At 34.3% G+C, this 72,089-nt stretch overlaps 1 pseudogene; it reads left to right on the plus strand.

Annotated features, from left to right (window-relative positions):
- Positions 1–12,874: 12,874 nt before the first annotated feature.
- LOC114085986 (centromere protein Q pseudogene) lies at positions 12,875–40,457 on the plus strand (annotated as a pseudogene).
- Positions 40,458–72,089: the final 31,632 nt, after the last annotated feature.

Raw genomic sequence — 72,089 nt, forward strand, 5'->3', positions numbered from 1 at the left:
TATCTGAAATAGCTCTGTATGGATTCCTAAACCTTTCCTGATTTTACATTAATAACCAAAATTCACTTCTAATAATGGAAGTCCAGGGAAATCAGTTAGCTAGTAAAATATACATCGAACAAATAGAAAAATCTGAATCTAATATTAAAAATATGCCTTAAGGCATCAGAGAACCAGCTAAGTAAGAGACATTACCAGGCCATGATCCAAATAGAAATAAATTCAGAGAGGTCAGCCTGCCTTTCAGACACTTACTTACTGTAAGTATTTGCTGATTGCAGATTATGTGGCTGATGGAAGAGTTGCATTTCTCAGATTTTGGCATAGAATAAAAGTGAAAGTCTAGGGCCCCTCTGGACAGTTTCAAGACACAAAGACAATTTACAATGATTGATCCTATAATGAGTCTTAAAGCAGTTCCCAAGTAATTTTAGAAGATTAATACCATTCAGAATGTATCCTCTTAACATAGTCAATAATCTCAGAAATCAATAGCAAACAGAAACAATCAATTCCCATCATCCATGGCAGGTGTATTGTATGAAGCTGCAGGGAATGTTTAATTAGTGAATGCTAGAACATTACTCCCCAGGAAAAGAACAGAGTAGCCTCCTGCCAGACTCTGGTCATAATATTTCCTCAAGCCATCAGCACATAACCATGTTTTATGTGTGCTTCTGTTTAAAGGAAACTTATTTAATTCATATCATGATTCATGAATGCTGAACACATGGCCAGTGGCACTATAACACGTGTCTGAATGCAGCTTATTTCACGGACGTGTTTTCTCTATAAGATGCATCACACCCTTTTTGTACTTAACAACACTAGACAGTATGTCAGCACTATGCTCTGGGGCCATCTTATCCCATGAAATCATCAACGAAATGCACAATAATGCCAAAAATGTGACACTTATTTACAATATGAGAGCTGAAACAAGGAGGCAGAATGTCTGTTCATTTGACCTCAGCTGGGGATGGGCACGACTCAAAATTTTCACCACTCTCTGTGTATCCACAGGGACTATAAAAAAGTACTCCAAGTACTTTGGATCTTAGTGAATTTGTAAATTTGGAATTCATGAATAGAAAAGACCAATTGTAACTTAAAAAGACATTCTAAATTTATAGGTTGGAGAGTATTTCAAAATGGGAAAGAAAGTATGATTTGAACTGAAAGATAATGACCTTATGATAAAGGAAAATATGGAGTGACTAAGAAGATAAGTATATGCTTGTACCCATACATTACAAAAAACAAATGAATAGCTAAGTGCCAATCTCAAGATATTTTTGAAAACTCAAAATACCCAGAAAAATGTAGGAAACTCAGAAAAATTAGGACAAAATATAGTTAACTATCTGTACCCAGGGCTCCACATCTATGGATTCAATCAACCATGTATAAAAACATTGGGAAAAAACTGCATCTGTACTAAAACTGAACAAAGTTGATCATATTCCTTAAACAATATAGTATGACAATTGCATAACATTTACAATTTATTAGGTATTGTAAGTATTCTAGAGATGATTTAAAGAATATGGAAGAATGTGCATTATTTAAGGGACTTGAGCATCCCTGGATTTTGATATCTTAATTCATCCTTGTACCAGACCCCTCACAGATGCCATGTTCAAAGTCAGCCTCAGCAATTTAGTGAGGCCCTAAGCAACTTAGTGAGACCCTGTCTCAAAATGAGAAAATTAAAAATAAAAAGACTGGGGATGTGACTAAGTGGTGAGCACCCTTGGATGAGGGGGAGGGGGAGAGAGAGCTAATATAGAATAGAAAGTCTTAATAAAGCTACCTTTTAGTTCTTTGGAAAAAAAAGAAATCCTTGCTGATACTAATCAAGAGATAAAGAGATAATATAACATTCATTTAATATAATGAAACAATTAACAGAGAATAATAAATGTGTTCTTTATAACCAATAGTATAAATGAATTATTAACACTGACCCTGAGAAAACTTTATAGAAAATGAGAATTTATGAACTTTATAAAATTGATATAAATAGGCAAATTCCCAGGAAACTATCACTTACTAAAACTGATTTAAGATAAAAGAAAAATAATGAATAATTATATAACTAGTAAGATCATTGAATTAATAATTAAAAACCTATAGGCACAGATGTCTTCACAAGATAATTTTGCCAAAGATGTACAGAGGAAACAATTCTATACTATCCATATTCTTCCAAAGAATACACATTGTGACATCAACTTATGAGGCTGAATAATGCTATATCAAAATGATACAAGGACATTATAAGAAAAATAATAGTTTAATCTCATTCATGAGCACAGCTACAAAATGTTAAATATAGTGTTAAAAATTCAAAACCAGCAACTTAACCAGTGGGTAATACATTCTGATGAAATTGGCTTAGCTCCAGAAATATACAGGTTTATTCAATATTAGAAAACTACTTATGCTATTTACCACATTAAAATAATAAAGGATCAAAATCATGCATTTATTTCATATACATGGAAGAGCGCTTGATATAATTCACATCAATAAAAGATAAACATTCTTAGCAAATAAATAATAAACGGGAATTTCTTCAATTTGGTAGATGTGTTTTCCAAAATACATAGAAAATATCACAAGAAATTTTGAAATTGTGGAACCATTCTCCTAATACTGAGGACAAACAAAGACTTCTATGAGAGGTGCATCTTTTCTTATTGTACTGGAGGGCCTAATCACCTCAGGAAGGCATAAAAAGAAAATGAAATATTTGAAGGTTGAAAGGAAGACAGAAACAAAATAATACCATTGCATAAAAATGCTTTGTATGTCAGACTATTTCTAACAAAATATATTCAAAGTTCTCAGAAAAATGTAACATTTTCCAAGACAAATAATTATACATATGGAGACAGAAGCCATGCTTATGGATTAAAATTAATTAAAAGATATTAACTTTTCCATTTTTTTTCTGTATGTGCAATGCAATTGCAATCAAACTACTGATGGACTATTTTGTTTTGGATCCTGATATGCTCATTCAAAAATTCATGTGGAAGAGTTGATGATGAGGGCAGCAGCAGCAGTGAGCTGCTGACACTTCTCTCCCCAGCCCTGCACTGTGTGAACATAGTCATAATCCAAAGTCCAGCTCAGGGAACCACCCAGTTCCCTCTGTTCGCAGTGGCAGGCACTGATTACCTCAGTGGCTAAAAGAATGGAGTCCTCAAAGGATGGAAAGCCTTTTGCCCAGATTCTCTGGGAAAGGCATTTGCTGATCCACAGGAATATACATGCTGTACTACACCTTGCCTATCTTCCTCTACCTGGGTTCAGGGCTTACTTTATATGCAGGAACTATCAGCTCTCAAGCAGCATTCTTGAAATTGCTGTCATATTCTTGAAGAAACAATTCTACTGGACCCTTCTACCATTTTCAAGTCAGGGAATATGAGAGGAAGTTTCATTGTTGCCCTTTCTTCCCAAGAGATCACTCTTCAACTTAGGATTCATGCCTACTTTCTGGCCTTTGAGGACTGTGAAAACTTTAATTAAGATGAAGGCAACCATCCAGGCTGAAGCCATCCAACAGGAAGCTCCCATCTACTATCCATGGTAGCCCTGATAGTAGTGCTGATGATTAGTTTCTTATTGGCAGTGATTTCCTTTGTGACATACTGCTTCCACAAGTGGAAACTGAGAGGCTGTCAACTGCAGAGAGCCCCAGAAAATATATCAGAAAATCAAAAGAAAAAATTCATTTTGTAGCCCTTCTTATTTTAAGAATGTAGTAAACTGACTATTGAAGGCTATCATCTGGAATAAAGTGACATGACAAGGAAGAAGAAGAAATGGAACTACATTAAATAAGAAGAGATTATACATGAAATAACAAAATGTTAAACAACATGATGTAAAACCATAGGCAGTGAACTAACTCCCTGCAAAATGATGGGAAGTACGATGAGCAGAGAAAAATGACAATTATAATCTGAAATCCACCAGACAACGAACTCTGAAAGCAAGAGTTCATGTTGTAGTTGAGCTGTTAATCAAGCTGCTCATTGTTTACAAGTTGCCTACAGTTTTCAGAATAGATTATAGGCAGCTTGATAGTGAATTTTGTTTTATATTTTGGGTGGGGCTTTGTTGTTGCTGTTCTGATTCTTTGTGTTTCTGTTTCATTTTTTTGGTGTAGAGTGAAAGCCAAGCCATCATGTATTTTATATCTACATTTTATTTGCCACCCACCTCTGATCTGGTGATGTGTATGACTAAGTAGTTCTGTACTGCTCTTTTACTCATCAAGGACAGCCAGATGAATACAGATAGGAGTTTCATTTAGTGTCAGGCTTATACAATAGCAGTTCATTTCCTGGCTAAAAATGTTTGCCATGAAGATAAGGAAAAGAAAAAGAAACACTTTGTAATCATATCACATACAATTAAGATTTTATGATGTTTTAGTCAGCTTTTTCACTGCTGTGACCAAAAGATCTGAAAAGAACAGTTAGAGGAGGAAAAAGTTTATTTGGGGGCTCCTGGTTTCAGAGATCTCAGTTCAAACACCTGGCTCCATTCCTCAGGGTCTGAGGTAAAGCAGAACATCAAGGCAGAAGAGTGTGGCAGAGGAAAGCAGCTTAGGACACGGTAATCAGGAAGAAAAGAAGGACCAACATTTATATTTGGATTTTTTTTCCCCAGGGACCCACCTCTTCCAGCCACATTCTACTGGACTTTAGTTACTATTCAGGTAATCCCTATCAGGGGATTAATTCACTGATTAGGTTGAAACCCTCATAACCAAATCATTTCACTTCTGAACTTTCTTGCATTGTCTTGCACATGAGCTTTTGGGAAACACCTCACTTGTAAACCATAACAAGTACCAATTGTTTGTGTGTGTGTGTGTGTGTGTGTGTATATATATATATATATATATATATATATATATATATATATATATATATATAAATTTTTTTTGAAATGAAAGCAATGTGTTTTACAAAAAAGAGGGGGAAAATAAAATCAAGTACTAGGTAACTAACACCCCCAATCCCCTGAAGTTTTGCTTAATTCATGGATTTCATGAAATTAATATTAATGTCATGTATGTTTGTAGAAAAATTCTTTTCTAGTGATAGTGCTATATGTACACTTGTTTTGGTAAAACAAAGTGACTACTTAAATATGAATGACAGTATTTTAAAATATCTAGTCTTTAAGTAAACTGATAATTAAAATGTCAAATTCTTGGATGTTTTAAAACTAAAATAAAATTTATGTAGAAATATACAAGACCACAAATAATAGGCAAAACATTTTTGAGAAAAAAGAAAGGCCTTTAGACTTATTCTATAAGAAACCTGAACTTCTATAAGATAGATAATTAGACTAATATAAAGAAAAAGATTCCAGAAATGTATTTATATGTGGACATTTGATTTAAAACAAAGCTGGTATTGAGGGATCATGGACACATACTCACACATACACATGCACAAAAGTACTGTTTTTGCATTATTTTTGGATAATTATCTCAAATTATGAAATAGCTCTTAAACAAAATAGGTGCTAAGTATATAAGAAATATTTTAATTTTAGTAATACTAACAATAAGAATTTCTATTCATCAAAAACAATTATACTAATAGGACTATAGGCACTAAACTAGAATATACTTACAAAATATAAGACAAAGGTTATATGTCTATAAAGTAGATTTGGTAAGAGAAAGCTAGTGGACAAGTTACTACAAAGTTTGAATTCATACTTTCCTCCAAAAAATATTCACATGTCCAATAAAGAGTAGTTGGGTAAATGTAAATTAAAATCACCATGAGATACTAGAACATCCACTTACCACACATGTATTGATTTCCAATTCATTGATTGCTAACTTTTTTCTTCCCCCTACCTTGGCAAAAGTGAGCACCAATAGTTCTTAGTCACTGTTGGTGTGACTGAAAGTTTTGCTATTTTTAACTTTTATTTAACAAATATGTGATCTATAATGAAAGAGAATTTTAACTACATCAAGAGACAAGTCCAAGAATGTATGTAGCAGAATTATTATTGATAACCCTAAAATAGAAAAACAAAACAAAATGACCTGTGACAGGAAAACGGATGCATAAATTGAGGCATATTCCTACAAGACAATTTTACACATGAATGCAGATGAACAAAATGGACGGATCTCACAGGTATAATAACTAAAAGAAATCACATATAAAATATTACCTATGATTATGATAGATTGATTTTTTGATTGGTGAATATTAACTATGCAGAATGATGGGTATCATTGTGCATATTTTTTGCATACATCAAAGCAATATTTGATTAATATTGCCCACCCAAACCTCTTCCATCCTGTCCTCCTCTCTCCCCCGACCTGGTCTCCTTTCTAATTTCATGGAGTCCCATCTTTTTGTTTATTTGTTTACTTTTTTCCTTGTAGCTCCCGCATATGAAAGAAAACACAGTACTTTTCAGTAAGTGACATAATTTTATTCTTTTTTATAAATAATAAAACTCCATTGTGTGTGTATTTTACATTTACATTTATTTTTATTATATATTTACATATTGCGTTTTTTATTCATTCATATGTTCATGGGCACCTAGGCTAATTCCATATGTTGGCTATTGTGAATTATGTTGCAATAAACATTTATATGTGTATGCGCATATCTCTAAAATATGCTGACTTCAATTATTCTGGATAAATACCACAGAGTGATATAGTTGGATCATACGGTAGATAAATCTTTAGTTTTTTGAGGAACCTCCATACTGATTTCTATAGAGGTTGTGCTAGTTTTCATACCTACCCACAGTGTATGAGAGTTTCTTTCCTGTCACATCCTAACTGGCATTTACTATTATCTATATTCTTGATGCTTGTCATTTTAACTGGAGTGAAATAGACTTTTAGTATATTTTTGTTTCAAATTTCCCTGATAACTAAAGATGCTGAATGCTGAATGTTTTTTTTCATATAACTGCTTGCCATTTGTATTTCTTTCGAAAAATGTGTTTAGTTCATTTGCCCATGATGAACAAATTCAAAAAAGCAAACTCAATAGCTTTTCTAAATCCCAATAATGAAACCTCTAACGAATAAATCAGGAAAACAATGTCATTCATAGTATCAAAAAAAAAAAAAAAAAACTAGGAAGCCCCGGCATGGTGGTGCATGACTGTAATTCCAGTGGTTTGGGAGGCTGAGACAGTGGAATGATGACTTCAAAGCTAGCCTCAGCAATGGCAAGGCACTAAGCAACTCAGTGAGACCCTGTATTTAAATAAAATACAAAATAGGGCTGGAGATGTGGCTCAGTGGTGGAGTACTCCTGAGTTTAATCTTTGATACAAAAAAAAAAAAAAAGAAAAAAAACCTACCAAAGGAGGTGAAATAGCTCTATAATAAAAATTGTAGGAGTCTGAAGAAAGAAATTAAAGAAGAGACTGGAGGATGAAAAAGCCTTCCATGTTCATGGATAGACAGAATTAATTTTGTTAAAATGGGCATATTACCAAAAGCTATCTATAGATTCAATGCAATCCCTATCAAAATACCAATGATATTCTTCATAAAATTGGAAAAAACATTCCTAATGAATTTGGAAAGACAAAACATCCAGAATAGCAAAAACAATCTTGAACAAAAGAAACAATGCTGGAGACATCACAATACCTATTTCAAATTATACTACAGAGCCATGGCAACTATCAACAGAGTACTAGCATAAAAACAGACAAGTAAACTGATAGAATAGAATAAATGCATAGAGACACAACCACCCAGCTTCATCATCTTATTCTTGACAACTTGCTGAAACCATAATGTTGGAGAAAAGACAACCTCATTAAGAAGTAGTCCTAAGGAAACTGGATATGCATATCAAGAACAATGAAACTAGATCCCTATCTCTCACCCTGTATTAAAATGAACTAAAAAATAAATCAAAGACCTATATTTTGCCAGTGTTAGAAGAAAAAATAAGAGAAACAATTCAACATATAGGTACAGGTAAACACTTCGTAAATAAGACCATTATAGCTAAAGGAGTAAGGAAAAAAAATTAATAAAGGAATTGCATAAAATTAAAAAGCTTTTGGACATCAAAGGAAACAAATTATAGAGTGAGAAAACAAGGGACAGAATAGGAGAAAATCTTTTCCAGTTACTCCCAATGAAAGACTAATTACAGAATATATATATATATATATATATATATATATATATATATATATATATGAAAATATATATATTATATGAAAAAATATATATATGAAAAAAACTCAATATAAAAAAAACCCAATGCACAAATCAGTATGATATTGTTTTATATAAATATCACAAATGGGCAAAACTAAACCACAGTGTGAAGACACAAAAAATTAAGATAGCAGTTATATAGACGAGAATAATGGGGCTTTCACTTTGGGGGCATTGTTCTTCCTTATCTGGTTACACAGTTCACATTATAATTATGCATTAATCTATAAGTTTGTGTTCAATGCACCTTTAATTATAAGTGCTATGTTTCACTACAGAAAAAGTAGCTTTTGCTACATTGCTTATCAATATAAGAAAAAAAAATTAACATCATCTCAAGGGAAGATTTTTCATTTTAGTGTACTAAAGGTTTTTGTATACTGATGACCTCTGACTGGAACATAAGAAATGGTTATTTGTAAGGAAAAAAATATTTCCATTAGTATAACAGGCATTCTTTGCATTCTTTAATTTAAATGTGTATTGTACATGTATATACAGGTAGAAGGAAAGCATAGTTAATTGACATATGGTCTTGCAAGCAGGACAATAAACAGATTACCAGATAAATGCTCCCAGCTTTGTTGGTTACTTCTTGGACAGCAACTGCTGCTGTCTTGTGTGCCTTCCCAAGAACCATGTGAGCAGCTAATCTTTTGCTCTCAGCCTCCAAGAGAGATGGAAGAGAATCTAATTATACTAAATCCAAGCATATAATGCACTTCTGGCTGATAGTGTTCTTTCTACTTTTCCCATCCCAAATTATACTGAGCAATGTTGGGAAATGCTATCTTCAAACAAATAGTCTTGTACTATCTACTTCAGATAAAAAGATAGTAACACATTTCCATTTTGTTTTGATCTCTAAATGAAATAACATCTTACCGATAAAGTCTGACTTTTAATAGACTCTTTTCTTTAATATATAATTCTCATTTAATTTTATCTATAGAGAAAATCATTACCAAGAATTTAATATGTGTGCTAGTACTTTATTATTTTGAATATGTGTTTACCAATAAATATGAGATAGAAGTACATTTTCTGCTTTTATTTGTGCAATTGATATAATATTGATCATATCTTTAAGAAATGTTTAGTTTTTATGTCACATTAAGGTTTTGAGATCTTGATCTGTTCAAACATAAAATCTACCTTACTTTTATTATCTATAATTTGTTAAGATAAATTAATGTTCAAATTAAGTTCTTTAAACAATACTAAGGGATTGAGTCCTAAATTTTCCCTAACTCTGTTTCTTATTGTTTTCCTTCTGCAAAAATGTCAATTACTTTTTTTTTTTTTTTTTTTGGTACTAGGGATTGAACTCAGGGGTACTTACCACTGAGTCACATCTCCAGTACTTTTTTAAAAAATATATTTTATTTAGAGACAGGGTCTCACTAAGTTGCTTAGAGCCTTGATAAGTTGCTGAGGTTGACTTTGAACTCTTTGACTTTGTTCCTCCTGTCAGCTTCCCAAGACACTGGGATTACAGGCGCGCACCACTGCATCCAGCTTCAGTTGCTATCAATAACATTAATCACTTTGCTAAAGTCATTGGTTGTATTATCATATATTATAATGTTTCAGGCCTGCTAATTTTTGCCATTCTTATTCTGTTTCTCTTGCTCATTTATCCTGTCACTTTCACCTGTGAGTAAACAGTTAATTATCATTCATTCTCTAATCTCTTTCACACAGAATAGAGCTGTTATTACAGGGAATAGTGGGAATGGAGTCATCTGACCATATCTTATTGAAGGGGTATAAGAGGATGTGTATATGTTATTTCCAGACCAAACAATTAAGTAGAGCGGAGTATTTGTTTGTTTTTGCTTTTTTACCTTATATACCCTTATGTTTCAGAAGGAAGCAGAAAATTCAAGAGAAAGGAGAATGTGAATAGAAGAAGGCTTGGTCCCTATATTACCTTATTTTGAGAAGTTGTGCACTGATATGAAGTACCCACATTCAACTGTTATTTGAGTGAGAAAATTTTATTTATTGAAGTACAGAGTTGTGGGGATTCATTTATAATAATATTTAACATTACTTTAACTACTATACTTTTTCATATAAAACACTCCAGGGGAATAAGGACCTGATTTTATCTAGATGATTGCTCTGAGTATCTTAACATACTCTATATAATCCCCAATATCATCTATCTAAAACTATGAACACTACCTATTTGGACAATTTTTGATAGATTTCATTAGGCAAATTTAAGTATTCCTTCTATATTCTGCTCAAAGCATTACTCATTGAAAATTCTCCTCCTTCCTCTAGTTGTAAACTTTACATTGCACATTTAGTAGATATTAATTAGTATCAAAAGAGTACATTACACTTAGCTTAATTATAAAGAATATTTTAAATTATTTTAAGGATAAATTAAAATGTACACATTTATCAGCCACTGGAGATTCATATGCATCCTTCAGAGATAAGGGAACACTGTTCCATTAATTTATGAAAAGTGTCAAACATTTTTTTCTAAAGGAAATTGAGTCAAAAGCATGTATTATTTTTCCGTCTTCTATTCTTATGTTGATATTTAGTTTAGAAATATTTCTAACTATTATAGTTTATTATAAATGCTATTTTATGGTCTAGGGCTGGGACTCAGCGGTAGAGAGCTTGCTTTGCACATGTAAGGCACTGAGTTCGATCCTCAGCATCACAAAAAAATAAATAAACAAAATAAAGGTATTGTGTCCAGCTACAACTAAATACACACACATATATATAAAATAAATGCTAGTTTATTATAAATTGCTAGAAATAATAAATGGATCACTTAAATCAATTGAAAAATCTCCAGGATTGGGAATTTTTGTCATAAAATATAACTTATTTAGATTTACTCTGTAACAAGTTCTCAGAACAATTTATTCAGTAGACAATTTGTTTTGTAGTTATTTTAGCTACTCAGGGTCTACTGATGCTTATTCTTAGTAGCAACACTATGAATGAAAAAAGTTCTTTCTTCTTGTATGCATCCTTGGAAAAGGTATCATTAACATTTATTATCTGTTCCTAAACAAGGTACAGGCTTGTAACTCCAGTTAGGCTCCATAGACTCTTATCAGGACTTTAAATTGTAATCTGGGTAATTTATAATTGAGGAGAAGGGCTGGAGCTGATTGATCAAGCAGCAGGAGGAGAATCAATGTGTTCCTCCTTCTCCATTTTCTGTGTTTGTAGAAGTTCTTGCTTTGTCCCAGCTAAAATCTAGCTTTTCCTTCAGTGAGTTCTATTTTTGTCATGTTAGTTAGGGTAGGGCTCTGTAAAATGCAACTAAAACACCTTGAAAAGATTTATTACAATGTTTGGATTATTCAAACACTTTCTGGTGATTTCTTTAATTCCATTTGAATAACATGACTACCATTTGTCAAACTCTTTTAAAATATGAAACAAGCAAATGTAGCAGCTGATCTCACAGCTATGTATATGGGAAATAAAATAAAAAGAATGCACAATTTTTCTAGATGTTTATTATCTTATTTAATTTTCCTAACAACTCTGTAAAGTAGATAGAAAAATATATGGAACATATTATTCCCATCTTCAAGGGAGGAAACTAGGTTTGAAAAGGAAAAAGGGAAAACAAAGGGTCATAGAATGTCATTTAAATAAAATAATTTTTCATACTAAGTCTAACAGTGTATTGCAAAATCACATTCAGAGAGGTTCTTTTTGTTGTTATTATTGGTTTTTTTTTTTTGCCCCTGGGATTTAACTCAGGTGTGCTTAACCACGAAGCCACATAGAGAGTCCTTTTCTTCCTTTATTTTTTTTTTCTTTTTAAATTTTGATACAGGGTCTTGCTAAATTGCTTAGAACCTGGTAAGTTACTGAGGCTGGCTTTGAACTTGATCTTCCTGCCTCAGTTTCCCAAGTTGCTGGGATTATAGGTGTGTGTCCACCTACCTGACAAAGTCCTTCATTTTAATGTAATTATCTTATGTATGTGAAGCTAAGTTTATAAAACTGATCTTTCAGTTCAATGTTATTTGATCTCTTCCATCATCTCAATATATATTATTCATACCAGTCTAGCATCTTGACTTGTATAAGTCATGAAAGAACTGTCAATTCAAATAATATATAGGAACATATGGTATTATTCTAAATAAAAAATTAGGTTTATGATGTTCTTCTCACCTTCTGAGGGTTGATAAGTTTCTGCTCTAAGGGTTACTAAGCATGGGAGAGAAGAACTGTTTATTTTCTAAAGTCTGTGATACATATTCAACCATCAAGAAATTAAAGAATTTGAGTTCAAGTTTGATGCATATTCATCTAGCACCTATCTGTCTTTAAAACCATTGTACAATATTATTAAAATTTATAAATATATAATGCACTATAAATATACTTTATGCATACATATAATATGTATATATGTATACAGGTATTACATATATACTTTTATATACATACACATACACTTAATATTTATGTCTTAGAAACAGATCTGTTTTTCTCTGATTTCTTCTCACCTCCTTCTGGGTCTCCTGGTTTTCAGTTTGGTGTGAAGTACTCTGAGCATGACTTTCTGGAACACTGAAGAAGAATTAATCAGTGATCAAGATGCTGGGTAAATCAAATGCTTCCAAGAAGAAGTCTCAACATCTGAAAATAAATTCAAAAAGAGAAATCAATAAATGAGGAACTGGAGTTGTCAGAGAAACAGCCAAGAAACACAGGCAAAAGAAATAAAAATCATCCAAAGCCTTTGTCTTCTGAAGAACAAACAAAACATATAATCTAAATCAGATAAAAATAGCATCTAACAAGAGAAAAATCTGGCAAACATTTTCAAAGAGTACCAGAAAGCATTTGCAAACTATGATAGAATCAGTAATAATAGCAATTTTGAGTAACAATATTGAAGAAAAAGAACAAATTGAATGTCATCTCAACTACCTGAATATAAGATTGCTACAATTGTGTGAAACCATGAAAATCCCTCACCCAAAAGCTGAAATATTTTATTAATGTGCCAAATCTACTGAAAATGGAGAAAGCACAAGACAGAACTATTGAAGAAAGTCTGGCATTATTATAGGAAGAAATAGATAAAATTGTAGAGACCACAGAATCAATGACTGGAGATATTTAGAGACTAAAAAATAGAATTCAAATTGTGACACATGAGATAGAAGGAAGAGGAGGTAAAACAAATGTTTCAAATAGCTTACAGTGGGGTACTTTCTTTTCCAAGACTTTCTCAGAACAGTCTCAAAGCACCCACACTTCCGAAAGAAATTTTGATACTAATTTCATACCACACTGCTCTTCTAAAGGACAGAAGAACAATTTGTTAGTGTTCATCAAAGAAGTTTATTAAAAACTAGATGCTTCTTAGAGTTTACTTTTTAGATTGTTTCATATTAATTAAACATTTGTGAATTTGTAAAACTCTTAACCTATGATGATATTATTGAGGCTAAAGCCTAATATGCACTTTAAAATTAGCATCTAATGTAATCCTGGAAAATCTGTTTATAGCAGTTGCTAAATCTAGAGAATCAATATTTATGTTGCTGTATCTAGCAGGTATTTGCCTAAAACCATAAAATAAGAATAGCCAGGATCTAATGATGTATAATGGCTGAATGAAACACATTTATTGGTTAGCACCTAACTGTGATATGGTGGCTTTGTATATGTAGAGTGCCTAATGAATAAAAATATACGTGTTTGCTATCACTCATTCTTTAGCTCATAGTTTGCATTTTTCTTTCTAGTCTCCTGTAACTTGAGAAATTCTCAAATGCCTTTATTTTTACCTAACTCACAGTCTCTTTGTGGAGTAATTAAGATTTTCCAGGTAACTTTAATGTTAAAAGTTGAGTCAACATTTTATTTCTTTGGCTGGTTAGTGAGTAGATGCTGAATATTTTTTTTAATTTAAAAAATTATTAAAAAGAATCCTAAGCACATTTAGTTCTTCAAACAATAACCAACCAAAACAAAACAAAACAAAACTGTTTTAGGAAAACTAAAAACATAAGAACTAGATGCTAAAGGCAGAAGGTGCTGAATCCAAAGAAGACAGAAGACAAATTCAGGATTACATAAAATGCAGTTTATTAAAGACTTATGCAGTATATCTTCTGTGGCACCAAGACAGAAGAATCCCTTCACCCTACAGAAAGAAGAAGGGATATATTTGCTTAGACAAAAGTATCCTACAGCCAACAAAAATGCACCTGAGCCTTTTCAAATACTGTTAACATGACAAATGTCAGTTAAGAGACAATCCAGGTGTCAGTGTCTGGCACTAATACTCAGCTGGCAATCTTAATGGACTTGCCTATTGTTACAGAGTTTGGAAGGCACAGCAGGGTCACCTGGCAGTGAGCTGGTGCTTATAGCCAAGGTGACTATAGTTGTGTAAAATTGGAACCCTACAAAGCCCCTTTTTAATCAACCCATCCTCATTGTGTAATGAACTTATATATTCAAATAAGTTATTTGTATAAATATATCAAAAATCTTTTCTAAGCCACTATAATATATTGTCTTAGTTATTTTAACTATTTGTAAAATAAAATAAATGTTGTTTAAAAAAATTATTGGATTTGATCTTTATTATAAAAATGTCTGGAAAATAGTATTTCATGACTTATATAAGTTAAAATATTTCCCCTTTTACAAATTGGCTGCATTTCTTTGTGCTCTTTTCTTGAAAGAAAAATAAATAAATAACTGGTTTATCATCATTTCTAAAAGAGACTTCAAACCTGAAGACTATTCTTAAATTATTCCTCAATTTCCTTTTCCAAAATAAATTGTCCTTTTTACTTTTACATTTTTTCTGCCTTTCAGGCCTTGATTTTGGACCTTTAATCATGTAATTTTCTCAACTCTTGCCCAAATCACTACACATATTAAATTGCCATCAATTTATTCATTTGGGTGCCCATTGGGTAAACATAAATTTGCAAAGTTTTTTTTCCATTTTCTTATGATCTCAGCCAAATATAGAAATTCCAAAATAAATATAAATAGCCTACCATATGCTATATTCAAGGCTAAAAGATGAAGCCTGCAAAGTGTCAACCTTATCAGATAAAACCTGACTCACTGCAGATTTTTAGGTCAATGGGATCTGAGGATTTATATAGTTTCATTGATCATTCAAAAAGTATTACCTTTCTTTTTGATTGTTCATGATGATTGCATCTATGACTTTGAAGTTTACCTGACTTATAAAATATTTTAGGCAGCTATCTTTTTCACCAGCATAAAAAAAAAAAAAAGGAAAAACAAAATCAAATCTACACTGATCAGTTTGGTTCTACATAAACTCTCAGGGTCTCACTAATGCTAAGCAGGGGCCCTACCACTGAGCTTCATCCCAGTCTATCTGTAATTATTTCAATGTATCTATTTAAAAGATAAGTACATACATCTATAAATATAAACACAATTGCACATCATATCCTCGCCACAAAATCAAAGGTATTTATTAATAGTATTAAATATCCAGTCATCATTCACAGTTTTTTTAATTCATAATTTAATCCAGCTATAAAATAATTAATAAATGGAATAATTTCTTCCTACCAAAATGTTAATATGTCTGACTCTTTAAAATCAGTTCCTTCTACAACTTCCAACCCCTGATCAGTTTCAAGTTCCTAGTTTTACCTTTTCCAAGATGCCGTATGAACAGAAGCCTGAGTTGGTCAGCTTTCCCTTGCAGTACCAAAATACCTGATATAAACAATATAAAAGGAGGAAAGACTTATTTGGGCTCAAGGTTTTAGAAGTTTCAGTTCACCATCACTTGGCCTCCTCATTGGGGGGCCAGAGGGAAGACAGAGCATCACAGCAGGGAATGCCTGGTGGAGAGAAGCTGCTCAGCTCATGGCAGCTGGGAAGCATTAAACAGAGAAAGATAGAGGAAGGGCTGGGTCCCCAAGATTCTATTCAAGGACATACCACCAATGACCTATCTTTCACGTAGGGTTCACCTCCTAAAATTTATGTCACCTCCCAATACTTGTGCCACTAGCTCAGGACCAAGACTTCAACATATGAGCATTTGGAGAACCTATAGAACATCCAAACCATAAAAAATGGTTAAATAATATGTAACTTATTGAGTCTTACAGCTTAGCCAAAAATCATTATATATATATATATATATATATATATATATATAAAATATATATATTATATATATTACATATATTATATATATATATATATATATATATATATATATATATATATATATATCAGATCTATTCTGTATCCTTTCCTCTCCTCCATTTATCTGCCCTCTTAACTATTTAGTTCCTCTATATTTTCTGTGCTTATTTTGAAAGTATCTGTTCATTGTAATTTCAAAAAAATCACATAGATAATTTATTTTGAGCACTATACACACAATTTCTACATTCTAGTCCTTCCATTCACTCATTATTTATTTGTGCTCACTGTTTGTCTACCATATGCTTGACTATGAGCTAACTGCTGGAGAGTCCAATATGATGTGTGATTTTATAGACTTATTCTATATCTTATAGAGTCTTATAAAGTCTTATTCTATTGGAGAAATAACATATACTCTTCAGCATAAGAAGTGATAATGGAAAATGTGAAATTATAGCAATGAAAGCAGTCTAGTGATGGCACAGGTTACAAGTGAAAAGGCAGCTAAGACCTCAACTCACCTATCTGTCAATACGTAATAGGCATTGTAGCATGTGTTGCTTAGTAGATGATGTCACAAAAGCTGGATCATTAGATGGAGAGAAATAAAGTTAAATCCCTACCTAACTGGACATAAAATCTTGAATTTCAGATTAATGACATAAATGTGAAAAAAAAAGACCCGCAAGTTAGTCATGTTAATATGTGAAAGAACTTTGTATTGAAATAGGGGAAAACAGACAAAATTTTTCAATAGCCTGCAAGTATTCAAGTGAAAGGAAGAGTAGCACTTCTCTCACTTTAAATCAAAAGCTAGAAATGGTTAAGCTTAGTGAGGAAAGTAGGTTCAAAGCTGAGACTGGCCTATTATACAAACAGCTGGCCATACTGTGAATGTAAAGGAAAAGGTACTAAAGGAAGACAAAAGCAATACTTTAATGAACAAACAATAAGAAAGTAAAAGAGTATTTTTGATAATATAAAGAAAATTTTAGTGGTCTGCAGAGAAACTTCAACTAGCCACAGTATTCTCTTAAGCCAAAGACTAATCTAGAGATCAAGGCCCTTTCCTCAATTCTATCAAGACTGAGAGAGATATGGAAGCTTCAGAGAAAAATTTTGAAGCTAGAAGAGGGTTGGTGCAGAAGGTTTAAGGGAGGAAATCTTCTTCATAATATAAAAGCTCAAAGAGAAGCAGAAAATATTAATATAGAAGCTACAATAAATTATCCAGAAGAACCAGCTAAGGGCATTGATATTCAATGTCAATTAAATAGCCTTACATTCCTTACATTACAAGAAGATACCAATGAAAGAATGAACAAGGCCCATTTATTGAGGAACAGATCTGCATATTTATGGAGCTGTGGGTGGTTTGACAGTTATGACAGTTTAATGGTTGAAGGGTTTGACAGTTGGCATGGGGTGCTTTCTGATTGGTGGGTAAGGACAATGTGAGCCAGCAGGGCTAGTCTGATTCGTGGGTAAGGATCATGTGAGCCAGCAGGGTTAGTCTGATTAGTGGGTAAGAATCATGTGAGCCAGCAGGGCTAGTCTGATTAGTGGGTAAGGATCATGTGAGCCAGCAGGGCTAGTCTGATTGGTGGATAAGGATCATGTGAGCCAGCAGGGCTCACCATTGAACGGCTCTCCTTGGGAGATGGGGAAGTTAGTCTTTGGAGGCGGGGGAAGGGGACTCCCAACAATACCACTAGAACTTTCTTAGCCAAAAAGGAAAAGTCAATGCCTGGCTTCAAATCTTCAAGATCTTCAAGGATAGTCTAGCTCTCTCATTGGGGAATAATGCAGCTGATGTCTCTAAGAGAAGCCAATAGTGATTTAAGATTCTGAAAATCACAGGGCCCTTAAGAATCTACTCCACTGTGTTCTACAAAAGGAACAAAACATGGATGAAGATATTATTTTTTACAACCTGATTAGGAAATATTTTAAGTCAATTGTTGAGACCTATTGTTAAAAAAGAAAGAAAGAAAGAAACAAAACCAGAGATTTGTTTCAAATTATTAATGCACATTGACAAAGCACCTGGTTATCCAAGACCTCTGATGGAGAAGTTCAAAGAGATCAATGTCCTTCCATTTCACAGCTCATGCATCAAGTAGTGTTATCAACTTTGAAGTCTAATTACATGCATTTTATAAGGCTACAGCTTAAATTCACCATATTTGTCAATTCCCTTCAAGGCACAGGGAATAATAGTATTGCCATGTTTAGATCTGGATTCCATATTAGATTTGGCCCAGAACATGCATTATTTATGTGGCATCTTAGCAGCTTTTTAATGCTTAATAAGTTTTTATTTTTCATGATCTTTGTTATTTTCATTGTTTTTGTCTGGATTGATGATTGTGATTCTTAGCCCAATTTATTGTTGGAGACATATAATTATCTTTGTTCCGTAAAGGAAATTATCACATTCTTTAGAAATTTCTCTTAAGACATATCTTCTATTTTCTCCTTTTTGCTGTTCTTTTCCTCACTCTATTTTTAACTTTTTTTATTCTCAATGTGACACAAACACTGGATAGAAAATTCAGTAATTATTTAACTGATGTAAGATGTGAAAACTTGTTTTCTTGCTCTTGTCTAGTCAATAATGCATTATACTTGTAATATAAATTATTATCTAAAACGTTATATCTTTTTTCCATGATATCAGAATGTGCCAGTGTTGCAATAGACAACCCCCAAATCTCTGTGCCTCAAAATTAAAATATTTTCTTCTCATAAAGAGGTCAGTCAAATCCAATGTTGGCAGCCAGATTCTGTGGGAAGTTTAAGCAACCTGTGACACTCTGATTTTGTAGATTTTCAAGTCTTCCCACTGACTCCTTTATATCTGTCTTTGAAAGAACTATAGTTTGCCACAGGATATTTGGGGGGTCAGATGTGTATGACATTTCCATTAACAATCCACTGCCCATTGGCACAACCTCATGCAGATATAAGGTGGCTGGGAAATGTAGAACCATTCATTCTTCCTTCCACCGCCAGTCTAAACAGTTATTAACATAGTCCTGTATTAACTAAAGATGCCTGAAACTTGAGGAAGGGTCTTAATATTTGGCTAAGTCTTCTATTAGTAAGATAAACTGAGGCAGATATAAATAGTTCAGACACCTATTGAGCTATAAAATTGTCATTTTCAAGGTTCCATCTTTGATAATATAGTCATGGGTTTTAATCTCTTTAAAGTGAATGTCTTTATGTAACTAGTCATGTAATATTGTGATTTGAAAAAGTTAGCCAAGTATTGGGGAAACTATCTACATTTCTCTTTCTTTCTGAAGTTTTTGAGTTTGGAACTACATAAATAATCCAAAGTTAGCCTGATATTTTTTGTTAGTGATTCTCAAAGGATTAATTAGAGTTTCACTTCCCTTTTGAACTAACTGACCATTAACTTTTCATCTTTCTTCATATTTTTAAGATGTCTTACATTAAAGGTAACAGTCACTTTGGTTTTAAGTACTCATTTCTGATTTTGAATTAGTAAAACCTGTTTTTCATTTATTATTTAAGTCACCTCTTTATACTCACACACTTATTAGTACTGTATATATTCAATAGTATCTGCACAACCATTCATTTGTCATAGTGATAAAATAAGTTTTAGATATTCTAATATTTTATTCCATAAAGTTTTTTTTAGTTTTCTACAAAGAATAATGACTAAGGTCTCCATTCTTACTATTACTGATTTTACCTAAATTCCTACACACTGTATGCTATTTAGAATGAATAGAAAAAGATTGCAATACTTGTTGGAATACTTAATTTTCATTTTATATGTGGTAATCTTAATTTGATCTTCAAATTACTATATTAGGGCTACATCTTTTTAACTTGGTTTCTAAAAGTGCTGATATATCTAGCATTTTATACTCAAAATCAGTCTTATTTTTACCGCCTTTATATTGCAGGACCTTAAACATTTATATTTATATAATAATATTATATATTTTGTAGTATTTTTATTACATTTCGTAATATCTTTCCATTTCAAAGTAACAGATTATTAAAGGTTGCATTTTATAGGTATAATTATTGTTATCTATTCTCTCAAATGATATTAGCTGTCTTTTCAAAACTTTATCATTTTAATTAATTTTTTTGGGGGGATTTCTGGGACCAAAACTTTGTTCTTTTTTTTTCCCAAGGGGAATTGAACTAAGGGGCACTAGAACACTGAGTCACATTCCCTTCTCAATTTTTTATTTTTATTTAGAGACAGGGTCTCACTGAGTTGCTTAGCGCCTCACTTTTTCTGAGGCTGGCTTTGAATTTGCCATCTCACTTCAATGTCCCAAACTGCTGGGATTATAGGCATCTGCTACTGCACCTGGGCCTACGCTTTGTTCTTTGACTCAAAATTCTATTCAGAATGGTGATTCAAGCACCTGAGCCATTTACTCATTTGAACTGACCATTCATTCTCCACCTTCTTAGAGACTGGGTATATCTTTATATTTGCAGTTATTTCATTTTGTCCTGTATTACAATTAAGGTTTGCAGGTGTATATATTTTTACTGTCTTTGTCTCTCTTTCCGAGGTCTATTCTATTAAAAGTACCCAGGAAGAGTTCGAGGGGTCTTAGAGTGAAAATCCTCAGTGGAACCAGAGTGAAGCTTAGGAAAAAATGACTCTCTCCTCTTCAGTCTTTCATATCAACTAGTGTATTCTATACTTTCTGAAATTACCCTGATAACATATTCTTGTTAAATAAATACAAATATAAAAAATAATGAAAATGACCTAGAATGTGTGGTTCTATTTTTAGGAGACTAATGATAAAATCATCAAGTAAAATATCTTGACAATGTCTATTATCAAATATTTTAGTTGGCACAGTTTTACTTGTGGCACATGTGAAGGTATGTATGTCATATAAAATGTTTAAGACATAATGAGAGAATAAAGAAAAAAATAATTAAATTATATTCAAGGAATTAGGTGTCAATTGAATTAAAATATACCTGGCATTTAAAAGAGATGCTTTACTTTTATTGGCAATGTTTTTTTCTGACAATGTTTTGATGTAAACTCAATGGAAGAAGAACATTGACTTATTAATACCTATAAATAAAATGCATAGATGAAAGCAAAGAGGAAATAAAAATCTATTTTCTCATAACATGATTATCTAAATAGAAAATTCTAAGGAATGTAAAAAAATGAGCTACTTGAAACATGTAGTTGGCAACATCATAGTACATAGTCTTTAGAAAATTATTTGTGATTTTTTGTATTAAATCTAATTCATTTTAATGGATACAAAATATAGAATTTTATAAATTAACAGGGTAATGTGATGTGTCATAGTGGCAAAAAACAAATGGAAATTCAAATCTTCAAATGCATCATTTATAATAGCAATAAACAACATATCTCAGTACATAGACTAATTACTAAAAAATTTACACAAAATTTACTACAGACATAAAAGCCAACGTAAGTGGAAAGACATATCATATTAATGAATTAGAAGACATTGTTAATTCTCCCCAAGTAATATGTAGAATGCAATCCCAATAAAAATTCCAGCAGGCTCTCTTTTCTATCTTATTTATTTACTTATTTTCTTCTTCCCTTCCTTTTTTTCCCCTAATATTGGGGATTGAACTCAGAGCCTCACACCTTGCCTGTGTTAAGCAAATGCTTTACCTCCAAACTACATCCCCCGGCTGGTAAAGGCTGTTTATTAAATTAATATGGAAATAAGAACTTCTTATAATACCTTCCTCTCCCACCCCACCACCTCCAATTTTTAGGGATCTTTCAAAACAAAAGCACATATGAAGATCTTACTCCACCTGTTTTTAAGTCCCCATATAACATTGCTGTAACTAATAAAATGTGAGTTTGGTATAAAAATAGTTATGCAGATAAATGGAGGAGAGGAAAGGATACAGAATAGATCTGATATATATATATATATATATATATATATATATATATATATATATAAAATATATGTAATATATATTATATATATATATTATATATATAATATATATATATATATTATATATATATATATATATTATATATATAATATATATATAATGATTTTTGGCTAAGCTGTAAGACTCAATAAGTTACATATTATTTAACCATTTTTTATGGTTTGGATGTTCTATAGGTTCTCCAAATGCTCATATGTTGAAGTCTTGGTCCTGAGCTAGTGGCACAAGTATTGGGAGGTGACATAAATTTTAGGAGGTGAACCCTACGTGAAAGATAGGTCATTGGTGGTATGTCCTTGAATAGAATCTTGGGGACCCAGCCCTTCCTCTATCTTTCTCTGTTTAATGCTTCCCAGCTGCCATGAGCTGAGCAGCTTCTCTCCACCAGGCATTCCCTGCTGTGATGCTCTGTCTTCCCTCTGGCCCCCCAATGAGGAGGCCAAGTGATGGTGAACTGAAACTTCTAAAACCTTGAGCCCAAATAAGTCTTTCCTCCTTTTATATTGTTTATATCAGGTATTTTGGTACTGCAAGGGAAAGCTGACCAACTCAGGCTTCTGTTCATACGGCATCTTGGAAAAGGTAAAACTAGGAACTTGAAACTGATCAGGGGTTGGAAGTTGTAGAAGGAACTGATTTTAAAGAGTCAGACATATTAACATTTTGGTAGGAAGAAATTATTCCATTTATTAATTATTTTATAGCTGGATTAAATTATGAATTAAAAAAACTGTGAATGATGACTGGATATTTAATACTATTAATAAATACCTTTGATTTTGTGGCGAGGATATGATGTGCAATTGTGTTTATATTTATAGATGTATGTACTTATCTTTTAAATAGATACATTGAAATAATTACAGATAGACTGGGATGAAGCTCAGTGGTAGGGCCCCTGCTTAGCATTAGTGAGACCCTGATTCAACACTTCAATCCCCAGTACCTCCAAAAAGAGTGGGGATAATGACAGATGAAATGTAGGGTCTCAGATAGGGGATATGTTTCTGCTTAATTTCTTGTTATTACAGGTGAAGGAATTGGCTGGATAGTAGAGGAAACCTACACTTGAAACTAGATGATAAAGCTGAGAGTTACTTGCACTATTCTAAGTACTATTATATTTTATTGAAAAATTTATAACCTAAATATATATGGCATAGTCTACTGTTGAAGGTTATTGAACATTCTTCTTAAATTTGAAAAAATAAGTTATATTTCAGTTTCAGGTGTCAATAAATTTTATAAAAACACTGCTTGAATATTTTTTTTATGTGGCAAAAAGGAAGTTACAAAATTTTTATGAAGGCATGAAAAGATTTCCATTATTAATGTCGTGGATTTGTGTGATCTTGCACTGAAAGTTAGTGACTTTTTATGCACTGTACTGAGATTTACCAACCGAATAAAAACAATAATTCAAGAAGACAAAATACAGTAACACAGAGCAAAGCAACAAATGAGCCATATTTTCAGTGGAACAAATTGATATTTCACACTAGATGCCCTAAAGGATGTGTTAAATAGATCCCCAATGAGCTAGGTAGCAGAAGCACAGTATACCCCACAGATGGTTCCAAGTCAAGGGCTATCATTAAGAAGAAAAGACTAGACTTTTAAATTAAAAAAATGTATATAAAAGAGAAAAGAAAAGATGAGTGATTTTCTGCAGAGCTCAACAATTATTTTTACTTCATTATATACAAATTCATTAATGTGGAAGTCATATCAACGTTAGTCTCAGTTTTTGGTTAATCTGGTATTTTTGATTCTATGACCTGTAATTGTCATCTACAAAAAAAAGAAGAAGAAAAGAAAAAGAAAAACTAAGTATGGACAAGATTTACCATTAGTTTTTTTTTAATTAGGAACCTTAGCAATCAGTATAGATGAATTCTATTATCCATTAAAGAGACTATAACTTGTGTTTTTTTTTAAGAGAAAAACATTTTAAATATTCATTTTAATTAGTAGGAAAAATTGTAATTCATTATTTTAAATTATATTAAATCAGATTTATCAATCAAAATTGAATACCATTTTCATGTAGCAATATAGTGGATTAATGTTCCCTCACGTCTCATTAATAACCATTTGGCATAAACCCTGAGGATATCTAAATCTCTAGGATATTAGCAATTAAAATTTTGAATGTATTTTATTTCTTGGAAAAACTGTCTTGAAAGTCAACTCAATATTTACTATTTATAAAAGGATTAATGTAAATGATGGAACTATTATAGAAAAATTTATTACCCACTCATTAATGAATACCATGTATGGACTTTCTTATCGATTACTAATACTTTCTTTGTAAAAAAGCTGCCTGGCAGTAACTTAATAAGTTCTAACATTTCCATAAATCTACCTTTAAAAATGTGTACATAGTTAAATCAAACTGCTGGTATGATGTTGCAAGTTCATTGGGTTTCCAAAACCAAATATCATAAACTGGGTGATGATAAACAAGAAAAATTTATTCCTTACAGTTCTGGAGATAAGTCCAAGATCTAAGGGCCAGAAGATTTAATGTCTGGTGAGTACCTTCTGCTTCTTAGTTGGTGCTTTGTGTTGTGTCCTTACATGGTCTCTCCTATAAGTTTACTAATCTTATTAATGGGGTCAGAGCCTTTATGATCTAATCACCACCCAAAGTCCCCACTTATTAATTGCTATTGAAATGGAAATTAGATTTCAAAGTTTTGGAAGGATGCAAAATTCAAATAATAGCATATGGATTTAACTAGATGGTCCTAGGTTAAACAAATAAAAATAATCCAAATGGGGCTGGGTTGTAGATCAGTGGTAGACCATTTGCCTAGCATGGGTGAGGCCCTTGGTTCGATCTTTAGCACCAAATAAAAATAAATAAATAAAAGGTAATAATAAAAATACAAATTATTTTCAAGCTTCAGGCTGGCTCCAGCAAGGCAAGCAACCAACCAATAATAAAAACTGACCAACATTGTATCAAATTAACAATAATAGTAGATAATGGATTTTATGTGCATGTTAAGCACCACAATTTTAAGCATCTAACAAATATTAGCTCAAATTATCCTCAAAATACTCATGTGGGAAAGGTAGTATTATTACCTCCTCCTTCACAGGAGGAATATAAATTTGTAAAGGATAATTAACTTGTCCAAGTAATACCAATAGCAATATGCTAAAACTGGGAATTTAATCCACAAAGTTTTGTTCCAGAAACTAAATTTAACCAGCTAATTTTTACTGAGATTTTTCAGGTAGTATTTGGAAAGTGGTTCTGTAAGTGTATTTAACATACAATGTAGACTCAAAAATTTTAACCCAAATAATTCTTTGAAAAATAATTAAAAATTATGACAATCAGAGACACCCACTAGAGCCCAGCCTCTGGCACAGGACTGCCCTTTCTGACTAGCAGACTACCACAGGAGCCCAGGCCCAGCTCAGATCCACCCACATCAGCCAACACAGGAAGCAGGTTCACAATAGATCTGGGTCCATCCCTTTACCCACAGGATAGACACCCACCAGAGCCCAGCCTCCAGCACAGGATCTGACCAGCAGACTACCACAGGAGCCCAGCCCCAGGTGAGATCCACCTACACTAACTTGTACGGGACCCAGGTCCAGGGTAGGTCCAAGTTCATCCCCCCAGCTGGAAGCCTAAGCCTAACCCACTCCCATCTTGGGACACTGCAGTTATCACCATAGCCTTCCTCATGCAGTAGCCCCTAAGTTTTTGACAGTACACAGGGCCTAGAAGCAGCTGCATCTCAGAGCAGGCATCTCAAAGACAATGTGAGGCCACTCTTTCAGCCCCATCTCTGTAAGACATTGCTCACATCTTGGGGCACCTTAACTATTACCTTGAGTTACCTTGGCTATTGCTACCATCACCTTTACATGCAGTAGCATACATTGAGGGACACAAGCAGATGTCTGAAAGCCAAATATCAAGGAGAGGTACAGACAATCTGCACAGGTACTACAAGAATATAGGGAAGAAACCATAATATCTCAGATCCATGATGCAAGACACATAGACAACATGAAGAAACAAGGGAGGAAAGTGCCTCAAACAAAAAACAGGATACTATAAAAAGAACCCATGGACAGCAAAGTTGATGAAATGTCAGAGAAGGAGTTCAGAAGGTTCATAATTAAAATGATTTGTGAACTAAAGAATGACCTAAATGAGCAAATACAGGCAAAAATTGCTAACTTCAACAAAGAAAATACAGTTAGCAAAAGATTACATCAAGAGAGAGATAGAGACTCTGTTAAAAAAAAAAAGTCATAAAACCTTGAAATGAAGGATACAATAAACCAAATAAAAAACTCAATAGAAAGCATAACCAGCAGACTATATCACTTGAAAGAAAGAACGTCAGATAATGAAGACCAAGTATACAATCTGGAAAATAAAGTTGACCACACAGAGAAGAAAGTTAGAAACTATGAATGGAACAACCAAGAATTATGGAACAGCATCAAAAGACCAAATATAAGAGTTATTGGGATAGAGAAAGGCACAGAGTTTCAAACCAAAGGAATGCACAATCTTTTCAATGAGTTAATATCAGAAAATTCCCCAAGCATGATGAACGAATTGGAAAACCAAATACAAGAGGCTTACAGGACACCAAATGTACAAAATTACAACAGATCTACACCAAGGCACATTATAATGAAAATGCCTAGCATACAGAATAAGGATAGAATCTTAAAAGCCACAAGAGAGAGGAATCATATCACATATGGGGGAGAGGAATTTGAATCTCAGCAGATTTTTCAACCCAGACCCTCAAAGCCAGGAGATAGTGGGACATATACAAAGCTCTGAAAGAAAATGGATGCCAATTAAGAATCTTATATGCAGCAAAACTAAGCTTTAGATTTGATGATGAAATAAAAACCTTCCAAGATAAGCAAAAGTTAAAAGAATTTACAACTAGAAAGCCTGCCCTACAACATACTCAGCAAAATATTTCAAGAAGAGGAAATGAAAAAAAATGATGAAAATCAGCAGAGGGACGGATTACACTAAAGAAAAATCTAATCAGAGGAGAAACCAAGTCACATTAAATACCAAAAAATAAAAAAAAAAATGGCTAGGAATATAAATCATGTCTCAGTAATAATCCTGAATGTTAATGGTCTAAACTCACCAGTCAAAAGACATACACTAGCAGATTGGATTAAAAAATAAAAATCCAACAATATGCTGCCTCTGAGAGATTCATCTCATAAAAAAAAGACATCCAGGGCTGGGGATGTGGCTCAAGCGGTAGCGCGCTCGCCTGGCATGCGTGTGGCCCGGGTTCGATCCTCAGCACCACATACAAACAAAGATGTTGTGTCCTCCGAAAACTAAAAAAAGTAAATAAATAAAAATTCTCTCTCTCTCTAAAAAAAAAAAAAGACATCCAAAGAGTGAAGGTGGTGAAGGTGAAGGGTTGGGGAAAATCATACCACTCACATGGACTGTAGAAGCAAGCAAGGATTTCCATCCTCATATCAAATAGACTTCAAGCTAAAGTCAATCAAAAAGGACAAAGAAGTACACTATACTGCTCAAGGGAACCATACACCAACAAGACTTAACAATTATAAATATATATGCCACAAATAATGGAGTGACTATGTTCATCAAGCAAACTCTTCTCAAGTTCAACAGTCAACTAGACCACAACACAATAATTTTGGGTGACTTTAACACACCTCTTTCACCACTGAATAGATCTTCCAAAAAGCTGAACAAAGAAACTATAGAACTCAATAATACAATCAATAACTTGGACTTAAATGACATATATAGAATATTTCAACCTGCATCAAGTGGATACATTTTCTTCTCAGCAGTATATGGATCCTTCTTTGAAATAGACCATACATTATGCCACAAAGAAACTCTTAGCAAATATAAAAAATTATAGATACTACCCTGAATTCTATCAGATCATAATGGAATGAAATTATAAATCAATGATAAAATAAGAAATAAAATATACTCCAACACCTGGAGACTAAATAATATGCTACTGAATGAACAATGGATTGCAGAAGTCATCAAGGAGGAGAATAAAAATTTTTAGAGGTGAAAGAGAACACAGATACAACATATCAAAATCCTTGTACACTATGAAAGCAGTTCTAAGAGGAAAGTTCATTGCATGGAGTTCATTCCTTAAAAGAAGAGAAAGTCAACAAATAAATGATTTAACATTACATCTCAAAGCCCTAGAAAAAGAAGAACAAATCAACACCAAAAGCAGTGGAAGACAGGAAATAATTAAAATCAGAGCTGAAATCAAGAAAACTGAAACAAAAGAAACAGTTAAAAAATTGACAAAACAAAAGTTGGTTCTTTGAAAAAATAAATAAAATTGACAGACCCTTAGCCATGCAAGTGAACAGAAGGAGAGAGAAAACTCAAATTACTAACATATGTGATGAAAAAGGAAATATCACAACAGACACTACAGAAATACAGAAGATAATTAGAAATTATTTTGAAAACTTGTACTCCAATAAAATAGAAAATATTGAGGGCATTGACAAATTTCGAGAGTCATATAATTAATACATTTGAATCAGGATGATATACACAATTTAAACAGATCAAATTTAAATGACAAAATAGAAGGTGCTATCAAAAGTCTACTAACCCAAGAAAAGCCCAGGACTGGATGAATACACAACCAAGTTCTTCAAGACCTTTAAGGAAAAACTAATACCAATACTCTTCAATTTATTTCAGAAAATATAAAAAAGCAGCACTTCCAAACATATTCTATGAGGCCAATATCACTCTGAATCCAAACGAGGCAAAGACACATCAAAGCAAGAAAACTTCAGACCAATATCTCTAATGAACATAGATGCAAAAATTCTCAATAGAATTCTAGCAAATCAAATACAAAAACATCAAAAAGATCATGCACCACAATCAAGTGGGATTCATTCCAGGAATGCAAGGTTGGTTCAACATACAGGAATCAATAAATGTAATTCATCACATCAATAGACCTAAAGATAAGAATCATATGATCATCTCAATAGATGCAGAAAAAGTATTTGACAAAAAGTATTTGACCCCTTTATGTTCAAAACACTAGAAAAAAATAGGGATAACAGGAAAATATCTCAACATCATAAAGGCTATCTATGCTAAGCCCCAGGCCAACATCATTCTAAATAGAGAAAAATTGAAAGCATTTCCTCTACAAACTGGAACAAGACAGAGATGCCCTCTTTCATCACTTCTATTTAACATAGATCTTAAAACGCTGGCCAGAGCAATTACACAAATGAAAGAAATTAAAGGGTTACACATAGGAAAAGAAGAACACAAATTGGCACTGTATACTGATGACATGCTTCTATACCTAGAAGACCTTAAAAGTTCCAGCAGAAAACATCTAGAACTAGTAAATGAATTCAGTAAAGTATCAGGATATAAAATCAACACCCATAAATCAAAGGCATTTCTGTAAATCAGTGACAAACCCACTGAAAGGGAAACCAGGAAAACTATTTCATTTACAATAGCCTCAAAAAAAAAAAAAAAAAAAAACCTTGGGAATCAACTTAACGAAAGAGTTGAAAGATCTATATAATGAAAATTACAGAACCCTAAAGAAAGAAGTCAAAGAAAACTTTAGAAGATGGAAAGATCTACTTTGCTCTTGGGTAGGCAGAATTAATATTATCAAAATAACCATACTACCAAAAGCACTATACAGATTTAATTCAATTCCAATTAAAATCCCAATGACATTCCTCATAGAAATAGAAAAAGCAGTCATGGAATTCATCTGGAAAAATAAGAGACCCAGAATAGCTAAAGCAATCCTTAGCAGTAAGAGTGAAGCACATGGCATCACTATACCAGACCTTAAACAATACTACAATGAATAGTAACAAAAACAGCATGGTATTGGCACCAAAACAGACTGGTAAACTAATGGTACAGAACAGAGGACACAGAGACTAACCCACAAATTAAAATTATCTTATATTAGACAAAGGTGCCAAAAACATGCATTGGAGAAAAGATAGCCTCTTCAACAAGTGTTGCTAGGAAAACTGGAAATCCATATGCAACAAAATAAAATTAAACCCCTATCTCTCACCATGCACAAAATTGACAAAGAACCTAGGAATAAAATCCGAGACCCTGTGTCTAATGCAAGAAAAAGTAGGCCCTAATCTCCATCATGTGGAATTAGGCCCCAACTTCCTTAATAAGACTTCCGTGGCTTAAGAATTAAAATCAAGAATCAATAAATGGGATGGACTGAAACTAAAGCTTCTTCTCAGCAAAAGAAACAATCTATGAGGTGAATAGATAGCCTACATCTTGGGAGCAAATCTTTACCCCTCACACATCAGATAGACCACTAATCTCTAGGGTATATAAAGAACTCAAAAAGCTAAGCACCAAAAAATAAATAAACAACCCAATCAAAAAATGGGCCAAGGATCTGAACAGACACTTCTCAGAAGATAATATACAATCAATTCACAACTAAATGAAAAAATGGTCATCATCGCTAGGAATTAGATAAATGCAAATAAAAGCTACTCTAAGGTTTCATCTCACTCCAGTCAGAATGGCAGCTATTATGAATACAAACAATAATTGTTGGCGAGTATGTGGGGGAAAAGGCACACTTTATACACTGCTGGTGGGACTACAAATTGGTGGTCAGTATGGAAAGCAGTATGGAGATTCCTTGGAAAATTGGGAATGGAATCACCATTTGACCCAGCTATCCCTCTCATCAGTCTATACCCAAAGTACTTAAAAACAGCATACTACAGCGATATAGCCACATCAATGTTTATAGCAGCATAATTCACAATAGCTAAACTGTAGAACCAACCTAGATGCCCTTCAATAGATGAATGGATAAAAAAATGTGGCATATATACACAATGGAATTTTACTCAGCAATAAAAGAGAATAAAATCATGGCATTTGTAGGTAAATGGATGGAGTTGGAGAAGATAATGCTAAGTGAAGTTAACCAATCCCAAAACCCAAATACCGAAAGTTTTCTCTGTTATAAGGAGGCTGATTCATAGTGGTGTAGGGAGGGGGACCATAAGAGGCATAGACAAACCCTAGATAGGGCAGAGAGGTGGGAAGGGAAAGGAGGGGGTTAGAAATGATGGTGGAATGTGATGGACATTATTAACCAAAGTACATGTATGAATACACTAATTGGTGTGAATATACTTTGTGTACAACCAGAGATAGGAAAAATTGTGTTCTATATGTGTAATAAGAATTGTAATGCATTCCAATGTCATATATAAATAAAAAATAATTAGAATAAAAATTATGACACTCAGACTAGTATATAGTTCAGTGGTAGAGTGCTTACTTAGCATGTGTGAGGGGTTCAATCCTAACACCAAAAAAAAAGAGAAAGTATGATGCTCAGTTCAAGTACAGATATAATAGTAATAAAAGAGAGAGAATGTAGAATGTCCATCTTACAGCAAAGATGGACTTTACAAGGTTCCACACCTGTCACTTTTGTTGCTGCCTTATAGAGACGCCAAAACTTGAAAGGTGAGAATAAATATTCAAAAATGGGAATAGATACTCAATGACAAAGAAATTGAGGCTGCTTTCAACATACCTAAAATTTTTGAGTGCTGGGTTGTCATTAAGAGTCCACCGGGCCAAGGAAAAACAAGAGATTTTTTTCCCAGTAGACACACACATTCAAATTTGTGGGCCAATTGATAGGTAAAGAAATTAGAATCATTTGTATAATGTTTCTTTTGTTTTCAAAATATATGTAAGGATATAGAAAAGCAATTCACTGGGGTCTGAATGCTCTTACTCATGAGGGCAAAAGTTTAAGATTATTGGTCACAATAATTTAAGACTGAGTACTTCCTTCCTTAGTGAGTGAAAGATGTGCCCCAAATGTTTTTCATTGGTTTATTTCTTGTGTGTATTTTTGACATACATTGTATGGCCTATGGGAGATCCCTTTTGTCTGAGAGGAAGTTCTATAGTAATTACAATGATGTAGCAAGGAGTTAGCAAACTGTGTAGATGAGCATTGACATCCAGGCAAAAGACTTTATGCACCCCTAAGAAGAAAACTTCAACAAAAGAATATCTTAAAATTGGCATAAAATGCATTTGATGTAATTTTATTATTGTAAGATTTTTCTCTAATTTTTTGAACAATTCTTCAGATGATAAAAAAACTTCAATTATTTTCACAAGGATCTGCATTAAAGTACTTTTGTGGGGCAAAATATCAAGGAAAATTAACAAATAAGTAAACAAAACTTTCTAATGTTGCACAGCTATTCCATGTTTGAACCAGAAATTACCTGCTTTTTTTGTTGCTGTTGTTTCAAAGCCCTTCATCTACCCACCATAGCATGCTTTTTTGGTATCTTCTGTATGAACAGATAGATGAAACTATCAAGAAGTCTTTATCTGTATGTGGATGGACACAGCTTTATTTGGAATATGAATGTTATACATCCTTAACACATTCAATTTTTTTCTATAATTTTTCATGCAAACATATCACTATCTGCAGTTATTATTGTTTCTGAAGTTTAACTAGCTAACAAGTCCAGAATAATAAGCAGTTTAGTAAATACACATACTTCTCTTATAGTTTCTCTAATATCTGTGAGTCTGTACTGCCATTATTGATGTAAATATAAAAATAAGACATTTGTAATGTTTCTCTTGAAACTATCATCTGATTTGGTGCAGTATAATTAGTATTTAGACATTATAAATGACATAATCATCCAAAATAATAATAATATTTGTTAAAAAAGTCATTTTTATTTTTTACAATTTAAGCATAAATGTCAGTAAAAAATGTAGAAGAAAATAAAAGGGATTAAAACATTTTTTGAAAAATTAAAAATAAGTCCAAGCTTATTAAATACAAATTATATATATCCATATATATGCATATTATATATATTCTATAGAGCATATCACAAAAGTTAGATTGTATTAATTTTTTGAATTAGTGCTAAGTGTAATGTGCTGTGCTTGTCACATATCTTTAAATTAAGCAGAACTGATATTATAAAGTAGAATAAAATGAAAAATGCTATAAAGCTTTATTTATAATTATGTGATTTAAAAAATATAATAAAGCATATATTATATAAACACACAGATATATGGAATAAAATGCTTTACATATAATATGTTAGTATTTCCCACTAGATATGATTGTGAAGGAGGAGTACAGAGCACTTGAATAATCCACACCCCTGCCCATGGTTCTATATTGGGTAAAATATGAAAAAGCCAAAAATATAGTGATTGTTATATGAAATGATTACTTGAGGTCACAAATTAAATTACAGCTACTATTTGATTCTTAGAGTCTGTGGTAAACTTTAGCACTCTGAATATCATAACTGTTCACTAAAGGCTTCTATTCAGTCTGATGCTTGCTGCTTGTCAACTCCCTTGTAACTTTTCTATTTTACTGCTATTATTCTGTTCCAGACACTCAGGTCATCTGTCTATAATCATTTCTGCCATAGAAAAATTTACTTTTAGCTATTTCTCACTACAGAAATTTTTCCAAGTAGTTTCAAGACTGTTTGTTTCTCTAAGTTCTAAACTCACATATTAAATCCTTGGAGACTCTTTCTCTGGCCAACAAAACAAACTTAGCAGCACCCTGACTTGTGCATTAGCTAATCACACTGATTAAATTGTTTCATAGAACTGAAAATTTTTCTGATAATTTGATAAACATATTTGTGTCTCCTTCTCCATGTTCTTATTAGAATATAAACATTGAAAACCAGGACCACACATGTCCCATTCACTCATTCATCAACAACATCTGCAGCAGTCTAACAAATGACACATGACTGATACAAAATACCATATTTGTCATGTTCATAATTTTTATCATTTAGTTTTTCGGCCTTTATGCAGTGATTTTTTAATGATTTTTAAAAACCAGGAATAATATCCACTAATGAAGGCCAAAAAGATACAGCAAACTATTCATAACAACATATCAATGGTTTTCCTCAAAAAATTTAAATTAATTTAACCAAAATAACTCAAGTTGTGAAATAGCCTGTGAAAATATTAGTATTAATTTGACATCCTTGGTTATATTCTAAAAGCTTAAAAAGAAAATGGTACTCCAAAATTATCAACTGGGAAAAATACTACAATTTGTAAAACAGAAAGTTTCATATAGTTGCCATTTAAAAGGAGGTATAAATCTAAAAGAACAGAACAGTCATTCCCCTACTACATATGCTTTACTCATTCCAGCATCAAATGTGCAATGAAAACAATAAAATCACATCTTAAATCAAATGATATTAGGTTAAAATATACTACTAAAGCTTTCAAATAATATTGAATTAAAATATCATAATTTTATCTCATGCCACAAAGAAGATGAATAGTGTGCCTGTTGTAGCTCTTATTCTGCCTCTAACTCTATTCTCTGTCTTTGCCTCTATCTCCATTTCTTTTGCATGTATGTGCGTGCGTGTATGTTTAGGGCTATCATAAATATTCTTAGATGTTTATATACATTCATACATACATAGGATACATAGTGATATAAAATTTATATTCATTATCTCTCTATATATGTATTACATTCATAATCTCTTCTTACAGTTGTATATAGAATTAAATGTCCTATAAAACATCTAGTTTCAGGGAGCTACTGTGGTTGCTGCTGTCATGGATGGTTGTGTTTTGTTAGTGGAGTACCTGGGACTTGGCAAGATTAGTGATGAGTACTGCAATTTCCAATAGTTCACATATTGTTGTTTTCTTACATTTCTAAAAAAGGTAAATAATTATGTTAAAAGCACAAAATAATTCCAATTTATATTAAAATGAAATGATGTATTTGGTATACTTGTTTAAGTACGGAATGATTCTAAGCCATACAAAAAAAGAAATACAAACGGCCCCAAAACATTCAAAATAATACTCACTCAAAGTTAAAGAAGTGCCAATTAAAACAAAAAATTTCAATCCTATCTATAAAATTTCTGACAAGTATGAAAAATTGTTTTTGAAATGTGTGTAAAAGAGCAAATACTTAGCATTGCTTCTAGTATGAATCAGTACAACATATGGAGAGCATTTGGCAACATCTTTCAAAGTTTAAAATATTACTTTTAACTAGACATTTTATTTCTAAAAATATGTCTCAATGATATACCCACACAAGAATGCAAACACATACATAAACATTGCTCATATTCATAAGATTTTTTTTTTTTTAAATTTACACACTCATTAATATTTTGCGTGTGTGTGTGGTCAATTTCCCCTCGTGTAAACAGTATTGACATGAAATAATATCCTACGGCTTGTGTTGTAATATTTTTAACAGAGGAAAAGCAATAAAGAGAAATACGGATTAAAGGATCATATTTGTGCCAAAAAGAAAGAAGCACTCCTTATGTCTTTCTCTCTCTATTTCTTTTTCCTATTGTATTGTGAATGTGGTGACTGAAGTGGAACAGATTTGAAACTATGACATTGAGAACAACACCTTAAGGATGGAAAAATGAGAAAGTAGAGAGAGCCTCTAGTCCTGATGGCATTGTACATTACACTGTTAGTCCTGAATTCTATTTTTCTGAGTTCCTTGTAAAGTGAGAAAAATATAGTTCTACTAGCTAAGTACATTACATGCAGGCAAATCTAAAGTTAAGTCACACAGTGCTATTACCTAAGTTTCATGCTACAAATGACGAAGCTGATTCACTTGTGTTTGTCATTTCAATAGATTTTGATCAAAAAGTAAGTAAAAGTGTCTCCACTGCAAATGAAAAGTCAAATTTCCAGCCATGATTTTATTGTCAGAAAATAGGGAGAGAGTATATAAACTTTGCTTCTGTGTTAATGCAGGAATGTTTGAGTTGAAAATGATTGAAAGCAAGAGCTGTAACCTAATCAGTACATTCTATTTTGAATGGACTGAGAGCATGAAAACTATACACATGTGGGATATGGCTAGAGGGGGTAGGTCACCATGGACTTCCCTGAGAGAACTAAATTTCCCCATGGTCCCTTCCCCCATTCCTTCTCTCTCCACTTTCCGATACCCATGAATGGAGTAGCCTGCATCTACCATGCCCTTGCGACATGATGTTCTGCCTCATCTTGGGCCCATAGCAATAGACTCAGCTGACCATGGATTAAATCTCTGAAACAATGTGCCAAAATAAATACTTCCTTCTCTAAGTTATCCTTATCAGGGTATTTTCATCACAGTGACGAAAGCTGACTAATGCAATATACTATATAAAATGATGGTAGGGGAAGTATTTTGTTCATTGGAGCCAAGACTTACTATTAAATGCCTTTTGACTTATTTTCCTAATTGGTTTTGAAAGATCATTGATTTTGGGTTGCTAAGGTTTTCTTTTTTGGTTATTTCAACTTGTTGTGGCCAACATGCTGAGAGACAAATCGCTATTAAATTGTCATGCTGCTTTGTATTAATGTTACTTATGTATAGATTCTGCATTATACAGTGGTAATTATTCTAAAATGGTAAAAGCCTGAAAATATGTAGTGATTTAAATCATTTTTATTGAGAGATTATTGTAAAAACAATAATGAAAGTCTAACCCAAGCAAGTTTGGAATAGTGCTTAAAAAATTGGAGTCCACTGTTCTAAAATTCATCCCAACTGTTAAAAAAAATAATAACAGTTAAGCAGAAAATTATAATAGAATGTGCCTTGTTCATTAGAATATATTGTTTTAATTATGTTTTGCACTGAATTTCAATTTCTTTAAATTCCTCATCTTCCTTAATCTTAGCTGGAAACAAATCCCTTTTCTTCTTGCTAGGATACAAACTAGAATTATTTTTTTAGTTTAAAATTTCAGACATAAGAAATCCCCTCGTGTAAACAGTCCTGTGCAAAAAGATTCTTTCAACTTATTCTTCTATTACTGCTTTGTAGGTATACATAATATTAAGATTCTTTTTGATGTAATTATATAAGCACAGAATATAATTTGTTCCCATTCAATCCCCTGCACTTCTCTTTTTCCTCCCTCTTCCCTTGCCACCTGTTTCTTTCTTCTACTCTTTATTTATTTATGGTTGTTTTTAAAATCAGTGCATTATACATATACATAAAGATGAAACTCACTGTGGTATATTCATATATGTACATAGAATAATTTCATCAGTTTCATTCAAAGTTTCTCCCCTTTCCTGTCCCTCCTCCTTCTTACTCAGTCCCTATCTTCTACTCCACTGGTCTCTCTATATTTTTATAGAATTTCTGTCCCCTAACTCTCCACTCCCCCATTTTGGTCTAGCTTCTGCATGTGAGAGAAAACATTTCACCCCTGACTTTCTGGGTCTGCCTTATTTCACTTAGTATGATGCTCTGCTTTCAAAATTTTTTCCATTTGCCTCTTCCCTTGAAAATTTAAATACTTCATAAAACTTGTAATGAAAAGTGAAGATAATATAGTGAAGAGTGTATTCTTGAAAAAAATACCAATAAGAATGATGGCTCTTGGGTCAGAGCACTTACATTTGATGCTGATCCTGACACTTAGTATTTCATTTCTGATCTTGAGGCTGACAGATGTTTATTTTTAAGTGAGTCACTTAACTATCCTAGATACAGTATTCATTTTGTTTTCTTTTTAGATATAAAAAAACAGCATATCATCTTTGAACTATTGTAAATGCATGTCTCTTTAAGGTTCATTTTGATGTAATTATATAAATGTAGATTATAATTTGTTCCAATTCAATACTCAGCACATTAAATACATCAAATCACTATCTACCCAATTCATATTAGAAATGATATTTTTATTCGTTCTACCTTTTAGATTGCAACAAAATCCTTGAGCTCACAACATACAACTTTCCCAACATCAGCATCAATATATCTTACCATTATTTGGGAAAACTGAGTTATTAACATTTTTTTAATAAGTTATTCTACATTTTTCACATCTTGAAACTTTTATACTAGTTTCAACTCTTTCTTGAGGCATAATTTAAACTTCTGGGGTGGATTATTGACCTCAAAATCAACTGGATTTGAATACATGGAGTTTTCTATATCATGAACAGCAATTTGAGTTTCATAGCTAGTAAAAAATAAGCTTGCAAATGCTAGCCCTTTTGAGACGGAGGATGGATGTTCTTTGGCTCTTGCTCCACTTTCTTTTCTTCTTGCCTAGAGCAAATACTTTTTAGCACTAAGTTCAAACTCCAGCAGGCATCTTGAGTTATGAGGGAGGGAAAATTTAGAAACCTGGTAGTTAGTTTGGAATGGCAAAAAAAAAAAAAAAAACAATATTATTATAAGGTTCTTCATAATTTCTGTAAGAGGAAAAATGATCACTTATCTTGTGCAAGCAACTATTTTTTGAGTTTTCTCTTACATACAGCTAAAGTATTCTTACCTAAGGTGCTAAACAAATTGACAGTCAATTAATTTAATCCTGCATTCTTGCCCATGACCCATGCAGGCAAGATATGCTGTGTTCTCCTACCAGGTAGTGAGCTGGCTGTGAAATGTATGAAAAACCATGTGACACAGAAATAATTTTGGAATCAAAGGCAGGATGGCTCAGCAACCTTAGGGTCCTGCTCCCACACTGGAAGGAGAAAGAGTGAGCCCGCGTTATTCATTTTATATGGGAGATACACAAAGGCTTTTCCATAGAATATTCTTCACCAAATAAGGCAGGACGTGGTCTGTCCAAGCCCAATGAGTAATGCCAACATAATAATAATAATAATATTATTATTATTAATAATTATTATTAATATTGTGCATAATAAGCCACAAAATGATTTACAATCCCAGACCAAAATCTCATTGGCTTCAAGGCTGAATAGAGGCTATGCAAATATCTCAGAGGTGGCCCCACACACTGAATGTTAGAGCTCTATGCTGAGAAAACTTCCATTAATTCAACTACAGAATATCAATAATTTCCAGGTCAAATTTCACTACACTTTCAAGAAAATAGTTAGATTGATGAATGTCATATTAATAGATAATTCTTTAGGTAGTAATAGTAAGTAGTAATGAAAGTAATAGTAACAGTAGCAATAACCATTATCATCAATAGACAATTTAATTATTATTTTCAGGGTCCTTTTCTATAGATTTTACATATCCTGTCCAATTTAATCTTCACCTTAGCATTTGAAGTAGTTACTCATTAAATTCTTAAGTTACAAACGAGTTCAGATAGACTAGGCAATATAACCCATGACTGACAGTTACTAAACTGCCAAGTCAGAATTTGAAACTAACCAATAGAGGTTTGGTGATTATACCACCTGCCAAGTGTCAAAGATATTCTCCTCAATACTTGAAAAACAACTATGTTAATTATTATACTGCTTCACTTTGACTATTTCCTTAGTGATCTTGATACACTTGAAATATAATCCCAGGAGAAATTTACTAAAAGGACTAGAGGTATAGGAAATGTTTGACTATAGACAGGATAGTGGCATTCAAGATTTCAAAAGTGGATTTAAGTTTAGACAACTTCAAGTTCTAGTGTCCATCAGTAGACTGGATGGTGTTATGTGACAAAACAGAAGAGTAAGAGAAGAAAATAAAAATTTATGTTATTTGTTCAGGTTCAACTTCTTATATGAAATTTTTTACGAACGTCCAAATCTTGGTAGTACTTTTTTCTTAATAATACAGTTGATTTTGAGACCCACACTGGAGTTCAGGCTTCAGCCCAGGACCACACTTTCCGACAAGCAAAACCCACACCAGAGCTCAGGCTCTGGCCTAGGACCACCCTCAGTGATCTTCCCCAGAGTCCAGGCACAGGGCAGGCCGAATCTGCCCTGCAGTCCAAAAGACCCATGCCAGAGCTCAGACCCTGGCCCAAGACCACTCCTGTGGACCTGCACAGGAGCTCATGGGAGTCCATGCTTAACCCACCTTCATCTTGGAACAATGCAGCCATTGCCATAGCCCTTCCCATACAGTAGCCTCCACCTTGTGACAACAGACAGGGACTAGAAGCAGCTGCACCTCAGTAAAAAACAGCCCCAAACCACTGTTAGGCCCATGCTTATCTGAAAGAGATTGTATCCATCTTGAGACATCTCCTCCTGCTATCTCGAGTTACCCCTGCTATTGCCACCACCACCTATTGTTGCAGTATCATCCATCGTGAGTCACTGGCAGGGTCTAGAAGTCTAACACCAAGGTTAGGTACAGATAATCTGCATGAATACTATAAGATTATAAGGTGGAAACTGTAATACCAAAGATCTGCACTGCAAGAAAGGAAGACACATAGACAATGTGAAAAAATAAGGGGAAAAAAGTATCCCAAACAAACCAGGATAGTACAATAACAGAATCCATGGACAGTGCAGTGGATAAAATGTCAGAGAAGGAGTTCAGAAAGTTCAAAGTTAAAATGACCTAGGAATTAAAGAATGACCTAAAAATGAGCAAATACAAGCAAAAATTTATCACTCCAACAAAGAGATAAGAGAGCAAATATAGACAGCCATTGATCACACCAACAAAGAGATAAGGGAGCAAACACAGGTAGCAAAAGATTGCTTCAAGAAAGAGAGATTTTGAAAAAAACAACAACAAACAAACAGAAATCCTTGAAATGAAAGAAACAATAAAACAAACAAAAAACTCAATAGAAAGCAGTACCAACAGACTAGATCATTTGGAAGACAAACTATACAATTTGGAAAATAAAATTGACCACACAGTGAAGATGTTTAAAAACCATGGACAGAACATCCAAGAATTATGGTACAGCATCAAAAGACCAAATATAAGAGTTATTGGGATAGAGGAAGGCATAGAGTTTCAAACCAAAGGAATGCACAATCTCTTCAAAGAGATAATTTCAGAAAATTTCCCAAACATGAAGAACAAATTGGAAAATCAAATACAAGAGGCTTACAGGACATCAAATGTACAAAATTACAACATATCTATACCAAGGCACATTATAATGAAAATGAAAATACCTAGCATACAGAATAAGGATAGAATCTTAAAGGCTGCAAGAGAGAGGAATCAGATCACATTTTGGGGGAGATCAATTCATATCTCAGCGGGTTTTTCAACCCAAACCCTCAAAGCCTGGAGATCCTAAAACAACATATACCAAACTCTGAAAGAAAATGGATGCCAACCAAAAATCTTATATCCAGCAAAACCAAGCTTTAGACTTGATGATGAAATAAAAACCTTTCGTGGTAAGCAAAAGTTAAAAGAATTTGCAGTGAGAAAGCCTGGACTGGAGAGCATACTCAGCAAAATTTTCCAGGAGAACAAAATGAAAACCAACAATGAAAATCAGCAAAGGAAGGAACTACACTAAAGGAAAGGCCAATCAAAGGAGAAAGCAAGTTAAGTTAAAAACTAAAAATAAACCAAAATGTCAAGGAATACAAATGATATTTCAATAATAACCCTGAATGTGAATGGCCTAAACTCATCAGTTAAAAGACACAGACCGACAGATTGGATTATAAAAAGAACCCAAATATATTGCCTTTAAGAGACTCCTCTCACAGGAAAAGATATCCAGAGACTGAAGATGAAAGGGTGGGAAAAACATACCACTCACACGGACCTCGTAAAAAAAGCAGGGGTTTCAATCCTCCTATCAGATAAAATGAAATTCAAACCAAAGCTAGTAAAAAGAAATAAAGAAGGACATTTCATACTACTTAAGATATTCATGCATCAATAAGACATAACAATCATTAGTAACTATGCTCTAAACAATGGGGCATCTATGTATGTCAAACAAACCCTTCTCAAATACAAATACAAATAAACCACATCACAGTAATATTGGGTGACATTAATATACCACTCTCACCACTGGATAGATCTTTCAAAGAAAAACTAAACAAAGAAACTATAGAACTCAATAATATAATCAATAATATGGACTTAACAGACATATATAGAATATTCCATCTATCAATGAGCAAATACACTTTCTTCTCAGCAGCAAATGTTTCCTTCTCCAAATAGATTGTATGTTATGCCACAAAGCAAGTCTTAGCAAATACAAAAAATGGAGATACTACCCTGTATTGTATTAGACCATAATGGAATGACATTATAAATCAATGATAAAATTAAAAAGAGAAGCTTCTCCAACACCTTGAGACTAAACAATACACTATTTAATGATGCATGACTAACAGAAGACATCAGGGAAGAGGTAAAAAAAATTATCAGAGGTAAATGAGAACTTCAGTACAACTTATCAAAATCTATGGGACACGATGTCAGCAGTGCTAAGAGGAAAGTTCATTGCATGGATTCATTCATTAAAAGAAGAAAAAGTCAACAAATAAATGAAATGACATTACAGCTCAAAGCCCTAGAACAAAGAGAACAAACCAACACCAAAAGCAGTAGAAGACAGGAAATAATTAAAATCAGGGTAGAAATCAATGAAATTGAAACTAAAGAAACAATTCAAAAAAAAATGACAAAACAAAAAGTTGGTTCTTTGAAAAAATAAATAAAATTGACAAACTCTCAGCCACTGTAATAAAAAGAAGGAGGGAGAAAACTCAAATTACTAAAGTTTGTGAGGAAAAAGGAAATATCACGACAGACACTATTGAAATACAGAAGACAATTAGAAAGTATTTTGAATATTTATACTCCAGTAAAATAGAAAACCTCGAGGATACCAACAAATCTCTAGAGGCATCTGATCAACCCAAACTGACTCAAGAGGACATACACAATTTAAATAGATATTTTTAAGCAAGGAAATAGAAGACATCATTAAAAGTCTACCAACCAAGAAAAGCCTGTAATTAGATGGATTCAAAACTGAGTTCTACAAAACCTACAAAGAAGAATTAATACCAATAATCCTCAAATTATTCCATGAAATATAAAGGAAGGAACCCTTCCAAACTCATTCTACAAAGCTAGAATCATCCTTATACCAAAACCAGGCATAGAAAAGAAAAGATAATTTCACACTAATATCCCTAATGAGCATTGATGCAAAAATTCTCAATAAATTCTGGCAAATCACATACAAAAACATATTAAAAAATAGTGCACCATGATCAAGTGGGGTTCATTCCAGGGATGCAAGTTTGGTTCAAAATACAGAAATCAATAAATGTAATTCATCACATCAATAGACTTAAAGAGAAGAATCATATGATTATGACTCTGCAATTGATGCAGAGAAAGCATTTGATACAGCACCCTTTCATGTTCAAAATACTAGAAAAACTAGGGATAGTAGGAAGATACCTCAACATTGTAAAAGCTATCTATGCTAAACCAAAGGCCAACATCATTTTAAATGAAAAAAAGAATTGGAAGAATTCCCTCTAAAAACTAGAACAAGACAGGATGCCCTCTTTCCCCACTTCTATTCAACATAGTACTTGAAATTCTAGCCAGAACAGTTAGACAAATGAAAGAAATTAAAGGGCTATGGATAGGAAAAGAAGAACTCAAACTATCAATATTTGATGATGACATGATTCTATACTTAGAGGATCCAAAAAACTCCACCAGAAAACCCCTACAACTAATTAATAAATTCAGGAAAGTAGCAGGATATAAAATCAATGCCCATCAAATCAAATGAATTTCTATACAAAAGTAATGAATCCTCTGAAAGAGAAATTAGGAAAGCTGCCCCCTTCACAATAGCCTCAAAAAAAAATTTAAGTACTTGGGAATCAACTTAACAAATGATGTGAAAGACTTCTACAATGAAAACTACAGAACATTAAAGAAAAAAAATTGAAGAAGAACTTAGAAGATGGAAAGGTCTCACATTCTCTTAAATAGGCAAAATTAATATTGTCAAAATACTCATACTACCCAAAGCACTATACAGATTCAAAGCAATTCTAATTAAAATCCCAACATCATTTCTTATGGAAATAGAAAAAGCAACCATGAAATTCATTTAGAAAAAAATAAGAGACTCAGAACAGTTAAAGGAATCCTTGGCAAAAAGAGAGAAGCAGGAGGCATCACAATACCAGACCTTAAACTATACTACAAAGCTATAGTAACAAAAATGTCATGGTATTGGTACCAAAATGCACATGTAAACTAATGGTACAGAATAGAAGACAGAATAGAGACAAACCCACATAAATACAGTTATCTCATACTAGACAAAGGTGCCAAAAACATACATTGGAGAAAAGATAGCCTCTTCAACAAATGGTGCTGAGAAAACTGGAAATCCATATACAGCAAAATGAAAATAAATCCATATCTTTCACCATGCACAAAACTCAACTCAAAGTGGATCAAGGACTTAGGAATTATTCTAGAGACCCTGTACCTAAAAGAGGAAAAAGTAGGTCTAAATCATCATCATGTCAGATTGGGCCCCAAATTCCTTAACAAGACTCCTAAACTACAAGAAATAAAATCAAGAATTAATAGATGGGATGGAATCAAACTAAGAAGCATCTTCTATGTATATATTAATATAACTTATTTTTAAAAATATAGGAAAGATAGTTCATTAATATAAGGTGAAGAGACAGCCTAAATAGTGGGAGCAAATTTTTGCCATACACACGTCAGAGGACTAATATCCAGGATATATAAAAAATTCAAAAAACCTAACACCAAAAAAAACCAAGTAACCCAATCAATAAATGGGCTAAGGAGCTGAACAGACACTTTTCAGAAGAAGATATATATTTGATCAACAAATATATTAAAAAATATTCAACATCTCTAGTAATTAGAGAAATGCAAATCAAAACTACTCTAAGATTTCTCTCACACTGGTCAGAATGGCAGTTATCAAGAACACAGACAACAATAAATGTTGCTGAGGGTGTTGGGGGAGACAGGGAAAAAGCACACTCATAGATTGCTGGTGGGAGTACAAATTGGTGCAACCAATCTGGACAGCAGTATGGAGATTCTTTAGAAAACTTGGAATGGAACCACTATTTGACCCAGCTATCCCAAATGACTTAATCCAAAGGACTTAAAAACAGCATACTACAGGGACATAGCCACATCAATGTTTATTGCAGCACAATTCACAGTAGCTAAACTGTAGAAATAACCTAGATGCCCTTCAATAGATGAATGGATAAAGAAACTGTGGTATATATACAGAATAGAATATTACTCAGCGTTAAAAGAGAATAAGATTATGGCATTTACAGATAAATGGATGGAGTTGGAGAATATCATGCTAAGCGAAGTAAGCCAATCCCCCCAAACCAAAGGCTGAATGTTCTCTCTGATAAGTGGATGCTAATACATAATGGGGAGTGGGGAGTCATGGGAAAAATGGAGAAACTTTGTGAAAAGGGGAGGGAGGGTAGAGAGGGTACATGGGGGCAGGAAAGGTGGTGGCATGAGACAGACATCACTACCCTAGGTAAATGTATGCCTGCACATATGGTGTGATGCTACATTGTGTATAGCCATAGAAATGTAAATTGTGATGCAAATGTGTACAATGAATCAAAATGCATTATGCTGTCATATATACCTAATTAAGATAAACAAATTAATTAAAAAATAAATAATAAAGTTGATTTTAAATACCTTTAAGGAAAGAGGCAATGTCATTTTCTTTGTATCCCCAGGTTTAAATATCCAGTGTCAAGAGTTTTGCAATGTATATGATAAAAGTCTGTTTCATTCCTCTCCCTATAAAAAATTAAACATTATTTTTGCTTCTATAAAATTTATCTATCAAGCTTATTCTCTCTCTCAAATTATTTTCAATCATGCATCAAAATCTGTTAGCAGTAAAGACATTAAACTTATATTACCTTAAGACAGAAATTGTCACTAAATGATATTTTTGAACTTATGTGAAAAAAACTGGAATATTTGTATGTATTACTTACTGTATGAATCATCAGTTCAGAACAATTGTTCAATCTATTAATGGTATTCAATAAAAAATAAATTAAACTGAAAAGACATTTATCCACAAAAAAGACAAGAGTGTGATAAGTTTATTTCAAATAAATGCTTTTCAGGTAAACAGTGACTAGTACATCATATCTCTAATTCATGTAGTGAACACCAGAAATGTCTAGGAAAAGCTAATTCCCTTTTATAATGGATGCAATTTCCTCTGTAGTCATTGACTGAAAATGTGCCTGTGAAAGACCAACATGACTGGAATTGTTCCTGTTTTCAGTTCGACACTGACAGAAATTTGTTTCTTATTTTACTCTGATAAAAACTTATGATGTGACTATGCATTGCTGGCATTAATTCAACCAATCTCTTTTGTCATCATTTATGAACTAGAGAATGAATTGTAATGCTGAACGTAGTCCTGATTTGTAAATGAAAGGATTAGGTTCTGTGTACATCTGTCTATTCCTAGACAAATTTAGATAATATGAATAGAATTATAAATCTTAAGTTATGACAGTACCTACAGAAGTATAAATACAGAAATATCAGACTGTTATGAAAAGAGTAAAAATATATGTGTAATATATTTGAAATACATACATATTTGAATTTAAGACAAAGTAGTGAAATAAAAATGCAAACATTAATGAAAAGATATTTCTTGATTATCTTAATAATGGTAGCAATACTTTACTAACATAGACATGATTTAATTATTTATAATTATCACTTTTTTCAATTATTGATTATAGAAGGATCACTTGCTTAAAGACAATTTTCCCTAATTTTTAGATTCATTTATAAAATATTTATTTGATGATGATGATTAATAATTTTGCCTTATATTATTAAATTTTGATCAAGTTTTACTTTTGTTTCAGGTCTTAGCACAATCACTTCTGATTTCTGCCTTTTCTGATTTTAAACTTCCAAATCTTTCCCTCTTTCAATAGTTACTACACTTTTGATTCAATTTATGAGATCTTTATGTTAGTTAATCCCTCCTATTTGCTTGCTTATTTCTCCTCTACACTTACTTTTATCTTTGCCTATGTATATATTAATATAACCATTTTAAAAATATAGGAATGATAGTTAATTAATATAAGAATTAAAGACAGATTATATTATATAGATAGTAATTGCCAGCACAGAAAAAATAAAATATCAGTATCCTCAATTTACTTTTATGTTATAGATAGTCTAGTGGACTTCAGTTCCTAGAAACAACACATGAGTTGCATACATTCATTGAATGTGTGCATACATGTAATGTCACAGAGATTCAACACTTGATTATATCAGGAACAGTACCTACTAACTTGCTTGATCCAGCCACCAAGAGTGATTGTCATTACTTACCACTCTATTCTAAAAATACTACTCTATGTTGGTGTATGTGATTTCTACCTCTTAGGTCTGCTTTTTCATTCATATTCTTCTGACCTCTCACTTTATCATGTTATGAATTCTCTTTCACTTATTATAAATTTTATTCATTCTTACATTCCAAAGTGATGTATGACTTCCCTTACTTTTTCTCCTGCTCTAGTTTTCTGGAATATTTTACACAATGAATTTTATATTACTTGATACTTTTCTCACTTAAATGTTATGACACTAGAATATCTTAGTCCTGTGTTAGAATGTTACTCTCTTCCTCACAGTATGTGTGCTTTCCTGCAGTTTTGGCCTCTAAGCTTCTCCACCTTATCATTCCCTACTTAGTATTTTCAAATTATTCATTTCTGATTTCAACTGTGTTTTTAAAAAAGAAGCTATCAAACTGAGAATCAGAAAGCATAAAAACTAATCTTGCTTTTACAGAAACTACTTTGGAATTTTCATTCCACGTATTTGTGCCTCATTTTCCTTTTCTATTAAAATGTTTTCCTGTTTAATTTATTGTAGATGATATTAATGAACAACAGAAAAAAATATATTCTGAAATCAGAATAAATTGTGCATAATAAGAAAGGTGTGGTGGTATGGGCCTATAATTCCAGCATCTTGGAATGCTGAGGCAGGAGGATTGCAAGTTCAAACTCAGCCTCAGCAATTTAGCAAAGAACTAAGCAACTTAGTGAGACCCTGTCTCTAAATTAAATATTTAAAAAGCTGGGGATATGACTCAGTGGTTAAGCACCCTAGGTTCAATATCTGGTTCCAAAAAAAGTGCATAATAAATTATTTTCTTAGGGATTCACCAAGTGCATTAGTGAATAAAGAATTTGAGAAGTTCTGCAACTTAAAGAAAAAAAGGAAGAAAAATAGAAGATAGTGCTTAAATTTGTTACCTTTTTTCAAAAGTCATATTATCATATAACACTGAACTACTAAATCTCTCAAAATTATTCACTTTTCCTCTTGTCCAGGCCAATAAAAGTTTAGCTCAAACAATTATAATTCTGAAGTCATATTTTATTTTATTCATCAAAAGGACCAATCCTATACAACCACATTAATCAGCAACCAATCAAAAAATATGAAATTATGTATAACTATAATTTATTTTCAATATGATTCTGTGCCACCTTCAGATATCCCATTCTGCAATCCTTGTTTTCTATTCTTCTGCTATTTTTCAGATCATACACCAAGAACTTTTGAAGAACAAATAATATACCAATAACAAAGTAAAATCTCTATTCTCACACAGTTTACATTCCAATAAGAAGAGTGTTCATTCATTATTCAAAGTATTAACTGTTTTCATTAGATTTATGTTACATGTAGCCTTTGAATTTGATCAGAATTATAATAAATTTTTACCCAGATCATCCAGGTAGGAGATTTTCTTTGCTACATTTCCTTAAAGTATTCCTACTTGGAGTACATGATTAATGATTCAGAATGAATTTTTAATTCATTTTTACAATGTTGAGATTTAGTGTTTGTTGTCGTCTTTTGAAGAAGATTTTAAAATAATCTTATTGAACCATAGCAGGGCTATGCCACAAAAGTAGCAATAATTTAACTCTTTAGAATGGTACAGTGAAGAGTAGATTCTGGGATCATGACCTATTTGTGATTGATGAAGCAAAATCTGTCAATGATGAGTCTTTTCAGACTTTAGAAATAGCCAGTTTCCCCAGTACTTTAATGGATCCTAGTCCAAAGAGATACCAGATCTGCTGGTTGTTGAAAAAGATTTGCTGAGATTTAGCATAAAGAAGTGAGGAAGGTCTGGGGTCATGACTCAGTGGTAGAGCGCTTGCCTTGCATGCATGGGGCACAGGGTTTGATCCTCAGCACCACATAAATGAGTAAAAGTAATAAAAGAAAGGAATTGTGTCCATCTACAACTAAAAACATTTTAAAAAGAAAGAAGTGGGGGAGAAACAAACTTTTATGGAATTAACATATTCTTAAAGCAAGTATAGCATTGAAAAAAAAATCCATAAATAAATGTGAATGTAGTGTGTGTATGTATTTGTGTATCTGTCTGCTGTTTGCCTGACTGTATTATGGTTAGAATATTTAATGTTCCCTAAAGCTTTTATGTTGGAAGCATGGTCCCAAATATAACAATGTTAGAAGGAAAAAGACTGACTTATAAAAGCTATGAACACATCAGTGACTTAATTCATTTGACGGATTAATAATATGCACAGACTACTGATTGGTAACATAGCAGGTGAAGAATGGATGGAGGGGAGGCAGTGAGTCACTGGGAGTGTGCTCTTGGGAATTTTATCTTATGCCTGTATTTCCACACACTCTCTCTCTGATTCTTGGCTGCCATGAGTTCATGAGCAGTTTTCCTCCACCTGGCCCTTCTGCCACATGATTGATCTGCCTCACACCAGGTCCACAGCAAAGAAGCCAGCTGACCATGCACTGAGACCTCTGAAACTCTGAAACTGTAAACCCAAATCAAACTTCGTACTCTGAATTGTTCTCATCATGTGCTTTGGTCACAGTGACAAAAAACTGGCTAACACCATGAGCGCGTGTGTGTGTGTGTGTGTGTGTTTGTATGTGTGTGTTTTTAAACATTATATAAGTCAAAATACTGAATTCAATTTTGGTCATAATATCTCCAGTTATAGAGGAAAATAAGATATTTAAGAGGTATTACTTAACTGACAGATTTTTGTTTTAGTGTTCCAATTTTCTCCATATCTGATGCCATTTATGATGGCCTGGTTAGAAAGATCAGGTTGGAACAAAGTGAAAACCAGGCCTTCTAGTGCACTGTGGAATAATCTTGAGAAATCACAGTGCTGGCTGAGAGTCTGTAAAGTTTTGCTATTCCAAATAAAGGTAAAGTAATACATGGAGGAATTTTTGTTCCATAACCCTGACAGACTGTTTCTGAAAACTACTAAAACATAAGACCTGACTAAGGAGGGAGGTGTATTACTTCCTTTCTACTCTTGCAGCCCCAGTTTGAAGCTCAGCATTCTTCATTCCTACTTGCTGTGCAAACTTGCTGCTCTGAGTTCATTTTCATTCCTTACATTTCTTAGTCCCTTAGAGTTTAATCAAGTTAAACTGACTTTGATTTTTTTTTTAACACCAATCTCTTTAAATATGAGAGGCATACTTTAGTTTATGCAAGACAATTTATAATGTCTTCATAATTTGAATTTGGTATAAGTGATCATATTTTTATAGGTTATATGAAATCTTCATTAATTTTTAGCAATCATGGTCTTTCTACGCAGATAATTTAACAATTTGTATTCTAAAAGATACCAGTACCAAAGACTAAGTAGATAAAAATGTTTTCTTCACATAGGAAAGAAAAAAATGCAGATTTTTTAAGTACTAATTTTTTTCTAATTATAAGTAGAAAAATTTGTGCAGAAGAACATGTAAAATAGAGAAATTTGTGAGAAAAGTGATAATAATATATAAAATTATCTCAATGTTTTTGACATTTTCAATATTTGAAAGCACACATCATTGTTATTGAAATAAACATAGCAATATAAATCAGGTAATATTAGTAATTAAAGTCTGCAAAATTAAATTATCATAAATAATATGCAAATTAAGTATATTAAACATAATTAGTAATTGATGATGTAAAATAATTTAAAATAAATATATTTATATATATAAATTAAAATTCATCACAAAGAAGTATGGTAACTCTCACTCATCTCTATGTAATAGAATGAAATTGTGAAGTATACAAAACAAGTCTTAAAATATTCATATTCCTTTACACATATTTCTACAATTTCAAGGATTTTTGCTGAAAGAACATTTAGAGGTCCATAATTGTTCACTTTATGTGTCCTAATAGTAGCTGAATTTTGGACTCAAAATATGAATCATGTACTGTATTTATAAATTATTCTATGAAACCTAGTATCCATATGCTGGAATTTATTAACTTATATAAATATTGTTAATACAGCTCTAATTGAAAAGCAGCCTGTATAATAGTATAAACTATTGAATGATCTTTTACCGGGAGTGATAATGAATATGAGCCATACCTACCTAAATCATGTGTGACTTTTTTCTAGAAACAGCTCAACTAAATGTCTAGCCATTAGCCTCCTCATCTTAAAGTATCAACATAGCAGTATTGAATACCTAGCCTCTTCAAACTTTTAGTTGGGTGTCACCCCCCCAAGCTGACATTTGACTATTATATAATTCCCAATGACAGTTGCCCCTCTGAACCCAGTCAACCCACAGAATTGTGAGAGAGAATACATTTTCATCTAAGCTACTTTGTTTTGGATATGAAATTTAAAATTTTACATGGGTCATCAGAAAAGACCCACAGATAAGTTTTCTGTAAAGACGTCAAGAAAGTAATGCAGCTAGCCATGTACTTATGTGGGTGATGGGTATGAAACTATTCCAGGCAGAGCACAAAGAAAATTCAAAGGAGCTGAGATGGGACCTTGCTCTGATTTGTACTCAACGAACATCAAGGTACTATTTAGACTAGATCGTTGTTTTTTTAAAAGGGTTTTTTTTTATAGGAAAAAAAGTAGACGAAAAGAAAGTGAAAAAGAAGGCCTAATGATGAAGGGCTTGGTGAATATGCAGGATTTAATTCTTCCTCTTAGAACACAGGAAACCATTAGAAATAATATAATATGAATAATTTTGTAACATGACATAATAGATCATAATAACCCAGATCATTTTGAACAGTTGTTCAACTATTTTGAATGGGGTACAGGAAAAGAAACAGAGAGACAACCCAGGATACTATTACAATAATCCGGATGAAATATAATGGTCACATTTATTTATCAGAGTGGCAGCTATGAGATGGAGTAAGAAATATGTGAATTCTAGATAAATTTTAAATGCAGAGCTGACATAACTTGTGGTTGGCCTGGATATTTGGTTTAGAAATGAAATAACTGTGGTGTTATAAAACTTTTAACCAAATCAGTGCATTTATCTAATAGAGATTAACTGGATGGTAACTGGAGGCAGGTGGGGTGTGGTTGGAAGAGGTAGGTCACTGGGGGCATATCTTTGGGGTATATATTTTTGTATGTGGTGAATGGACAGAGTCTCTCTCTCTCTCTCTCTCTCTCTTGCTTTCTGATGTAATGTGTCTTGAGCTGCTTTCCTCCATCATACCCTCTGCCTGATTGTTCTGTCTCACCTTGGACACTGAAGAATTGAGTCAGCCATTTATGGACTAAGACTTCAGAAACTATGAGCCCCCATATAAACTTTTCCTCTTCTAGAATGTTCTTGTCATGTCTTTTGGTCACAGCAGTGGAAAAGCTGACTGAAACAGATGCACATTGATCAACACAACGCTTAATATGCTTTAATCTCTGGGCCCTCCTCTCAAGAGTCCATCTGCATTGTTTTTCTATGATTTGGTTTTTATTACTCTTTAGCTTTGACTTTTCTCTGGTTCCTTTGTACATTTCTTTACCTGCTAAATTTCACTAATTCTTTACATCTAATACCAGATAGTTCTTTCATATTATTTTATTTTATTTTTTGTAATAATCCTTTTCCTAGTTCTAGTAGAAAATAATTTTATCCATTATAACACAAAAACATTTAGCACATATAATTGTCATGAAACACAGGATATTCTATTACCATAATTTTAAAAGCTTATATTTGAATACATCCTTTGATTTTCAAGTGGACAAGCACCACATATTGTTTTTCCCTATAATCACATCAGATACTTGAAATAGACTAGAGACCTGGGAAGAGTTTCAAAATAACCAAATTCAAGGAGCAAAGAGTATTAATAGAACTGTGTACCTTCCATTGCTAATTCCTCATCCATTACTAATCACCCTAACAAGAATTTAGTGGTACTATATAAATGATGGATTACATTTTAAAGAACCATCTTCTTTGTTTATCTGTGTGGAACGTGTCAGCAGGTGCATAATTTCTCAGGATTGAACATCAACACTCATGTTCACACAGGTTTATCATAGCGGTTGGGTCTGGTCTCCAGTGGTAAGTTGCCACCCATTTGCTCTATTGTAAAGATGGTTGTTCAATATATTCCAAGTCAATTAATTAATAAAAATTAGTAAAATGAAAAGGAAGGGGAACTTCTAAGTTTTCAGTAGAAATCCAATTATGTATGTGTTTGGTTTTAGGACTAAAGTTCAACAAAGATGATGAAAGAAATAAATGAAAGAAAGAAAGAAAAGATAATGGCAAGTAAGAATGTGCTATTGTATTGACATTCAGACATTGTATTCAAGATTTTCAAATTGTATGTAATTTTCAAATTCCTCAATATCATTGGGTCATTGGAGGCTATTATTAAACTGAAGTAGATTGAAAAGAATAAGATAATTTTTTTTTCCATAGGAGAAAAGGTATTTTTGGAACACGGCTAACTTAAGTGCCCTTGGACACTTAGAGCAGCTTGGAAATTAATAGATCAGTAGGAGTTGTAACAGTGGGAGTAAATTAGAGTTTACAGTGAATTGGATGTAGGAAAGAAAGAATAGGTATGAGTAACTGAAAATCATGAGGGTACTTCCCAGATCACAGGAGAGGACTTGGCAGTACACCTTTTCATAAGCAGCATCCATTTCAGTTTATACTTTACTTAGTCCATGTATGTTTGGTCTTATGAATTTACCTTTTTTTCTCACATTATACATTTAACATGATGTATCATGTATATTATATATCAAAATAGTGTTTTATGTTGAAACTAGTATAGTTTTCATTGCAAACCTTTGGTGAATGAAGTAATTGATATTTTGACTTTTCTTGGTCTATATTTTAAATTTTTAACCAAAGGATTTTGAGGGTGAAGCTTAGAAATATTAGTAAAGCATATATTGAAGTAGTTCCATAGAGTGGGGTGGAATGTATTACACAATTTTCATCCTAAGTAGAATGATATGTTCTATTGAAAATCTCAGGAGTTATAAGGATTCAACAAGTGAGCATGTACAAATGCTTGTAACAATGTCTGACACCTAATCTTTCCATAAATAGCATAGGTTCTTTTTCTTACTGTTAATATCATTTGCCTGGTATGAGTCAAAAGACTTCTGGGAGATAAGTTATCCTAATTTGTCTATCTATATACACACCTGGTCACCTCCATATCTTTCACACAGGACAGGCTTTCAGGGAGATGAGATTTATTATTGCTCACATTATTATTTCAATGCTGAGTTTGCTATGATGGAGTTTTATAACGGTTATGCCATTAACTCTTCAGGCATTTATTTATCATTTAATTGCAATAAACTCACCCATAACTCTACTATTCATTTTTAATTAAATAAAATTTAAATAAAATCTGAATCAATTTTTTAATACTAACTATTCTTAAACATTTGATGGGTGTAACTACTATATATTTTATAAATCTGTGCTGATTCTCTGTCCTTAAACATATTTTCTATACTTATACACAGCCACACAAAGACACATAAAGACTTTTAAAAATAATTAGAATGTTACATAATTTGATCCACAGTCTTTTAAGTTTAATAAAAATAATATGACAGGAAATTAGATAGTTAGTACACTGTATTTATTAACTCTATAGCTTTCTATTGCAACCATGTGCCCACAGATATTCAACTCATGTTTACATCATACTGTTGTACATCATACCATAACAGGCATTATTGTGTGTATATATATATGCATACATATATATGTATTTTACTTATATCTACTATTGCACTTCGAAAATTATACAGTATTTTATACTTTAATAGCATTTAACAAATAGCTATTCACATGTGCCAATGTGTAAAGTTTATGCAATAAAGTAGATGAGCTAAGCACATGAGTAAATAGTTAAGCAAAGTGGCTTCAGAGTTCTTTAGGAGTTTGGATGCTGGGAAAGGATTGGAGTCTAGTGAGATGGGACAGAGAAGGCTGAGGTTAGGATCTGCCTGTTATGACGTGGGACAATCTAGAGAATGGCTATGATCTCTAAGGCAAAAAATGGCAAGGATAGCATCTTGGCAAGAGTTAGGCTCTCCAAAATTCATGAGCTCTCTGAAGCAGCCATCATATGGGCATGTCAGTGCCCAGCCTGCCTGACCTTTAAAAGGCCAAAGGAAAGCTAACTATTCCTCTTTATTTATCACTCTCACCACCTATGAGAGTACAACCATCAACCCTACTGACTGGTTACAGCTCTCACTTCAGGTTTGTCAAGTAGTACATGATAAAATAAATTCACATTTATTGTTTAATTCAGTGGAATTATTTTTTTCTGTCCCTAAAACCCAAATTATTTATTATAATTAAAGATCCTTTGTTAGCGACTCTAGGGGAGACTACGAGATGCAAAGGTACTTGGTGTTTAGGCAAACACTCTAACACTGAGCAACATCCCCAGCTCTGAATTAAACCTCCCAGCAATCACATCAGTTCACTCCATCAGAATGTCAAATGCCTCTTGAGGACTTGCACAAAAATTCCTGATTCTAAAGGGAATTGTCTCCATTTTCCTCACCATCCTGCACTGCTAACTTTGGATAACAATCTCTATTTATCAATCCACAAATATCCTACACCGGACTTCATCTTTCCCTCTCCAAAATTCCCAGCTAAATTCCTTCTCACTTGAGAACCTGGGTCAGAATATATACCAAGTGCCTAGTAACCTTTTTTTGGAACATGAAACATAAAAACCATTTCAGATCCCTGAGATCAAAAATCCAAAACTTCCTAGAAGAGAGGAGGGCAAAATTAGCTTTTTATGCTATTCGAGTCTCCTGTGGTGATGAGTTGGAGACGGCAATCAACAGCTTGGTAAATTATCCTGTGACAAATGTAAATTACCTAAAGCAGGGTTAGAAGGAAATTACCACCTCCTGTCATTTTCAGCCCTGATTCCTTCCCACACTGACTAACTGCCATGTGCCCTAAACATGAGTAATAATCAGCTCATCTCCAGACGTCCCCAATTGAAGAGAGAAACAGATACTGTTTCTCAGGGCTATCACATGTCCCTGAACTGTCCTTTGGTCTTTAATAAAATGCAAACATTCCCCTTGTGACCACAGAAAAAATAACAGGATCATTTTTAGCTTTGACCTCCAGGGATGTTGGAATTTTTAGAAAATTATCCTCAAAAACTGTAATCCATTCTTTTCTTATGGGTTTTATTATTGGTAGAAAGGTGTTCCTCATCCTGATTTCTGGAATCTATAAATATGTTATCTTACTTTGCAAAAGAGACTTTATATATGATCAATTTAAGAATCTTGAGAAGAGATGATTACCCCGCAGTACACAGGTGGAATCAATATGTTCAGAAGGGTCCTTATTTAGGGATGCAGGAGGATAGGACTGAGTTGAAGAAGTGATAAGAGAAATAAGGGTCAAAATAACCCAAGGATTCAACTTTGATTACCGTTTGTAAAGATGCAGGGAAAGGAAAATGAGTCAATAAATTCATGCAGCATCCAGAAGCTGAAAAAGGTAAGGAGATTGATTAAATAAAATTAAAAAGAGCTGGGGATGTGGCTCAGTGGTTAAGTGCCCCTGTGTTCAATCTCCAGTACCCCAAAAAACAAAACAAAACAAAAAGCCATCAAAAACAAAAAACAAAGACTTTAAAAGGTTTGCATTATTTCAGCAACTACATTTACAGTAATTTGTTATCGCAGTAATAGATAGAGCTATAGAAGCAATAGATAGAGCTCCCATTCTAACCTGTAGATTCTAGGGAAGTTTCAGTGTTAAACCCATCAGAGAGGCTGCCTCTAAGTGAGCATGTCCTTTACACACCAGAGAGTAACTAGTGGTCCAGGAAATTAAGCTCTTGGATACTTTTGCTCTCTATACCCACAAACTACTGGTCTATTGGTGTTTTTTTGTTTTGTCGTGATAATAGTGAAGATTATAGGACTTGGGTTTTTGTTTTTGTTTTTCCCCCAAGGAGTCTTGTTCTCCCATATTCAATACCAGAGGCAACTTCAGGTGTACAACTCTATTGAAGGTTATCAATATCCCTGATTCTGTACAACACTTTGGGCTCTGATTGATATCACAAGGAATTAAAAAACATTCTCATCATATACGTCTTCATTTCTCCCACCACTAAGCAGTTAATGAATGAAATTTTTATATTCACGATCCTCCTATTTTTCTTTATGTGCATGATTTAGGATGAAGCACAGTAGTCACAATGCCAGAGATGAGGGCATTTATTCCTGAACATCTCCTCTTCCTCAATTTGAATAGGTTTCAAGTTAGTCTCCTTGAGTATGAAAATTCTTTTCAGTTATCACCTTATCTCTTTTGTTTCTCTGGAGATATGCAGTGACTTTGAATCTGAGGATGGACATATTACTAAAAGGCAGTCACTTAGCACTTTAAAGCCACTACCTATTTCTTGGTGTAAAATTTTCAAGCATCGGATACACAGAAAATATCAGCACCTAAAGTGACATCTTGTTTTCTCAAGTTGAGGCTCTTTTATCTACTACTGGTAGAGTCAGTGCCTCTGAACTTGGGTTTAGAAGAGTCAAATAAAAATTGGTAGCATGACTAAGTATGTTGTTAAGAGTAGAACCTGATTTCTATTAGCCTGCTTTACAAGAGTTAAGCATCGCTTTTCCAGGCCCATGGTCTGGGAGATAGGGCAGAGTGAAAGCTATGGTGTGGAACCAGGATGACATCTCTGGATCAGCAGACAAACTCTTCACATAAAGGTGCAAAATTTTATATAGCATTATGAAGTATAGAAAGGAGGAGGCAGGGTTGATAAATTCAGGACCTTGTGTAGCTACACAAGTCACATATACAGGAGTCCACCTTATTCTAAATTCTTTTTTTGGACTTATTGTTTTCCAGTCATGTGACTTAGGGCAGCTCAATCATCTTCTTTGTGCTTCTGGTCCTTCATCTGATTCAACAGGATTATGTCAAACATCTTCCTCATTAGAATACAGAGAGGTATGTAAAATGAGATGAGGTATGTAAGATTCATAGAAGGGTTTCTGGTATGGTATGATGACAAAGAGGTTAAAAGTGACAATTACTTATCGGGGATTACTAGTTAGCATCAAATACAGTTCTAAGATCTTAACCCATGATAGTGGGTTAAGAGGAATGCTATATGAATGGAAGAAAGAACATATAGACATATGAGCCTGAGCATTTTAACTAAATGCCATTAACACTCAAAGGCACTCTTCCTGAATAAAGAGCCTCAGCCTTTGGAATTCACTTTAATTCATTAATTACATTAATATTTATTGAACTCTCACAGATCAGACCCTGCTCAAGGTCTCCTTGTATCCTATACTTCTGTTCTAGTAGACCATATTTGAATAAAAATGAGAAAAAAATCAAAAAATTTGCAAAATTATGTAACTGGTGTTGCAATTGAAGTTACCTAGCAAACAAATCCCAGTGATTCTTCCTCTAGCATCTCAAGGTCAATCCATATTTCAAAAGTACACTTATGGGTAACATTATTAACACAACAGGAGAACTTGGATTGTTTTTGAAATGGTACCCTCCAACAGAACCTAGGTACTAACTACTAATGTAAATCTCTTCAATTATGACGAAAAACTAATGAGAAATGTTTAAGTCATGGTACTATAGTTTTTTCTTCAGGGAATGAAACTAATAGAAACCCATGCAATTGTCAAAGCTACAGAATAATGCTGAGCAGAGGCATTGTTATTGGTTGTATGCCTTATTCTCCTGCTTAAACACACACACACACACACACACACACATTATTCTCTGTGAAATTTATCTAGGTATTTCAAAACTTTAAATTACAGCTTCTAGAATATTCTAATTAACATATATAAAAATAAAGGCATTAAGCAAGCAAATAGCCAAAGGCAATGCTGAAATTCAGCCCTGCGCAAGGGTGCAAGGCCTGACCCATTCATATCTCAAATGCAAAGTTAGCCCTAAATATGCTTCACTGAACATTTGCCATTGTGTAATAGTACTGCCAGCATTGAGCTACACATTGCAGGAAGAACTTTAATATTGCCTAAACATTCAGGTTCAATGAAATATTGTTTAAGACTAAAATAAGTATCTTGTTAGAATAAGTTGTCTCCCACCTACAGAAATTTGCACTCTTGTTATAATTACTTCAGTACTAACAACTCCTCCCCTTAACACTCAAAGTGTGTGGGCCCTGAGGAGGCAGTGCACAAACTTGGTATTTTTAAAAGGAATCTAATAATAACAACATAATATTTTTTTCTTCCAGATACCCAATTTTCATTGTTTACTTTTATTTTTCCTTCTTTTGCTGACTTTCCCCCTCTAAATGTTCAGGTTGTCTGCATTGCTTATTCTGAACTAAATATATAGGTATGAACTTATCCTTATGCTTTACCATTTATTTGAATTCCTGAGAGCAAATTGTGAAAAGTATAAGATTATAGATAGATTTTAAAGATTTTAATCTTTTTGTAAACTTCAACTAAAATTTTATGAGTTTAAAGGAGGTAAATAGTGGGGCTGCGGTTATAGCTCAGCAATAGAGCGCTTTCCTTGTACATGTGAGGCACTGGGTATGCGAGGTACTGGGTTCGATCCTCAGTACCACGTAAAAATAAATAAATATTTTTTTTAAAAAGAGGTAAATAGTGACAATTACTTACTTGGTGCTTACTTGTTTAGCATCAAATCAGTTCTAAGAGCTTAAAAATTTAAAGTCATTTGGTAATTAATTTAGGTGTAGTATTTGATCCATTTGAAATAATTATGTAAAGTCCTTTAATAACGTATTGGCAAAAACTGAAATTAATCTTAATGGCTTTTCAAAGTTTGAGAATTCCAGTAATGTCTGTCAGGACTTCTTAGGTAAAATGAGAGACCATGTGAAGACATAAAGAATCTCCCATAGCTATTGTGAATTGTGCCGCTATAAACATTGATGTGCCTGTGTCCTTGTAGTATGCTGTTTTTTAAGTCCTTTGTGTATAGAACTAGGAGTGAGATAGCTGGATCAAATGGTTGTTCCATTTCCAGCTTTACAAGGAACCTCCATACTACTTTCCATATTGGCTGCACCAATTTGCAGTCCCACCAGCAATGTATTAGTGTGCTTTTCCCCCCACATCCTCGCCAACACTTATTGTTGTTTGTGTTCTTAATAGTTGCCATTCTTTATGGAGTGAGATGAACTCTTAGGGTAGTTTTGATTTACATTTCTCTAATTGCTAAAGATGGTGAACTCTTTTTCATATATTTGTTGATTGCATATCATCTTCTGAGAGGTGTCTGCTCAGTTCCTTGGCGCATTTATTGATTGGATTATTTGTTTATTTTGGTGTTTAGCTTTTTGAGTTCTTTATATACCCTAGAGATTAGTGCTCTTTCTGATGTGCTAGTGGTACAAAAATGTAGGCTCTCTCTTCACCTCACTGATTGTTTCTTTTGCCAAGAAGATGAATGGATAATGAAAATGTGGTATAGATACACGATGGAATATTACTCAGCAATAAAAGAGAATAAAATCATGACGTTTGTTCGTAAATGGATGGAGGTAGAGAATATAATGCTAAGTGAAGTTAGCCAATCCAAAAAAAAAATAAATGCTGAATGTTTTCTCTGATATAAGGAGGCTGATTCATAGTGGGATTGGGAGGAAAGGCATGGGAAGATGAGAGGAACTCTAGATAGGGCAAAGGAGTGGGAGGGAAAGGGAGGAGGCATGGGGATAAAAAAGATGGTGGAATGAGATGGATATCATGTATGAAGTACATGTATGAAGACATTAATGCTGTGAATATATTTTATATATAACCACAGATATGAAAAATTGTGCTCTATATGTGTAATATGAATTGTAATGCATTCTGCTGTCATATATAACAAATTAGAATGAAAAATAAATTTAAAAAAGAGGAGAAGGAAGATGGCGGCGAGGGGAGTGCATTGCCCCCGTGTGCTGCTTCACTGTGTGGGAGTATGACAAGTCAGGACGGCTAAAGGATATCTTGTTAGGAATTTCCAGCAATAGTGGGGTGCTCCGGAACCTGGAGGAAGGATTTCCATTGCACGAGGATCAGCTACGGGGACTCAAACGCGAGAGGTTTGTCGCACGGAGGGTAACACTGCTTATTCAGCAAATCGTCCCGCTGCTAGAGTCTGCAGCGCACGCTGGGATAGAGACGCAGGGTTACAGCGCTGCAGTTTCTGCCAGCCGCGCAAGCACCGTACTCAGGGCTGAATTCTGGGTTCGAGACGGGGGAAGGAAGTGGTCCATCTCGGTTCTCCACACCGGTCAGACCACAGAGGAGGCCAGCAGCCACCATGTTGGTAAACTGACGTCACCACCCCTGTTTTCGACTGACCGCAGCTCATTCAGCCATAGAACAGGTAATTTCAGGCTGCAATTCGCCTGCGGCTTGCAGACAGATTGCTAGGGTTCAGCGCCTGGGTGCTTCTTAGAACCTGATCTTATCGGAGTGAACACCGAGCGCGGGGCGGCCGAGTTCCGGCTCCCGGAACCGTCCCGGAACCGCCCTGGCCCAGGGCTGCTGAGCCTGCGGAGGCTGCTTCTTGGACCCTGCTCCTATCAGAGCATACAACAAGCACTAAGCAGCCGAATTCCGGCTCCCGGAACTGAGCCCGCGGGGACTGCTTCTTGGAGCTTACACTTATAGGAGCTTACACCGAGCACGGAGCGGCCGAGTTCCGGCTCCCAGAACTTCCTTGGCCCGGGGCTAGGAGCCCGCGGAAACTGCTTCTCGGTCCGGGTCCTGCTGAGGGCTGATCAGGACTCACCCGGTGCTTTGGTTGCCCGGCAAGGGGAACGAAATGCTGCCATTCGCATAGGATACCAACATGGCAGAGATCTGATGTCTGCAGAAAGCGGCGGAGGAGGGAACTTCATCAATACCAGCGGTGACATAAGCAGTTGGTCTCCTGGTAGGGGGGGTGAGGCACAGTCACCCGAGTCTCCTCAATTTGTCGTCGAGCCAGAGGGAAGGAGCCGAGCCGCCGCCAGCGCCCGGAGCAGGCCCAGCGGCTCGCCAGCGTGGTGACCCCGTGACCCCAATTGGAGAGGGGGCGGAGCGGAGCCACCACCCGCACCCGCAAGGTGGGCATACCCGCGACCCAGTGGTACATGGGCGTGGTAGGAGGGGCAGGGCAGAGCCGCCGTTCGCCCTTGCAAGGTAAACAGACCTGTGACAGCCTGGCGGGTCAGGCCCAGTGGCCTGCCAGTGTGGTACACACGTCACCCCAACTGGAGTAGGGGCAGAGCAGATCCTTCTCCCATGCCCGGATCAGGCCCTGCCGGTGTGGTGGTCACGTGACCCCATTGGAGTGGGGGCGGAGCGGAACTGCCACCCGTGCCCGCAGGGTGAGCAGACCAGTGATCAACCTGCAGATCAGGCCCAGGGGTCCGCAGGCGTGGTAGGAGGGGCAGGGCAGATCCGCCGCCCGCGCCTCCAAGGTAGGCAGACCTACAACAGACCGGCGGATCAGGCCCAGGAGCCTGCCGGCGTGGTACAAACACCACCCTAATTGGAGTAGTGGCAGAGCAGAGTTGCCGCCCGTGCCAGGAACAGGCCCAGCGTCCTGCAGGCGGGGTAGTCACGACACCCCAATTGGAGTAGGGGCAGAGCAGAGCCTCCACCCGTGCCCGAAAGGTGGGCAGATCTGCGACCAACCAGCGGGACAGGCCCAGTGGCCTGCCGGTACGACAGACACGTCACCCCATTTGGAGTAGGGGCAGAGTAGAGCCGCCGCCCGCGCCTGCAGGGTAGGCAATCCTGCAACCGACCGGCGGATCAGGCCCGGTGGCCTGCCGGCGTGGTACACTCGTCACCCCAATTGGAGTAGGGGCAGAACAGAGCCGCCGCCAGCTCCCAGAACAGGCCCAGTGACCTGCAGGCGTGGTAGCCACGACACCCCAATTGGAATAAGGAGAGAGCAGAGCCGCCGCCCACACCTGCAGGAAAGATACGCAAGCAGTATGAAAAGACAAGGAAAGAAAGGACCACAAGCAATGCAGGTCAACGCAACTTTAGAAGAGGTAACAGCTGCAGCAGGTGGAATGTCAGATAAAGAATTCAGGATATACATGCTTCAGATGATCTGGAGTATCAAGGAAGACATTAAACAGCAAAATCAGACAATGAAAGATCACTTCGACAACGAATTACGCAAACAAATCCAGAAAGCAAAGGATCAACTATACAGGGACATAGAGGTTATAAAAAACAAACAAACAGAAATCCTAGAAATGCAGGAAGCAATAAACCAACTTAAAAACTCAATGGAGAATACTACCAGCAGAGTAGAACACTTAGAAGATAGAACATCAGACAATGAAGACAAAGTATTTCAACTGGAAAAGAACATAGACAGCTCAGCAAGACTGTTAAGAAACCATGAGCAGAACATCCAAGAAATATGGGATAACATTAAGAGACCAAACTTAAGAGTCATTGGGATACAGGAAGGTACAGAGCTCCAAACCAAAGGAATGAGAAGTCTATTCAATGAAATAATACAAGAAAACTTCCCAGACTTGAAGAATGAGACAGAATCCCAAATCCTAGAAGCCTACAGGACGCCGAATGTGCAAAATCATAAGAGATCCACACCTAGACACATTATAATGAAGATGCCCAACATACAGAATAAGGAGAGAATTTTAAAAGCTACAAGAGAAAGGAAGCAGATTACATTTAGGGGTAAGCCAATCAGGATAACAGCTGATCTTTCAACACAGACTCTGAAAGCTAGAAGATCCTGGAATAACATATTTCAAACACTGAAAGAAAATGGGTTCCAACCAAGAATTGTGTATCCAGCGAAATTAAGCTTCAGGATGGAGGATGAAATTAAAACCTTCCACGATAAACAAAAGTTTAAAGAATTCGCAGCTAGAAAACCATCTCTTCAAAACATCCTCGCCAAAGCATTACAGGAAGAGGAAATGGAAAATAACAATGAAAACCAACAGTGGGAGGTAGGACAGTAAAGGGGGGGGGATAATCAAAGAGGAAAACAAACCATGTTTAGTAACAGAAATAAACAAATATGGCTGGAAGAACAACCCATATCTCAATAATAACCCTAAATGTTAATGGCTTAAACTCACCAATTAAGAGACACAGGCTAGTAGAATGGATCACAAAACAAGACCCAACAATATGCTGCCTACAGGAGACGCATTTGATAGGAAAAGACATACATAGGCTGAAGGTGAAAGGTTGGGAAAAATCATATCACTCATATGGACTTCGGAAACAAGCAGGAGTGTCCATACTCATATCAAATAAAATAGATTTCAAGCCAAAGTTAATCAAAAGAGATAAAGAGGGACACTACATACTGCTTAAGGGAACCATACACCAACAAGACATAACAATCATAAATATTTATGCCCCAAACAATGGTGCAGCTATGTTCGTCAAACAAACTCTTCTCAAGTTCAAGAGTCTAATAGACCACCATACCATAATCATGGGAGACTTCAACACACCTCTCTCGCCACTGGACAGATCTTCCAAACAAAAGTTGAATAAGGAAACTATAGAACTCAATAACACTATTAATAACCTAGACCTAATTGACATATATAGAGTATACCACCCAACATCAAGCAGTTACACTTTTTTCTCAGCAGCACATGGATCCTTCTCAAAAATAGATCATATATTATGTCACAGGGCAACTCTTAGACAATATAAAGGAGTAGAGATAATACCATGCATCTTATCTGATCATAATGGAATGAAACTGAAAATCAATGATAAAAGAAGGAAGGAAAAAGCATACATCACTTGGAGAATGAACAATAGGTTACTGAATGATCAATGGGTTATAGAAGACATCAAGAAGGAAATTAAAAAATTCTTAGAGATTAATGAAAACACAGACACAACATTTCGGAATCTATGGGACACATTGAAAGCAGTTCTAAGAGGAAAATTCATTGCTTGGAGTTCATTCCTTAAAAAAAGAAAAAACCAACAAATAAATGATCTCATACTTCATCTCAAAATCCTTGAAAAAGAAGAGCAAAACAACAGCAAAAGAAGTAGAAGGCAAGAAATAATTAAAATCAGAGCTGAAATTAATGAAATCGAAACAAAAGAAACAATTGAAAAAATTGACAAAACTAAAAGTTGGTTCTTTGAAAAAATAAACAAAATCGACAGACCCTTAGCGATGCTAGCGAAGAGAAGAAGAGAGAGAACTCAAATTACTAGCATACGGGATGAAAAAGGCAATATCACAACAGACACTTCAGAAATACAGAAGACAATCAAAAACTATTTTGAATCCTTATACTCCAACAAATTAGAAGATAGTGAACGCATAGATAAATTTCTTAAGTCATATGATCTGCCCAGATTGAGTCAGGAGGATATAGAAAACCTAAACAGACCAATATCAATTGAGGAAATAGAAGAAACCATAAAAAGACTACCAACTAAGAAAAGCCCAGGTCCGGATGGGTATACAGCAGAATTTTACAAAACCTTTAAAGAAGAACTAATACCAATACTTTTCAAGCTACTTCAGGAAATAGAAAAGGAGGGAGAACTTCCAAATTCATTCTATGAGGCCAACATCACCCTGATACCTAAACCAGACAAAGACACTTCAAAGAAAGAAAACTACAGACCAATATCTCTAATGAACCTAGATGCAAAAATCCTCAATAAAATTCTGGCGAATCGGATACAAAAACATATCAAAAAAATTGTACACCATGATCAAGTAGGATTCATCCCTGGGATGCAAGGCTGGTTCAATATACGGAAATCAATAAATGTTATTCACCACATCAATAGACTTAAAAATAAGAACCATATGATCATCTCGATAGATGCGGAAAAAGCATTTGACAAAGTACAGCATCCCTTTATGTTCAAAACTCTAGAAAAACTAGGGATAACAGGAACATACCTCAATATTGTAAAAGCAATCTATGCTAAGCCTCAGGCTAGCATCATTCTGAATGGAGAAAAACTGAAGGCATTCCTTCTAAAATCTGGAACAAGACAGGGATGCCCTCTCTCTCCACTTCTGTTCAACATAGTTCTCGAAACCCTGGCCAGAGCAATTAGACAGACGAAAGAAATTAAAGGCATAAAAATAGGAAAAGAAGAACTTAAATTATCACTATTTGCAGATGATATGATTCTATACCTAGCAGACCCAAAAGGCTCTACAAAGAAACTATTAGAGCTAATAAATGAATTCAGCAAAGTGGCAGGATATAAAATCAACACGCATAAATCAAAGGCATTCCTGTATATCAGCGACAAATCCTCTGAAATGGAAATGAGGACAACCACTCCATTCAAAATATCTTCAAAAAAAATAAAATACTTGGGAATCAACCTAACAAAAGAGGTGAAAGACTTATACAATGAAAACTACAGAACCCTAAAGAGAGAAATAGAAGAAGATCTTAGAACATGGAAAAATATACCCTATTCATGGATAGGCAGAACTAACATCATCAAAATGGCGATATTACCAAAAGTTCTCTATAGGTTTAATGCAATGCCAATCAAAATCCCAACGGCATTTCTTGTAGAAATAGAGAAAGCAATCATGAAATTCATATGGAAAAATAAAAGACCCAGAATAGCAAAAACAATGCTAAGCAGGAAGTGTGAATCAGGCGGTATAGCGATACCAGACTTCAAACTATACTACAGAGCAATAGTAACAAAAACAGCATGGTACTGGTACCAAAACAGGCGGGTGGACCAATGGTACAGAATAGAGGACACAGAAACCAATCCACAAAACTACAACTATCTTATATTTGATAAAAGGGCTAAAAGCATGCAATGGAGGAAGGATAGCATCTTCAACAAATGGTGCTGGGAAAACTGGAAATCCATATGCAACAAAATGAAACTGAATCCCTTTCTCTCGCCATGCACAAAAGTGAATTCAAAATGGATCAAGGAGCTTGATATCAAATCAGAGACGCGCCGTCTGATAGAAGAAAAAGTTGGCTACGATCTACAGTCGGTGGGGTCGGGCTCCAAATTCCTCAATAGGACACCCATAGCACAAAAGTTAATAACTAGAATCAACAAATGGGACTTACTCAAACTAAAAAGTTTTTTCTCAGCAAAAGAAACAATAAGAGAGGTAAATAGGGAGCCTACACCCTGGGAACAAATCTTTACTACTCACACTTCAGATAGAGCCCTAATATCCAGAGTATACAAAGAACTCAAAAAATTAGACAATAAGAGAACAAACAACCCAATCAACAAATGGGCCAAGGACCTGAACAGACACTTCTCAGAGGAGGACATACAGTCAATCAACAAGTACATGAAAAAATGCTCAACATCTCTAGCTGTCAGAGAAATGCAAATCAAAACCACCCTAAGATACCATCTCACTCCAGTAAGATTGGCAGCCATTAGGAAGTCAAACAACAACAAGTGCTGGCGAGGATGTGGGGAAAAGGGTACACTTGTACATTGCTGGTGGGACTGCAGATTGGTGCAGCCAATTTGGAAAGCAGTATGGAGATTTCTTGGAAAGCTGGGAATGGAGCCACCATTTGACCCAGCTATTCCCCTTCTTGGTCTATTCCCTAAAGACCTAAAAGTAGCATGCTACAGGGACACTGCTACATTGATGTTCATAGCAGCACAGTTCACAATAGCATGACTGTGGAACCAACCTAGATGCCCTTCAATAGACGAATGGATAAAAAAATGTGGCATTTATACACAATGGAGTATTACTCTGCATTAAAAAATGACAAAATCATAGAATTTACAGGGAAATGGATGGCATTACAGCAGATTATGCTAAGTGAAGCTAGCCAATCCCTATAAAACAAATGCCAAATGTCTTCTTTGATATAAGGAGAGTAACTAAGAACAGTGTAGGGACGAAGAGCAGGAGAAGAAGATTAACATTTAACAGGGATGAGAGGTGGGAGGGAAAGGGAGAGAGAAGGGAAATTGCATGGTAATGGAAGGAGACCCTCAGGGTTATACAGTGGAGGAGGTAGAGAGAGAGGAGGGGAGGGGAGTGGAGAGGAGGGGAGGGGGGAGGGTGGAGGATGGGAAAGGCAGCAGAGCACAACAGACACTAGTATGGCAATTTGTAAATCAATGGATGTGTAACTGATGTGATTCTGCAATCTGTGTATGGGGTGAAGGTGGGAGTTCATAACCCACTTGAATCAAAGTGTGGAATATGATATGTCAAGAAATTTGTAATGTTTTGAACAACCCACAATAAAAAAAAAAAAAAAAAAAGAATCTCCCATGGAGAAAAATCAAGGAAGAAATATCAAAATGTTTTTAAGGGATTTTAACTAATAAATTCATTTCTATCATTCTGTCTGGTTTTAAAAATATAATATTTGGATCCTATATAGACAGCAGAAAAAAATTAAACTATTGCAAAATTCATCAATGTCTTATTTTTGGTAAAGCATGATTATTGACACTATGCAAACATTTTAGTGACAATTTATAAAAATACAGTTTCAGAATGGTTGTAAATAATAACTTTCATAATATGCTGGCAGCTTCTCATGGTACCGACCAGTAGTCTAAATGCACAGGGTGGGAAGATATACCCGGATCAAGGTTTAACATTAACAGGAGTTAAGCAGGTAATAAATATGATAAGAGGATTTACCTAACACAGCCCTTCCACACTTTCCTAAGCTCTTATTTTCACTATGCTATGAGGCAAATTTAGAAAACTATATGCAGACTAACTGTGTACAGTTGAATTGTATTCTGCACAGGACTAAGCCAAAGGAATGTGTTAGGGTTGAAAACCAGTGGGAGTCTCTCTCAAGTTCATTTAAGCCAAACTGTATTAACCCTGGGGACAGCTATGCCTTTTAAGAATTTATTTTCTGGAGTGGGCACCTTATTCTAATTCAGTAGAGTAGTCATATAATAGCAGCAGCTCTGAATATGTGGGCTGGTAAAATATTTTGCAGCATTTTTTTAAAATCAAAGTTACTCTTTGAATTCTTAGATTCATGAGTTGATTTTTAGTGTTGGCATCCAAATTATCTTGCGATGTACAAGATCTAAGTGTTTTTCCTACACTCATTGATATCTCTGATGTGTTTTGACATTGATATAGCAGTTATGTTTCTTTCTTGGATCATCTCGCACATGGAACTTACTAATCTATATATTTATAAAATAAAAAATGCACTCTAGACACATACTGCAGAAGTGGCTAAACAACGAGCACCATTAAAATTTTTTATAAGGATTTCAGATGCATTTTCAATAATGTCTACTAAATTATTCAGGAGCCAAGAGGAGGAATAACGTTTCTGGCTTGGAGTGGGCATCTTGGAACAGTCAGTGGTATCACTGACAGTTCAGCAGCTCAGCACTGTGATGCTCCATTCATTGTAATCCTTGCTGGGGGTATAACGATGAGTAATTAAAACGAAAGTGAATAGGAAAATGCTAACGTTGATACTGTAAAATACAACTATTTATTTAAAAAAAAAACCAAACATATCATTATGAGGATGTAAAAATATTTTAATTTAACTTCAATGTTAAGATAAGACATAATTTTATAACAATGTAATATATGTAAGCCTAGTTGCTTAATTTTTCTGTGTTAAATCATTTTAGTAACTTCAGTTTACTGGTTACATGATACTGATAGAATAACATGTGTATGCCTTTAAGGTGGGATTTGCTTAATGCATTCTTACCTGTAGGTCTTTGCAGAATTACCAAGCACAGAACATTCTGACTCTTCTACCACATACCTTATTTAGTGAGTGGCACTTTGCCTCTCTAGTTCAGTATTTTATTATTTAACTTTTCCCAAAGGTAAAACATAACATTACTAGAGTAATAGGTCAAGGAAATCTAATAAGACTAGAAAGACAGGCTCCAATGAGTGAAATTAAAGTATGTTAAGTGTAAAATATTTAGCCATAACATGTGTTAACATTTTTAAAGTAAATATTTGTTAATTGTGACAAAGATTAGCACTATTTCTTTACTTCTGGGTAATAATGCAATTTTTTGTTTTAGAACTACTTAGATCTATCAATATTATTCATCACAAAACATGAAAAGAACTTACTTCTTGTACTAGAATTTATTAATTTTATTGGTGCCACTTTCCTTTGTGAAATGAGGGTGTATTAATAAATGTGTTTTTCATCTTTTCCAACTTAATAATCCCGATATGTTTTTGGTCATCCAATCCCAATTCCTTGAGATTACCAGTTGGCAAGAGCTTGTTAAAAATAAAATATATATCTTACTTTAAGTGGGCAAATGAACAATTACCTGGATAGGAAATATACATTTGAAACATTTTCTATAAATTTAAACATCAGTTTCTAAAAGCAAAGAGTATGTACCAAACTAAAATAATGTCACACATTATCATAACCTCTAAATTGAAATTCTTTTGTTTTATCTCTAAAGTTGTCAACTCAACCACAATCACTTGTTAATGTTTTAAAATTTGCATAATACCATTAAAAGTTCAATTCTGATATAAATAACTGAATCGCTGCTTCTAGTTCTTTCAAAATAGGGGGAAATATTGAAAAGCAAGTCAACACTTTAATAAGTTTATTATAAAATGTGGGAGGCCAACCTTATGGGTGACTGAGTTACACTCCCCAGCTGGGTGCTGAGGCGCTCAGTCACAGAAATGGGTGTGTCTTGCTACAGCCCCATGGGTGAAGCTGTGCTCACCTGTTCCTTTGTAATATAACCCCTTGCCCTGTTTAGGATAGAATCTTCCATGGAAGTGCCTTGTGTGTGTCCCCTCCTCTTACTGTGCCCTTGGGTGTGACCTACCCAGGTGTCAGTCAACCTGCTGACAGTGGACATCATGAAGATAGACTCAGCCCCTGAAACCTGACCCCTTGCCTCATTTGAATAGCTTCTTCTCAATAAAAGGGGTCAGCATGTGCTCTCGCTCTCTCTCTTTCTGCGGACCCTTAAGGTCAGAGGAGCCGTCACAGCAACCCCCCCAAAAAAGGTATTTGTGTCTCTTGTGTGGTTATTTCGTGCAGCCCAGTTAGCCCAGTTTAACTAGAGTGACCCCTGAGCCTTTTAGTCGCGAGAACAGAAACCCGGCAATAAAATATACTGAATCATCACCAAAAAATCCCTTCTTCTTATATAAAGTTCCCTAGCACATGTCCTAGTAGGGAGCTTGTGCTGCTGTCTGAAGGAGACAATGAGACAGTGGCAGCATACCAAGGGCTGCGCAACACTGAGAAGAAGTGGGGCATGTCACAGGTTACCATCAAACATACTTCAACCAGGATCTCTTCATTGCTTTTTTGCCAT

The sequence above is a fragment of the Marmota flaviventris genome, chromosome 3, assembly GCF_047511675.1.
Source record: "Marmota flaviventris isolate mMarFla1 chromosome 3, mMarFla1.hap1, whole genome shotgun sequence".
NCBI classification, from domain to species: domain Eukaryota; kingdom Metazoa; phylum Chordata; class Mammalia; order Rodentia; family Sciuridae; genus Marmota; species Marmota flaviventris.